Source organism: Triticum aestivum, chromosome 1A, assembly GCF_018294505.1.
Source record: "Triticum aestivum cultivar Chinese Spring chromosome 1A, IWGSC CS RefSeq v2.1, whole genome shotgun sequence".
Classification (NCBI taxonomy): Eukaryota; Viridiplantae; Streptophyta; class Magnoliopsida; order Poales; family Poaceae; genus Triticum; species Triticum aestivum.
In genome coordinates this window covers 370,188,282-370,259,953 of record NC_057794.1, presented here as the reverse complement: position 1 = coordinate 370,259,953, position 71,672 = coordinate 370,188,282, and the positions used below count along the sequence as shown (strand labels likewise).

General features: G+C 44.9%; 4 protein-coding genes and 2 pseudogenes across 6 annotated transcripts; 2 read left to right on the top strand and 4 right to left on the bottom strand.

The window, feature by feature from the left end:
- The first annotated feature begins 5,258 nt into the window (after nt 1–5,258).
- Nucleotides 5,259–6,343, top strand: LOC123131693 (cyclin-dependent protein kinase inhibitor SMR1). The gene has a single exon (XM_044551393.1). It carries the CDS (start codon nt 5,489–5,491, stop codon nt 5,912–5,914), a length of 426 nt encoding a protein of 141 aa, XP_044407328.1. The 5' UTR covers nt 5,259–5,488; the 3' UTR covers nt 5,915–6,343.
- A 1,036-nt stretch (nt 6,344–7,379) lies between these two features.
- Nucleotides 7,380–17,776, bottom strand: LOC123051529 (syndetin-like; annotated as a pseudogene).
- Nucleotides 17,777–20,841: 3,065 nt separating this feature from the next.
- LOC123051522 (uncharacterized) lies at nt 20,842–29,436 on the bottom strand (annotated as a pseudogene).
- Nucleotides 29,437–33,378: 3,942 nt separating this feature from the next.
- LOC123051513 (uncharacterized) lies at nt 33,379–34,327 on the bottom strand. The gene is made up of 2 exons (XM_044474407.1): nt 34,062–34,327; nt 33,379–33,942 (listed from the first exon to the last, which is right to left on the bottom strand). The coding sequence occupies exons 1-2, from the start codon at nt 34,234–34,236 to the stop codon at nt 33,605–33,607; spliced, it is 513 nt and encodes a 170-aa protein (XP_044330342.1). The 5' UTR covers nt 34,237–34,327; the 3' UTR covers nt 33,379–33,604.
- An 82-nt stretch (nt 34,328–34,409) lies between these two features.
- Nucleotides 34,410–37,308, top strand: LOC123051490 (probable glucuronosyltransferase Os03g0107900). Of its 3 annotated transcripts, none has more exons than XM_044474392.1 (4): nt 34,410–35,319; nt 35,427–35,674; nt 35,800–36,273; nt 36,417–37,308. In XM_044474392.1, exons 1-3 carry the CDS (start codon nt 34,750–34,752, stop codon nt 36,257–36,259), a joined length of 1,278 nt encoding a protein of 425 aa, XP_044330327.1. In that variant the 5' UTR covers nt 34,410–34,749; the 3' UTR covers nt 36,260–36,273; nt 36,417–37,308. The 3 variants fall into 3 exon arrangements, with proteins under 3 accessions (XP_044330327.1, XP_044330308.1, XP_044330317.1); XM_044474373.1 differs by having other exon boundaries at nt 34,412–35,319; nt 35,800–36,255; XM_044474382.1 differs by having other exon boundaries at nt 34,414–35,319; nt 35,800–36,294.
- A 161-nt stretch (nt 37,309–37,469) lies between these two features.
- LOC123051504 (uncharacterized) lies at nt 37,470–39,773 on the bottom strand. Its single transcript, XM_044474399.1, has 7 exons — nt 39,480–39,773; nt 39,281–39,398; nt 39,023–39,184; nt 38,855–38,901; nt 38,159–38,318; nt 38,013–38,076; nt 37,470–37,916 (listed from the first exon to the last, which is right to left on the bottom strand). Exons 1-7 carry the CDS (start codon nt 39,672–39,674, stop codon nt 37,862–37,864), a joined length of 801 nt encoding a protein of 266 aa, XP_044330334.1. The 5' UTR covers nt 39,675–39,773; the 3' UTR covers nt 37,470–37,861.
- Between the last annotated feature and the right edge of the window lie 31,899 nt (nt 39,774–71,672).

Sequence of the window (71,672 nt, the reverse complement as noted above, 5' to 3'; positions counted from 1 at the left end):
CACACAATGAAGCTTACCTCTACCATGGCTGCAGGAGTGGTGCGAAATGCGGAGATCTACAAGGAGTCCCAGCACTTTGAGGAGGCACGTCAGGAGCGACAGAGGGCAACGGCGGCAGGCGACGGATTCCAGTCCTCTAGCTCGTCAGTAGGCTCTCCTTCTCTGCCTCTTACTGAGCATTCTCGGCAGAGGAGATGCTGCTGGAAGTAGTACAAACCCCTCTATAGTAGTATTTAGGGGCTATTTTGTCCAATTCATCTTACTATAGATATGGTTGAACTGTACTATGTACTTAAAATTAATTAATATATATAGTTGAACTAGCTATTTCAGTACGTGGTTGGCAACAATTAGGGAAAAGTTTGTTCGGTTCAGCTGTCGAGTTGAACTGTTTGTATAAAGAATGACTACCTAATCTATGAATGAAATCAATTCTTAGTGAATTTCAGTTGCAAAATTAGACAACACTAGTTATTTTTAGCTGCAAAATTTGACAAATGGCAGTGTTACAAGGTTGACAAATGGCAATGTCACTAAATTGACAAATGCTAATGTTTCCAATTTAACAAATGGCAGTATACCCAATATGACAGATGCAAATCTTACCAAATTGTTTGTACTAGGCACACTGGTCATCATACAAAATCATTTGCGATGAAGCGATGCACAAATCCTTCGCGCCAAAATTTCTCTTGGCTTAGTGGCAAAGGAACCATAGCTCTTGCTTTGTATATGGGTATTCAATCTGAATCATTTGTGATGAGTGTTTTATTCAGATAAAAACATTTTTGTTTTTTTACTTTGATTCGTGTGTGCATTCAGAGAAAAACATTGAGTTGATCAAACCATAGATTTCATTAAGTCACACTTTACATTCATACAATTGAGATACAATATTAAAACAAAATTGTTGCGGCAACCTGCGGTGGCACTGTCGTCCTCCGGGACGATGTTGCTCAAGTCTTCAAGCCAGCCAGAATGATCTGGATTTCCAAATTAAAGAGTTGGTCATTGCACGATCGAAAGGCGGGGGGCGGGGGTGGTGACTCGTGGCGCTGCGAGGAAACAATCGACGGTGGCGACCAATGCAACTGAAGGGGGCGTGACGGGTATAGGCGCGCGCATGGGCACAGGCGCGGCGGGTGCAAGCACACGCACGGGGACCGGCACGGCGGGCGTAGGGCGCGCATGAGCACAGGCGCGGGCGTTGGCGCTTGCAGTACACGAGCTCGCATGGTTCCGCGGGGACCTCGATGATGCCCGCAGTTTCCAACGCTGCTATGGTGCTCGGCGACCAACCCGTCAATGCCACAGGGATGGTCGCTGCCGCGGGGATGGGAACTGGGACGGGCGCGGGGTCAACATCCGCCACGACCAGCTCGTTCAGAGCTATGTTCATGAGGTTCCATTCCTCCTTATGTTCCATCTCCTCGGGCTCAAGATCGACTTCACCAAACCTAAAGACTAGTGGCATATGATCCTTATGCGCCATGGCGTAGGTGGAGATCTAGATGCTAGGAGGCAGGCGAGAGGGGAATGGGAGGCGAAGATAGAGGATTGCGAGTGAGCGAGCAATAAAGCCTCCTATTAAACAGCGGCTCGGGCGCCCTTAATGGAGAGGTTGGAGCGAGGCGGCGATGATGGAGTCAAAGGACTCGCTTCCCAGTGAGCTTGCGCAACGTACTGCTTGCATGACTCTTGTCTACTCAAACAGCTGCCCGCACGGCACCTCCTAACCAATAAAAAGTGGGACGCGTGATGGCACATAAATGATCAGTAGAACACCACGATTTATAAATGATACAACCATTTGCGATGATAATGTGACAATTATTTGTTCCAGAATGCCTTTGTTGGTCATTAGTGTGTGCGCCTTCTCTCAAATTGGACATGAAAAATACCACATCATATTTGTGCTATATCATGACACCCTGCCCAACTTCATGAATTTCATGCGAATTTTTAGATTTGCTAGGATTTAAACCAATATTCTCAATGTTGGCTCTATAGAAGAAAAAACTTGTCTCGAATTGGAAAACAAAACCCTACAATGCCTATATGTGTCATGCCATGGCACCATGTCAAGTTTCATGAATTTCTGATGTGTTTTGAATTTACAAAATTTTAAAAACCAAGTTTCTCAATGTTTGTTGCCGAGCCACAATGCCGAGATGTTTGAAATTCATTCTCATTTCTTACATGGGACCTAAACATGCACCCAGGGACACAAATATGATTTTTTTAAACCCATTTTGGTGCACTAGAGACTGTGTTTGTAGTTCAAATTTGAATTATGCACATTAAATGAATAGAAAACTCAGTTAATGTATAAAAAGGTCAGACGAATCTTGAATAATTCCAAATTTAACATGGCACACCTATTGGTCTATGTTACCTCTACAAAAAAATAAAGGCAACAAGAGGCATCGAATGTCATATGGTCCAAAAAGGTGAGACACGTTCCTTATCGGAACCACGAGGCTTATTGTGAGAAGCTCCAGTTTGTAAGAAGCTTTTACCAAAACTTGTCCCAAAGTGGACAAAAAATTACCACGGCATAAATGTGCCATGTCACGATATCATGCCAAGTTTCATGAATTTCAAGCGAGTTTTGGATTTGCAGGAATTTAAAAAACCAAGATTCTCAATGTTTGCAGCTGAACCACGACGCTGATATGTTCGAAATTCATTCCCATTTATTTCATGGGACCTAAACACGCACCCAAGGACATGATTTTACAACCCATTTTGGTGCACTGGAGCATGTGCTTGCAGTTCAGATTTGAATTATGCATATTATATGCCTAGTAAACTCGATTAATGTATAAAAAAGCAAACAAACCCTAAATAATTCCACATTTTAACACGACACTCCTATAGTTGCATGTTCACCGCAGATAAATGTTCTAGCAATCCAAACACCGTCCTTTGTCGATGTAACCCCATTTTTTCTTTCCGGTCAAAATGAAAATCAAGTACATCACAAACAATTGGCACTAAGGCGACACCAAGTTGTTGTTCTTTACTTTGATGACATCCTAGTTAATAGAAAATATCTTGATAATCACCTGATATGTGTTGTGATGAAGTGCTACGTAGCCAGGAATTGTTCCACGACATTAATAAGTGGACCTTTTACACTGCACAACTCGTTTTCTTAGGCATCGTTGTTTCCTCAAATGGCATAAAGTTGATGAGTTTAAGATTGGAACAATAAAAAGTTGGCATCAACCCACTAATGTGACACAAGTACCAAGTTTGCCATTTATGAGCTTTCTAGGTTTGCGGGGCCGACACCATCCCCCTCAAACCAAATTGTATCAAAATTCTAATCCTCTTGCCTAAGGGTTTGAGCTTTACGAAAGGCGGCTTCAGCTATCGCCACTTGGACCTCCTCGGGGCAGATTGGCAATTACATTTCGAGGCATGGCCCGTGCTAGGTTCAAAGATAGGGCAACTATCTACTACAATTTGTTCAAAATCAGAATCTGGCAAAGCGTCAAGTGCACAATGGGTGATACTCTTTCTTAGATTTCTTCACACTATTCCAACACAACACTACTCCCTCTGTGTTTGAAATGCTTGTTTTTTGGGATATTTATACGGTCTGCTTTGATCATCTATTAAAAATAGTTATACATTGCAATATTGTAAGTTTGATGTTTTCAATGTTGACAACTCTTCTGGATTGATAATCAAACATGTAAAGGTTGACCAATGCAATTTCTACAATGAGTAACATTTTGAAAAGGAATGAGTAGTAGTAGATTTATCCATTTTTTTTGTGGAATTGATACTAACACAATTCATGAGATTCGCTCACAAAATTGTTATTTAATGTGATGATGACTTCTAAGATAACTAACTTAACTGACATGTTTTCAAGAATCTTTCTATATTTTTAATATCAAAACTGAAAGGGGAAATTTTGTTTCTACCACTCTAGATTTTGCTAATTTTACTTATGCCACTCTCAAATTTGACATTTAACTTTTGCCACTCTTAGATTGTGACAGTGTATCACAATTGACATTCCGTGGCAAAAGCAAAAATAATTGGAGTGGCAATTGTGATACATTGTCAAATGCTAATAGTGACAAAAGTAAAAAAATAATACTTTTGCCTTTTGTCACGAAATGGCAGTTGTGATACATTATCAAAAGCTATAATGGCAAAAGTGAAATGTCAAATTTAGAATGGCATAAGTAAAATTGGCAAAAGTTAGAGTGGCAAAAACAAATTTTCCCAAACCGAGAAGTATTATTTCGAAAAGGACAAATGTTTTCTATCACCTGATGGTTGTTACACTCACATGAGTTTTCAATGTTGTATGCAGTATCTATCAAACCAGAGAGTATGCACGCATAGTAGCTAGTATATATGCTTTTTAGGTTGTATATACTTTTTAAATTTTTTTATACGCATAAATATAAATTTAAAAAATGCAAAAAATTATGGACTCACGTATAGTTTTTTTCATATAGTTTGCTTTGATCTTAGATATAGTATATGAACATACTTAAATGAATAAAGTAATACTCCCTCCGTTCCTTGATATAAGGTATATAGATTTTTGAGAAAAAAATCCGAAATATAAGGTGTATTGCGTTGTACCACTCGTCTGGATAATGTTTTTAGGGAATTGATTACATTTCCTTATATTAGGCAAGCTCCTCTATTTTGTCATGTCAATTAGTTAGGTGTAATCTCGCCCAAAACTTATGAAATTTTCCCAAAAACTATACACCCTTTATTAAGGAACGGAGGAAGTATATATTACCATATGATAGTACGGAGGGGTATATATGACATGAAGGTAAAACCACCGGATGGTAGGATATGTTTTCCTCGTTAGAAAATATGTATGCCTTTTCGGAAAAAAAAAGGAAAAAATATGTATGACTTAATGTCTATGTGTAAGACGTTATGCGTTATGAAAGAGGGAGAGTGCAGACTTTAGTTAGACGGTTGAGAGTGTAGTGTTAAAAAACACTCCTCTATTATGAGACAGAGGGAGTAGTTTGGGTTGCTTAGGATAAGATGAGGTAAAAGTGAAGCGGAGTTTAGGTCAAATACGGCCAACAAAGGCTCCACCACCTGTATCTGTATGTACTACAACTAAACTATAGTAGTACAAAGAGAAGAGAAACAGTAGTACAAGGACCTAAACGCAAAAACGAAATCGAACTAGCCGTGGTGGGCACAAAAGGACACGCGCCCAGTACAAAAGTGCGGCTACAAAGGCGGGCCCTTTCTCCCAAAACCGGAGCATATCCCCAGCTAAACCCACCTCGCATCGCATCAGCAACAAAGTGCCCCAAGCAACCTCCCCTCCTCCCCGAGCTCCCTCGTTCCCTCCACTACCCCGCACGCGCCGCCACCATACGCCACGCACCACCAACCCAAGAAGCCCCCTCTTCCTTCTTCCTTCCCTCTCACAGGCACAAGAGTAGGTGCCGCCGGCCGGCATCGAGATTCGAGACCAACCATGTCGGCGTCGCCCGAGTTCTACAAGCCGGCGCCGGCCTTCTCCCCGTGCCGCTCGCCGCTTGCCCCGCGCGGAGACGTCGCCGCAGGAGCGGCCGGCGGAGCAGGAGCGGCAGCAGGAGGAGCAGACCAGCAGGCAGGCGCGTGGGAGGAGCAGTGCTGCCGGACGCCGACGGGCGCGGGGAGCGAGCTGAAGCAGGCGGCCGCAACGTGCCCGCCGGCGCCGAGGAAGCCGCGGGCGCCGGCCGCGCCGTGCCGGAAGCGGCTGTTCGAGGTGGAGGTGTTCAGCCTGCGGCTGGACGAGCTGGAGCGCCTCTTCTGGCGCCCGCACGCGCCGCCGCCGCCGCCGGAGAAGAAGGCCAAGCTCAAGCGCCGCAGGGTGGCGCCGCCGAGCGCCTCGCCGTCGCCGGGGCCCAGCAAGAGCTAGCTCGCCAGCAGGACGTGCGCCTCCCGGCCGGCCAAGCCGCTTTGGCCTGCCGGTGCTGGTCGCGGTAGGCAGCTAGTGTAAGATTTGGTACCGCGTTTTTACTGCTGTACTCGTGCTCAATTAGGTCAGTTCGTGGTACCCGTAGCTAGGTAGCAGTAGTAGCAGGAGCAGTTCTTTCTTTTTACTGTATGTGATACCCCGTAGCGCCGTGGTCAATGGAGTAATAGTAGTAGCACTAGTAAACTTGTAACAGGTTAAATTTCCTTCTTCCATAGTGTAATAACAGGTTTAAATTCCCTTCCATGGAGATGGAGTGCAGGCTGTATAGATGTGTAATGAGACGCTCGATCGATGCTGTATCTGCCTATGTACCAGTCCAAGCAGTCTCGTTCCCAATACAAGCACTCCATACCACTTATTTGTTCTTCAGTCCTGTGTCTATTTTCTCTGGAATTTTAGCCTTGTTCTGTTTGGAGGGGGGGTTAATAAATCCAAAATCCCCCCAATTCCCTCCAACCATCTCGAGTCTAATCCCATGGCAAGAGGATTGTTAACCGAACAAGGCCAGGTGGGTCGCTGCCATGCTTAGGGGAAGCTAGGGCACGAGAGATGCTGTGATTCGTCAGTGATTTTGAGCAGTTTTCTATGGAATAATCCTGGCTTCCTTGCACGATGGTTGGCGTGGGGCGCCTCGTACGCCGGCGCGGCCGGCCCTATGCTGCCTATGCGAGCTGCTGTCTCCGTCCGTCGTTGTCGCCTACGTTGCCCGCTTGGTGGCGTTCTGTTTCCCTTTGATTGCAACCCTGGTTCCGAATGGATTCTTAACTCCTTCCCTTCAGTGGATCACACAGCGATGGCCGCATCTTGTTACTATAAAAATCTGGCCCTGCGCGATGCCGGCCGCAGGGGAGAGGAGGAATCACCCGTGCAGAGGTAAAGAGAGCAGTGGTACAAACTAGCAATGATATGCCGCCGTGACTTTTACCGAAGTTTCTGCAGCTTTTTGGCGCCCGCAGCTCGTGAGGCGGAATGATTCCGCCACCACTGGTGCTCATGAATGTGTTGGGGGGGGGGGGGGGGGGTTCAGTCTTCGCAGGCAGTTTCTGTCCTGGAATAGTCGGGCCGCAGGCGCTGCGAGAGGAGACGGCGTACGGCCGGGGAGATCTCCTGATGCCCGTTGCAGCCTTCCAGGCCCCCATCATCACGTCGTCCTCAAATCCTTCTGCCTTGCCGGGGAACACTGTATTCTGGGCGCAACTTTTCTAGGTAAATTGCTGTGTGTACGTATACGATTTCCATACGGGTGAACGCAGCAGAGCCCGTATCGTATCATTATGGTTCCGATATGGGCATTATTACAGCACCATTCTTGAAATTTTAACACCGCAATCTGCTGCATCCATGACGCGCAATTGCTGTCATTTAAGACGCGTGCAGAAAGCTGAGGACGAGCAGCACGTTCGCATACCTGGATGGCTATTCGATTTCGTATTTATTGAGCCAACGCTCGTCATGTACGGTGTACATACAGTACTGTACTGTTCGTTTGCTTCTGGTTGCTAACCCAGCTAAATCACTATGATACAAGGCTCTTGTCCCATAAATATACACCAAGGAAGGATAATGATGGTAGCATCAAAATGTAAAGAGGTTGAAAGAATTGACAATATCGATGCAGACCAAAAATATAAGAGGAAAACAGCTCTATATGCAGCTGGAGCAAACAAAAATGAAACGGTTACAAACCACAGCCTTCACCTACGACGCTGCCTCGATCTTCTCAATGGTTTCTAACCTCGTTTTCCTTTTCCATCCTTTCATGGTGGCCACGAGGTTAACCAGCCCAACAACCTGGCTCTTGCTGTATTCCTACAGAGTTACGCAGCGATAGACGGTGTAAATTATTTGCATCTTCTAGTTTAAAATGAGCTTCTAGTAAGATTCTCCGAATTCTTACTGGATGAGACCGTGCCCAGTGGACATACTCCGTCTCTGGCAAATAATAAGCCTGTTTTATTCAAGGAAGAATCGTTAACAGCAATGGTCTTTGTCAATACCGAATTTATATGGGAAATGAAACACAAGGTTAAATGACGTCCGTGTAGAAGGTACTCCAGGCAGAACTAATGCCATTAAATTACAGTAATGCTATTCAGCTGACGTTCGCTGGGAGGGGATGGCAAATCAAACGTTTTTTCATGGCAATTTATACTGTCGTGAGGATGTCAATTTTACTTTGCAAGCACAGCAAATCCTGGCAAAAAATTGAACTGAGGCAGATTTGCCATGCTTGCCAACTAAACTTGCCATCCTCGGCCAACATAAATTGCCATGTTTCCCAGCTGACGTTCGCTGGTTAAGCCAGTCCTTAAGGTACTGGTATGCACATGATGGTTCAACAAATCTGTGTTACATACCTTCACGAAAGTCTCCACAATTTGTAGCCTCGGCTTAACATTTGACGATACTATGTGTTGCAGTCCATTGATCAATACCTGAAAGAACAGCAAAACTCTTATACCAAGTCTTGCTCCATGCCTTTCATCAACTCACAAAACATCACTGCGTAAGATTACAACCTGAAGGTCAAGTGACATCAATGCACGCCCTTCATCAGTGCACCTTTTCACTCTAGACAGCCCTTCAACTAACACTTCTGCAATGCTCTCTATGCCATAGTCCAGCAAGAGGTGTTGGAGCTGGGGAGAACATGAGAAATTTAATTGCCTTCAATAACGGTAATCATCAAAATTTTGTTAGGAGGAACAAATGCATAGATTCTTGAATTCTGGAAAGTTACTCCCTCCGTTCCAAAATAAGTGTCGTGGTTTTAGCAAATTTGAACTAAAACCACAGAACTTATTTTGAAACAGAGGGAGTAAAAATTTAGTTAACACACGCGTAATAAACAAAGTCAAGTGATACTAAAGAGAAAAATATTCAGTTAACTGGCTCACGCTAACCTCCTTAGAAATTCCTCCATGATCCAATCTTGTTTTGTAATGTTTGAATTCGCCCAATAATAAATCAACGTAACTGGAATAGAAAAAAAGGTCCAGACCAAACAATAATCAGTGGCACTTTCAGAGCACCATGTATTCAGCTTCACAGTACCAAGGAGTAACACTGACTGCAAGCGTAGAAGGTGTGATTTTATCTTTCAAAAACTAAACTTTGCAAGACATAGAAAGGAAGCAATACTATATAGCCATAGAACTCCATCAACATCGCATGCAAATTAAAAAGGGCAGCCCCAGTGCATGTAGCTCCCGCTTGCGCAGGGTCTGGGGAAGGGTCCGACCACTTTGGGTCTATTGTACGCAGCCTTTCCCTACATTTCTGTAAGAGGCTGTTTCCAGGACTTGAACCCGTGACCATGTCACAAGGCAGCAGCTTTACCACTGCGCTAAGGCTCCCCTTCAACATCGCATGCAAATTGATGGATTTAATTTGAAAACTATAATGCACAAGTGAATAAGACACAGTGCCAGAGAATATTCAAACGGAACATAAAAAAGGGGCCAAAGAGAGAGACTCAAAGCAAGAATTTTCAAGCTCCTGGCAAAAAAGCGGCTTAAATATAACCATACCCATTGTGGTCTGTGCCAAGCTCCTTGACCTCCCATTTGGCATTTGCTATCTTATCCGGATACCTGAAAAGCACATCAAATGCAGTAGCTGAGCAAGATACTATTGTTATATACTTCTAATAGCATCTATGGAGATGCCTATCTCACCCAAGTTATACTCGGCCAAAAGAAATATTAATGACACAAAATTTCAAGGGATTCGCGAAACACATGAAAAGTTTATTCAGCATACCCATTGATATGCAAAAGCATCCGTGCACTTGTTCTATGAATGTGCTCAGCCAAGTCTGGAACTGTGTCCACCTATCATAAACAAGAAAAATGGCGGATTTCAGCATTTACACAGAACGTACCATGGACAATAGCAGCAGCAGTTACAACAAAAGTCGAGATTTACCAATGTCCCAAAAAACTCTTCAACAACAGAAGTATTATTTTGAGACAACACAGAATGTAGGTGGACTCTAGATCTGGTCAAAACTCGAGCAACCAGTGATACTGTTTCGGCAGCTGCGCATCTCTCCTGTGAGAAAAGGAAAAGTTCCAAATATAGATTCAGGTATTCACTCCCCACTCATAATAGTAGGTTTAAGGTAAACTGGGATATGGAACTATGGGGATTGTGGACATACAGACATACATTTTTCTTATACTAATGTGAAGAAAAAGCTTATAATAGCATCCATGGCGCTTTATAAAACATATGTTCAGGCACAAAAATAATCTGCTAGTCATATGCTTTTTAAACACCTAATTAAGCAGAAGGAAACTTCAGAAAACAAAATTTTCAGTTTGACCTAGTTCATGAGAGAATTACACTGATAGTGAGGCACGCGTTCAAGGACTTATGTAAGGATGTTATCATAAAGGAAGGATCACATCAGCCTCATGCCTACACCTTATAAATTTCTCCCAGTCCTACATCTAGATTCTTTCCATTGTACCCTTTTTTAAATGACACATAATCCTCCATTAATTTGTACATGAAAATCATCTGCAGACAATATTTGTTTTTTCTTACTTTTGCCCTCCACTTTCTCCACCATACTCCAGTTATAGGCCGACAATGACAAGGACTCTGCTCTCCTCACTATCCACAAGTAACTTCACAAGGCTAAAAGGACTCGGCATCCCCTCACATTACATCCAAAAGTTTTGCCTTCCCAATAACCAGCTGCTATAACTTCTTTCTCATATTCACACAAATCAATATAAGCTACCCCCTCCGTATCAAAATATAAGACGTTTTTGTAGGCTGCGGTGCCAAGGGGAGCAATTGGCTATTAAAAGAAAACCGTGAACCAAATATGGAAAACTGTTCCATGGTAACCAGCAGAAATGAATGTACTAAATTCATCACAGCTGCGAGTTTATCTTTTTAAATTTAGAAACATATTGGAGCAGTTAATGCTGAAGCCATGAAAATATAGACATGTCGCTAATGTTATGGAACTTCATTCACGGCCTCTTAATAACTCCAAGGGCTGCATGAAACCATGAATTAACAGACATGACCTGAATTCTTATGAAGCAAGCTCAAGCCAAATGTGTTGTCTATGACAGGCAAACATTAAATTTATGGTGAGTACTGTACTCAGTTCCAAATACTAAAAATATGTTGAAGTGCACATACATAAGGCTATAAGCATAGCCATGTAAAACAAGCTGTTACCTTTAGCCCATAGGAGGTGAACATCGAGCTTGGGGGCGCAGTAGGCATCACATCCATTTGGGCAATAGTTGAACCAATTGACAAAGGTGATGAAGATGGATACAAACTGTTCTGTGGTTTAATCCACTGATGAGTCTTGTGTTATTTTTGATAAAGCCGCTTTAAGCCGAACTGAATACAACACAAGCATCAGAAAGGACATACGAGCTCCAAATCAGCAATCATGAATTTGCATTAATAGCAAAGAACCACGAGCCAAGAAAAATGTTGGATAAAGCATAACCCATACATGATTGAGAATCAGGTAGTGGCTTGCCACTTTGACTCCTGTCCTGGTACCCAAATGTCTCGTATATGTGGTGATAAAAGATGCCAAAAAGTTGGAACATGCCCTGGAATAAGTTGTTAAGTATGAACAGCAGAAGATATTCCACAAACTTCAAATGCATGCAATTTACCGCAACAAAAATCTTTTGACACCATAACTGAGACACCATAACTGACCTTAAAAAGCTCAACATTGACCATTTCCAGCTTTTGCATAAGTCTAGCGTATTTATCCATCATCCTGATTCCAGTGAAGCAGTGACAGCTTAGCTTAGGCAGTTATGTTATAGGAATTTCTCAAGTTAAGGTACATAAGTATTTGATACCTTAACAAAGAAAGTGATGATCCTGTCTGTGATGAAATGTCTCCATCTTTCCAATGTGAAGTATTGCCTTTCACAATTTTTGTTTTCAATGTCCTACTGGGCAATTGACTATCTTCATCAATGAAATCAGCAAGAAGGTCTTCATTCTCTTCATCAAATGGTGAATTATTTCCATTGCCAACTGATGAGTTGAACAGCACATTGCCCTTGGGGGATTCCGCAGAGCCATTCTCTAACTTGAAAGAAAATGGGTTCCCCATATTATGCCAGGAAGCAAATCCATTGTTTTGCCTTCCTGTATTGGTTGCAGTAGAATTTCCACGGAAATAATCTTTTGGCAAGGTAGAACTACCACTGGTAGGCGAAATCAGTGCAGCGCCATCACCAGTAAGTCCTGCTAAACTAATTATCTGACTAGCTTCAGCAGACATTATTGTCCAAGATTCCTTTTCCAGTACCATTTTAAGTGCCTGCCAAAAGAATCACAAAATGAAAACTATTAAAATGCCACACTGAAATAAAAGTCAAGAATGACCATGTGCCATCAATAAAGTAAAATGCCGACTAGAGCAATCCATACAATACCAGAACACAAAACAGTAGTGAAACATAGCAAAGTATGTAAATGCCCCAGTTCATAATGCGGTTGTACTTGTACTGTTAAAAAACGAGCCGGGGGAGGGGGTGGATAGGGAAGCCTCAGGTTGTTTTATCAAAAGAGTGACAAGTGGATTTACTGTTGTACTGACTCAGGAAATTGATGCAAAGATAAACAGAAGCAGCCGCATAGAGATCAGTCTACAACAGCAAATCCTGAAATGCAATGGCTAAAACATTGGCACCATGTTTCTACAGAAACTACACTCTTTGCTCGATGCAATAGTTTCAACAGTGGTTTAATAACTTGACAGCACTCATGGAGTTTGCATAGTTGGATAAAGGTCTAGTGTGATAGTTTCCTTTTATCTGACCCACAGAACAATTAATGCTTGTACTCCTAATAACTGAATAGTAGTCATTGGGCATACATATATATTTTGCCGGTGAAAGGTCACTATGTAGTTCAAACAGACTGTCTTCAACTTCTGTCGGAATTCACTAGCTTCAAACCCACAAAATGCTTCACCGGCCAAAATAAATATTGTGAGATCTTCATAGTTCTTCAGAAATTGGTATATGCTAGTTGAAGAAACAGCTGAACAAGCCAGTAAAACAGACAGGCGACTTGTTGCCAGTTGCCAAAGATTTCTCCGCCCCCTTTCAAATGTATATGCAACATGTTTTGTAGCATCTGTCCTCAGTTGATAGAATGGAGCATCTGTTCCTGATGTGCTAGCATCAGGATTACTGACAGAAGATGGCATCCTGTCGCTCTTCGTGGCAGCAACATCATCCTGATTGACTACTGCACTTGAATGGCTTCTTCCTGTATCAGCTGAAGTTCCACTTGGACTCTGAGATGTTTTATTCTGAAGAGAAGAAAACACAGGTTCCATTAATAACAAACATTTAAATCAGAATTGTTAAGAACTCAACCAAAATATTTCATCAGATTTAGATGCAAGTCTATGGGAAGATAGATCAAACTAGATTTGATTTACTTCATACTGAGATCAGGTCGACTGGCAACATATATGATTTTTACCAACTATCAGTTCCATAAACAGAGAAGAGTTTAAAAAACTGTTGACATTTGACACCTGTATATAAGAAGCTTCTTCAGCTGGAAGTTCCTACGGCATCACATATACAATCAATAACACAGAAAGTTTTAGTTTGTAGTTTTCCATAATGGCTTACACTTACTTAGAAATGGATTCACCAATTCTAGTACAAACATGATTCAGAAGGCAAGTCCAAATACGAATTGGTTTGCTTATGAGGCTGCCATTAATCTAGACACGCCATCAAAATTTCAAGAAAAAAATTGACCGCACACCTATAAAAGAAGTTACCTTTGCTTCTGGGCAAAAGCTCATAATAGCATAATATGACTGCATCAACGAAAATATGCTCTCAAGAGTTTTTAACAAGCAGGAGCGGAGTTTGGACTCAGGAACTTGAACACAAAGATCACTATATGTAAATCTGCAGAAAATAAACATCAGTGGAGTGAGTACTCAAGAGAAACTTGAATAGTGTCTGGTTTTATATTTGGAGTATCTAGCCCACAAGATTCCCTCAAAAAAACTGACATGGGTTTATCTGTAAAATGACACAAATGATAGGACACATTTACATACATCTTATACTGCTTTAGATGATTGGAAACAGTCGGTCAGTGTATGGCAACATGGACTGGGTTGGTACACCACTATTCTAGCAGAGAAGGGACCATGATTTTCCACAGAAACTGCAGCACTTGAGACAATAGCATGCGAACATATGAAGCTCCAATTTTTTAGTAAATCAATCCCAGTGTAAGATGTAAATTGTGAAACATAATCCTTTTAAGTTAATATAATAGTTTGGTTTGCCAAAAAAAATCATCCAAGGCTGATAAAATTCACCCATCCATATGTTATGGAAAACAGTGTAAGTTCTATTTAATCTTAGTGCAATGAAAAGAACAAACATAAGGTGCTAAATACATACCTATTTCTCTGCGTATTATTTCCCACCTCCTGCAATATTAGAGAAAATGGTATGTTATGGAAAGAGCTGTCATATTGCACAACAACCCAAGTGAGCAAAAATACATTACTACATAACTTGGACTGCAAGTCAATCTACTCTTATCTGGACCAAAGCAATCTACTAGACCTAGACTAACAGGAAACCCCTAAAAAATATGGCATGTGAAGAAGTTAACAGTAAAAGAGCGTATGAACAGCAAGAGTATAGCAAGAAAGAGTATGCCAATAAATCAGATGTGATACCTCTTCCAACATTTCCTTCAGGACAATATGTGTTCGAGAGAGTACTTCTTGCAAAAAGAAACTCTGCATCTTTTCAGCCATGCCAACAATGTCACCCATCAATGCGAATGCATCAATCACCTATAATTCAGAGTTAATTATTAAAAGGATATAATTCAAGAAAGTTAGCAAAAAATATAACCAACCCAAGAAAGCGTACAAATTAATGGCCAGGTAAATACTCACAGTTAGATAGCTTTCTTCACTGAAGGTCTGACAAACTCCCAGTAAATGGTTGTCCAACTTTCTGATTGTCCTTGCTAACCATGCCTGCAGGGCAGAAATACCATCATCAGAATATAAATATGAAAAATAAAACAAACGAAGTGAGAAATGCAGATGACTCCGTCGAATTTGATGGTGCTCAAGAGTTTTGTTTCTCTGAATAACCCAACAGAAAACCATGGGATGAATGCCACAATTACCTCAATCCCTCGTCCCATTTCTTGTACGGCAGAAAGGCCTGAATAGTTCTCCAAGATTTGCAGATACTCTGGTAATAATTGAAATGCCTGCGACCATCAGTAAGGTATCATAAGGAAACTAACATAATTTGGACGAAAAATATGGATTGCCATACACATAGCAAACACACATCACTAGGGTCATTTAAGTGGAGTAACAAACAACCCTCATTCCAAAATGTGATTATGGGGTTGAAAACTACTGTAGTAAGATTGTGAAGTAAAGATTATGCATATACCTATCTTGAGTAGAGAAGAAGATAAACAACGAAGTAGAGCAAATTAAAAGTGCTCATGGCCAAAATCAGCCTACCTGAAAGTAATTTTCTTTCTCAACAAAAGTTTCTAGCTCCATTTGCATATCTTGAGCATGTCGAAGTTCTGTAAGAACAGGAAGAACATCCTGCATTACACAAAAACTAAACCTTTTTATGTATAGATCCTCAATTCTAAGTATCTAGAGCTAGCTGTGGTGAAAGAGATATAGCATTCAAATTTAACAGTGCATTAAACATTAATAACTCCATCTTAAGAGTTAACACCATGATAGACAAAGGAAGTGTTGACCTAGAAGGAGTTAAAACACACCAAGAACCTCATCTTATAATAGAATTAGAATGGCAGCTCAGTGATCTTTATGAACAGCCTAGGGACAATCACCAAGCTTATCCAGTTAACGCAGAACATACAGATAAAACAACAGCAGGCACCTACCAACAAAGCTTGTTTTTTCTTCGATTTTACATTGACAACCAGATCCCTTGACACCTCATTCTTGGAAGAGGATATGTGCCTTCGACCGTTCTGAAATAATAATTAATTCATAAGGGCCAGATACCCATTAGGGGTAAAATAATGTTTGCAAGGAGAAATTTTCGTGAGGTAATACCATGCAGATCACATTTGCAACCTTTAAGTCTTGTTCTAACTCCATCACTAACTGCATCCCCTTCACTGGCCAAAAATTAGTATCAGAAATCTGGTTTTCGTTGAAAAGCGACATTTTGGTAGCAGATAATACATGTCTATTAATCATAACTAAAAGAGCTTAAAAACCTAAACATGTCAAAGGAGAAGCACCCATCGAATGGATCAGTCAAAGACAAAATTGCAAAGGAATTCAATGGAAATATATCCTATAGCATGCAGAGAAATAGAAAACTAATCAACTGTACAGTCTGATCGGACACATACCCATTTCTTCATGGTGACCCATAACATGATGAGACAATCGTTCTGCAATCTTGTCGAGCTGCGCTAATCTCGAAGTTGACTGTAAAAACGAAATGTGCATGTTAAGAAAAAAGATGGAAAGTGTTAATGTGGTAACAGAAGTGCACATGCATAGAGAGAACTGAACTTTTGGTGGCGATTGTCAAATATATTCATGGATAACTAGAATGATAGGAACGACAAAAGGGAGTCGGTTTCTTCTACAGAGGGCATAAGTTGCATTCATAAGGCAATTACTTCCGAACTGTCATTAACATATCCGCACTGGTATGCGTGCAAATGTCACTCGGAAGAATGGACTACATAAGTTTGTACATAGCATGCACTGTGGTGATAATGACTTGAGGTGATTATAACTGGCACACTGACCTGCTTGTCAAAATAGGTGGCGTCACCAGCTCCTTCCGAAATATTTGCCAGAATGTACTTTATGGGGTCGAATTCCTGCACATAATTCGAACTCAAAAGCATCAAGCCCAACTGGCACAAAGCGGCAGCACCCACGCCTCGAAAAATGCAGCACCAACCTCCTCGTAGAACACCTCCTCGAGCTCATCCACTGCTGGCCCCTGCGGGTTGCTCCCGTAGATCGAGACCAGGTCCTCCGAATTGGACGGCAGGTTGATCCTCTCGTGCGGTGGCAGCCCGGCGATCGCGCGTGCAGCGGCCGCCGCAGCAGCAGCTCGAGCTGGAACCTATAGGCGCACGGCACAATGATAAGCAACCAACCACTAATCGCCGGATCCAACACGGGACGACGGGTGGACGGCGGGGAGGGAGGGAGGGATGGAGCAAGACGGTACCTCGGGGCGGGAAGGGGCAGGGGCTGGGGTCGCGGGGATGAGGCCGAGGGAGCGCGCGGAGCGGACGGAGCTGAGGAGCCTCTCGCCGACGCGGGAGAGGTCCATGCCGCCGCCCTGGATCAGGAGCAGGGGCAGGAAGACGAGCGGCGAGGGCCCCGACTCGAAGAGCTCGCCACCGCCGCCGCCGAAGAGGGAGTGGGAGGCGGAGGAGGAGGAGGAGGCCGATGGCGCGGTAGGCGGCGGCGCGTCGCCCCGCATCTCAGCGGCGCCGCGCCCCCTCGGCGCGGCGGGGGACCATGGGAGGGAGCGCCGCCCGCGGCAGCTCCCAGATCCGCGCGCCGGTTAGGGCTCGCCCCGCGCGTCGTCGGTGGGCTGGATCGCGCGGGGGAGAGGACCGGGTGGTTGGTCGGTCGGTCGGTCGGTCGCGTGGCTCCTGTGTGTCTGCGTGTGTTGGAGTGGGGGGAGAGGACGCACGGTACGGGGCTGGAGGAGAAGAAAGAGCGGTGAGGTAATAGGCGAGACGAGGAAGGGGATGAACTGGTTTTTTTTCTTGTTTCTCCGCGGCATTTTTCCATGGGGAAAGGTCGCCGTGTTTTCGGGTAGTAGCTTCGAATCACTATCTTGTGAAGCGTTCGGGCTACGTGTGTTGATATGTTTCCTTTCCAAACAAGAAAAACAGGAGTAGTTTAAGTTTTTGAACAGTGCATAACTGTAAAAGAAAACAGTGCAGGCTTTGATTCAAAATAATCGCAAAGGAAATTTGGAGGATTCTAGTTTTATGAAAAAAATCCTACGCACGATGTTTGCTTCATAGAACCGTATTCCATAGTTTTTTTCTTAGGATTCATTTCTACGAGATTTAGAAAAAAATCGTCCACTCCAACCACATGTGAAGAATTCTTTGTTTTGCATGTACACAATCAAACATACAACTAACCATGTATTATTGAAAAATGGCATCACACCGTATTAACGTGCTTTTACCTTTTTTTTATGTTTTTGATGAATCCTTTGAACCACATAGGCTTTGATTGAGTTTGAGCTTTTGCTTGTTTAGGTCTAAACCATCATAAATTTACTTGGTGAGATGCTCGGTGCGTGTAACTATAAAGTGAAAGGCAAAGACACGCCTATGTGCTTGAGGCGAGCTCAAATGATCCGACAAGGGTAATAATCGACCAAGCCTTAACAAAAAGAAAAATATGATACATATTCCGTTGGTGCATGAATTGGTTGCGACATATTTCATTAGGATCTGGTTGTTTAATAATATGAGAACTAAAATTTAAATTTCATTTCTCATATTATTAATTCAAATACATAAGATTTATTGTATTTGATTTGGCCCATAGATTTTATGGCGATAAAGTTGTATTGATCATCCTTACGCTTGTGTAATTATCGGTGCTAATTGTGCTGGGACACAACCAACACATACAGTGCATAGCATACAGCCATACACCACACGTTATACATTGATACCATAAATTTCATTGCACTTGCATAACCAAAGAGGATTAATACAACCCTACCATATGTTTGCATACAATGTTATGCCACATGTATGAGGTTTGCACAATATAACAACAACACTAGTAAAAAGAAGATTTGATGAATTATGGACTCTGTCAACCATGGACAAAGCTAATTAAGCTATGACTGGGGTGTCCACCCCCCCCCCCCCCCCCACTCCCATTAAGTCAGGGAGGGGGCTTTTTCCTTTGACCTGTTTATAAAAATACACCACATAAAAATTAGATAATCATCGCCTTGTGTCAATTCTAAAACCCGGTCGATTTAGTTTGCTCCATCTAGTTTCCATGTTTGTGTTTATCATCACATAATATTTTGATCCACTTTGCTTTTCACCCAAGCTCACCGTAGCGATAAGTCTAATGTTGATGGGCAGTGAATGAAGGCGATCTGCAGCCCCACTCAAGTTGCTAATTTAGTGATATCATGTTATGCATTTGCTCTACCTCAGGAGGAATTCTAAAGGTTTTGGAAGATTTTTTGGAACATCATTTTTCACGGTTACCTTCTCATCACTGAACTGGAATAACTCGATCGGTAGCACCATACAACAATTTTCATTCAAACCTGCCCATTTTAATCCCTATGCGTTCCAAAAAACATAGCCATGTGGATTCAAATACTTTTGATTGTATTTTAACATACAAGAGGCGGGGTGGTGACTTCGTCATTCTCAAGATTGAAATTGCACATTTGATCTACCGATGGTTGATTAGTGTCGGGATTCGGGCGGGCATCGTACAAAAATGTCCTACATCCAGCGGTGTTCCTCACGACCCGCCGGCTCGGCCTTGCAGATATGCTCATAGAGATAGGGTCTACATGTGTAAAAGACGAGTGTACGTGTGTATATGTGAGCGTTTGTAATGTACTGTGTTTATACAAAAAAACATAAAAGAAGCGGAGAAGTTCACATGATTTGAACTGCTAAATAATGATGTTCATGAGCGAAAGATGAGAATAAGAATGACCAAGAACAGAAATTGTCGCCACAAACATAATTGGTGAAATTGGGGCATGAAAAAGGAAACTACAGACTTCTGCCAGTAATCTATACCAATATAAAAGGGCCCAAAGGGGCAGATCCAATTGATCTCGGTCATCGAACTAAGTTAATCCAACGACCTAGACTGCTCCAATGGTGAGCGTTAAACGTGTTTAACGTGCAATTAATATCATACCAAATATTACACTAATCACAGAATTAACACACAAATAACGACATACCTAATATCCACGTGCAATTAATATATTATCTAAATATTAACGTAAGTTGCACGTGCGCATTTACTAGTTATAATAAATAAAACAATGTGCATCTCCAGTATTCCGTCACACAAACCTCCAACAAAGTTTCTAATTCGTTCAGAAGCATCTAGCATGTGTAGGGAACAACAATGGGCAACCTTTGAAGTCAATTGCAGACATACTCCCTCCTTTTTGGTTTATAAGACTCAATTTAAAAATCTCACCAACCAAAGTAGATGATGAGTGGTGGAATATTTTTTATAATTTGCAAAAGCACCCAATTAATGCTCTTGTTTTTCTCAAAAAATTATGTTTATGAATGCATTAATTGCAATGCATGCATGCATTGGTCAGTTTTCTCTCAATACTTGCATGCAATGATTTAATGCACCTTGAAGTCTGAACATGTGATGGGGAACAACCAAATTGAGCCTTATAAAATGAAAAAACTAAAATTTTGAGATAAGCCCTATAAACCGGAAAGGAGGGAGTAACCAGTAAGACATATTTCGTAGCCTTGAGTCCGAAAAAAAGTCCAAACCAGTTTTCCATTTGAAGCAACAGGCTGCTTATTCTCTTTTCAGTCCCAATAGCTATTCCAACGTCATTGCAGGTTGTATACCGTGCGAGGGTTTGGCCCTAGCATGAACACACTGTATCCACACACTGTCTTTTTCGCCAAAGAACCTACTCTTATGATATTTCATACTGTATATTGCTATTGGCACCTAAGCATAGCCATAGCGCTGTGAGACCATCATGCTGTATGAGTTATCCATAATTTTGACAACCCAACGTCAAGAAGATCGGACAAGCCACAAACAAGGTCATATTTAACTATGAAAATGTTAAAATTACCAACGTCAGATTTTTTAAGCATTGCAAAACAAACGTTCTATATGGCAATTTGTGTTGTTGTGAGGATGACAATTTCCTTTAGCAAGCACGGCAAATCCTGGCAAAAAACTGAACATTGCCAGGATTTGCCATGCTTGCTAAAGGATTGACATCCTCGTGACAACATAATTTGCTATAAAAAAAACTTTCATTTTGCCATGCTTAGATATCTGACGTTTGCTGGTTATCAAAGCGCTTTAATTATTGCTCTCGCATCCGTGCGTGGCTCTCTACTGGGAATTTACATGTACAACGGTGTGTGGTCGGTCACAAGTCCTACCAAAATTCTGCTCCCCGTGCGTGCAGCTACTACCAGTTCCATAACAGAACGGGGAAGACAAAAATAAAGAATGGGAACCAGTGGAACTACGTAACCTATTTTTGTATGAGCATGAAGAAAAACTGTTCCGTGTCCAGCCCGTGTCCTCCAGCTTCGCCAAGCTCCTTTGGAGAGGGGAGATCCGGGGGTTGGAGGAAAGAATGCGTATTCACAACCACGGCGCCTTCACGCTTCGTCTCCCTCTGCAGCAAGAATGTGACATGCTCGCCTCTTGTCGGATTGCCGCGAGAGAAAACATGGTGTATCAGCACTGATGGACCGGATCTTGCAGCTGACGTGATCGATTCATTCGTATATCTCTTTTGGTTCTTCCGGTTTTACTACTGTTATTGTCCCAGCGGCTTTTGTTTGTAACCCAACTTCTGCCTCTCTAGCAACTTCACCTTGCTCTTGAGCTTCTTGTCCAGTTTCTTAATGTATTTCTCTTCCCTTTCACGGTCGGCAATTCCCGGCCAGAACACTTGGCCAGTTAACGGCCACAGCCATTGGTCCTTCCCGGGGCGCATGCCGTCATCCGCTTCCTCTGCTAGATCCTCGTCCATGCTTTTCAGGAGGGTGAAATCGAAGAACTTCACCCACATCTCGTTTCTTTCCTCGCGCAGATGCTGCTCTTTGCTCTCTCCACTGACAGGGTTAAGGTACACCATCTTCCTTCCACTGTGATAAGCCCAGATATTTACAAGGATTTCCAGGATTCGACAATAGCAGTGCCTTTTCTGAGGTAAAGATGATGGCTGCGTTGAGATGGCATCTATATTGAATTATAAAGACAAGTTAGGGGGGGAAATGGTCACCTCAGGTTGTGATGCTCCAAGCAAGCATGAAGCTGGCTCGGTATTGTTTCCATTCAAGCTATGAAGCGAATCAACAAACATCCTGCAAAACATGACTCAATGGAAATAATGAACACATAAAGATAAGTGAATACCTCCTGAAAATATGGATCATTACCTCGTGAACATGATGAACTTTAAAAATGACGGGGTGGGCATTACCCAACTATGAAGAGTAGACCAATAATCGCCATCATTAGGCATTGGCGGCAGGGCTGCAACGCCCTCTGGTAATCCGTACATATTCCTAAATGCGTCCTCAAAAAGAGTTCTGCCAAATAATAATGAAGGTAAAGCCTAAGCAAGCAGATTGGAATAGAGCATTGTATAAATCTCTTGCCTAATACACCATGGCAGCTACATCGTCAAACAATGATGCAAAAGGTAGGAACAAATAGCACAGGTCCCTTCAGATCAAGTTTGAAGCAAAGGATAAATGTAATAGTACACCAAAGACAAAATGATTTGGGGAGTGGTTCCTCACCCTACCGCCTGAACTCAAAGGAACATAACCAAAAAAAGCTAAATAGAAACATGCGAAGACTTCAAAAGGCACCTGCAATGACCAGCATTTAGGCAATCACACGTTGACCAAAAGTTGGATGTTTGATCAGTATACATTGGCACCCAGTAGTATATAACATCCTCATGATTTTCCCCAGCCATAGTTTTCTCTAAGGTTTCTTCAGCACTTTCAGACAAGGAAACCTGATGAGAGAAAAAGATTAAAAACATAATCATATTCAGAGAATGCACAGTTGATATTTATGCCAGTCTCCAAAAAAATAATATAGGCAAAATGTACTTTTTTAGTACATAGTATTAAGCTGCAATAATATCAGATATCAAATTCAGAGAATGCACCATTATGACCAGCGGAACTATTGCTGCTTAAAAATATAATTATGTAGGATCATTGCTGCGTGAATGAATGACTGAAACGAAAAGTTACTTAATAGCTTTACTGGAGCAGGCCGTATAAATAGATATTGTCCACCCAGAAAACCTAAAATACCAGGGTATTTAAATTTGACCTGTGTGTTCAGGGTGTAGAAAAGTTTCTATAGCAGCATATACTGGACATAACACAAGAGAAGAACAAATTGACTTCCATAGTTCCATGGTTAAAATAAAATGATTGCAGAATCTGAACTCCTTTTCTTCCTGGAAGAATACAAGTTTCTCAACAAGTTCACAAAACTAATATGGCCAAAAGTGACACAGGACTGAGGAAAATCAATGAGAAATTCATAATTTGTACCTTCCTTCCAGCAGCTCGCCATGACTGGAAACCTATCCACGGTAACTTATGTACAGTATCAATTCTGTTCGCAATGGCAAACATAGCACCAAATTCACAAAGAAGATCACGATAGTACGCATCGTCTAGAACCGAAAGCCGCATAACAGCATCAACATCATCTGATCTGGGTCTCCTGCCTCCTTTTGACTGACACAAAATTTATCCAAAAAAAAAATCAGAAGTGGTGAATGCAACTTTAACTAGCAAGACCAACAGGTAGGAATAATACAATAAAGCATTGTGCCAATAAACATACATGAACTTTAAAATTTAATTGCTAGAACGGCTAGCAATTCCAATGAACTCCAAATTTTGATTCTTTAAAAATAACAATTAAACAAAGTGGAAATGATCCACACTGCCAAACTGAAAACAGAAGTTGAACACACAAGCACAGTTAGGTCAAACTGTGCCCGGACTTACAAGAGTAATGCCACGATATAAAGAACCATGGTGTAAAAATGGCCATGCGCCCTCTCCACGGTAAATCTCATATATACAGACGGGCTGCCCGGTTCTTTCCAGTTCACCTTCATCACGTTCATTTCCTTCAGGCTTCATCCTTTCCGATTTTCGGGCATTTCTGTACACCTCATCCCATGTTAACAGAGGTTTTTCCACCCTTTCATCAATCTACATAGCACAAAAGTATATGAAATTTTGTCCAGAATATTACATTTTAGTATTGTTCAAGAAGAGGGGTTATGTTAAAACAACAACGAAAAACTCACCTCCTCCATTTCTCTCATCTCAATGTCTTCAAAGATTTCAACTTCACTTAGATCATCCCAATCAGACTGGCTAGGGTAGTCATATGAAGAAGTATCATTGCTATCAGAATCGATTGTCCAATTACTTTGAGCGGATTCCCCTAAGAGAATACCAGCAATTCTTGCGTGGATATGTCTTTCATCTTCTGAAGAACTATTGCCCAGTGCAGCTTTCGACTCGAAAGGATCCCATAACCATGTCCTCTCTTTAACTTGAGAGAAGGAAAGTGGTAATCTTGCATCTGAAGGATAGTGCAACACACTTTCAAGAAGCTTAACATGAGCAACAATACAATCATATGCTAACATGTTTTTTGAAAGTAGCTTCCCCTCCAAAGCAACAGAATAGGCAGTGTCCAAAAGTCCCTTTTCTCCTAAAATCCGCATGAAAGCTGAAGCTGCTGTGCTTGGGTCATCAGAATTAAAAAGGAAGGCATGAATACCATCAGTAACCTGAAAATAACAAACATGTTTGTGAAAAGGATCTCCCAACACAACAGTGGCAAAAGCAAATACTCCCTCTATAAGCAAATGTAGGACGTTTTTGCAGTTTAAATTAAACTGCAAAAACGTCTTACATTTGTGTACAGAGGGAGTAACATATTATGGAATGGATTAAGTAGCATACATATTTTGTTATAACAGTTAGATTTGGCGCAATGATTGGAATTTCAGAGGACATAGACCGCAATAACAAAGGAGGGAAACCAGGTTCCTGTCTTAAAGATCCATAGAGAACAATATCAACGAACATTAGCAGGTTTCCGATATCATGTGTCATGGGGAAATGCTTTACAGAATCATCAGGAAATCCCATATGAGATGCAAGTTCCTGTACAAAGAAAAAAAAGGATAGTCAGTGGAGCCAAAGATGACCTGATATGGGACAACCAGTAGCCTCCCTCTCCCATGTGTGTAATGAATCCATTTCACAGCACCTAAATGTTTATCCAAATAAATATATGTCACATATAACATGCCATGCATCAGTGGTCTAGTGCCTTCAGTCAAACATAGGAAGGCCTTGTAGTCCGAACTCCTCTAAATAAAAATTGCTATTTTCTACAGTACAAGGCATTTCTGCCGAGATTCACGACAAAAATAGTTTATAATATTACCTGGAAAGCAGAGTTATAGGCGTCAGTGCCATTTCCACAGAAAAAGATGAACTGCACTCCCAATTTTTTAGTTCTTGCCATGTCCATGACATGTGGAGCTGATGCACGCAAGACTGTTACGTAATCCCATGGTAATTCATCAAAGAACAGGTAGCTCCCAACAACCAAAACAACAATATCTTCTTCTTTGATTCCATGTTGATTCCTTATAGTTCCTTGAGAATGTGACAAGCCGTATCGTTTAGCAGCCCAGATATCAATCGGAGAACCAGGAATCACCAAGAAATTCCCGGTATCAAGTGGAGAGTATAATAACTAAAATCAGAAAGATAAAAGTCAGATAAAGGCTATGCTCATCTTTAGTTTAATTATTTCAGAATACAAAGTTGGGGCAACACATACAGGGAGGTGGCTATCTGGAAACACAACGTTAGTGCATGCATTAAAATGAGCTCGCCAATCTTCAATATGATTTGGAACGGACAGATGCGGCTCCGGATAATTCCTAAGGTGCTGCCCAACAGCATCATCATGAATAAGCCAAACCACTGGTAGAAGTCGAAAAGGTTCCTGCATAAGACTGAACACAACATAAACGTGCTGAGTTGGAAAACAAATAATGTTGAGATAAAGGGGAAAGAAAATCCAAAATGGTAAAACAAAACAATAACTCGTTTAATAACACAAAATTTAGTCAAACGGCAGAATTGGAGCAGTTGTCATTTTAGGGTGTGTTTGGTTTTTGGTTGGACTGGAATGGAACGGGTTCGTTCTGCACCCGGTCAATATTCCTGTGTTTGGTTGAGGAATATACCCGTGAGATGCGGAACGCACCAATACTTCCGAATCGGTGGATTACATCGTTCCGCCTCCGCCCCTGAGGCTCTCCTCTCCCTCTTGTCTCTCCACTCTCAGCCGCCGCTCTGCCATCTCATCTCTCCAGCTCGTCTTTCTCCCTCACAGCCGGCCGTTTTGTCTCTCCCAGCGATAGGAGGAGCGGCCGTTCTGCCGCCGGCACATCTGGGCGAAGGAAGGAGGAGTGGCCGTCCTGCCGCAGGCACATCTGTGCGGCGGCAGCGGCTAAGGAGGAGCGGAGCAGTGGCCAGCTTGGGCGGTGCAGCGGCAGCGGAAGGAGCAGCATCAAGCATGGGCTGCGGCAGTGGTTGGCGGTTGCCGGTGGTGGCCTCACCTGCTAGGTGGCTGCCGGACGCTGCACAAATCAATTTGTTGAGCAGCACAGCATGAGCAGCTCGCGCAGCGCGAGCAGACGGCGGTGTAACACACATCCGGGTACTGGCCGGCGACTTGGAGAGAAATTGGCATACGGCGGCTACATCACGGGAGAGAATCGGGCTCTGCTCCATCGTCCACTCTCACTTGTGTGTTCGCCAGAAACTATTGATAATCACATACATGGATATTTGTACATGTTTGTTGTTGCCTTTTGCAATTGTATATTTGTGCATGCCCGTGGACCATTTATTGAGGATTCTTTCTAAATTTATTAGAAAACATATGATTGTGTATAGACTATTGATGTCATTTATTTGGCATGTTATGAAGCATAATACAAATTGTTGGTGATGAAAAAAAACTGTTGTTCTGAAATTCAAATAAAATGCTTATGAAATATAATTACGTTGCATATATTGCCAGAAAAGCAAACACTAATTTGAACATTTCTCATTTCATTCCACCAACCAAACACCGAGACGTAACAGTTCTGTTCCACCTCATTATTCGTACCAAAGACAGGGATGGAACCACTCCATTCCTGTCGAATGGAAGTATGGAATAATTACATTCCGTTCCACTTGGTACTTCAACCAAACACACCCTTAGTTATCAGCAGAACCGGAATGCTTCTAGTACAACCAGAACTATTTCATTTTGGGAAGATTTGTCTTTGTCAGACACCTGTATCGCAATTATTACATTGTGCTCACATCAGAGCATATACAACCTTCCACCCAACCAATTACGTGGAATTCCATAACTAATCAGAACTCTACAGCTAGATAACAATAATGTTCAAAAGGTTCCATCATTTTCCTAGAGCATTTCATTTAAAGTGCTATATGAGACCATGACTAAGCTAAAGTAGATTAACTGTTCCAGGAGTTGATATTCCGATTTCTGGAAACATAATGTTGACTCCAGTCCAAAATCAGCAAAAACAACCAACTAAAACAGTCATAAAATGATGCAATTAAGTCTTAAAAGCTGTACAGATGGTTAAAAAAAAGTGGTGCAATTAACTAATATTAGTTTGTACTTTGTAGTCAAAATTGCCAAATTTTTTGCAACAGTAAGTTGACTATACCAGGTGGTCATAAACAAAGGTTGCAAATAAAGGAATTAGTTGATACAGTTATATATGATGCATACTGTTTTAGCTAAATTAGACATGGAGAAAAACAATATAACTGTATCTAAAATTGTACTGTGTCTCAAAAGAAACAAATCACTGGCTCACATTGAAACAACCCTTTTCCCTTCAAGAGAGCTTACGAGCACAGCATTGTATCTACAAAATCAGGTGCAGAGAGTATAAGCACCAAGAGATTAGTAAGAATAGCATGTAAATAAAGGGAAATGTTACATGTTAAGTGTTCAGTACTCACTTTGACCAATCGACATACTTCAGCTTCTCAAAGCTCACAACATTTACATGGCAAATAGTTTTCCAAATATCGTGAGCTTTCCCATCCGTGAATGCTAAAACCTGCCCCATAGCAACTCAGTCAACAAAAAAAGGTGCAAAGTTTTCTTGACATGGGATAAACTGGCCACCACCAGTTACAGATTACTCTCAGTCTACGCTTGTCGCAATTCGAAATATGCAACCAAGTGACAACTGGACTTTCACCAAAGAAGCCATCTGTCTACAGTGTTTCATTGCCATTGCAAAGCAACTCACCTCGACCTCGTATCTGAGTCCCACAAGACTTTTTGCCAAGGTAGTGAGCATCAGGGATTCTGCGTCTATGTTCATACTTCCCACAACCTGAAACAATGCAAGAGCCAAACTCAACTCCATGGCATGCGGCTGCAACAAAAATAATTCATACGTACGAGACTTGACCAATAAAAAAAAACCAACTACCCAAGCAAACACGAGGTGCATAGGTAAGCATGTTTGTTCCTCCGCCCAATAATCTCTGATCAGTACAGATAAAATGATAAATAATTGTAGTAACACCAGCGATTGAACTGTCTTTTTCTTTGGCGAGGGGATTGAAACTGTCCACGTTTCACCTGGGTAAACTCCAAGCAGAGCTCCACTAGATATATAGATTTAAAATGAGCATTCCTCACCGGAACCGAAATTTTGGAACTGATGCAGCTAAGCTACGAGGTACTGAGCGCGAATTATATAGAGTATATATTTAAGTAGCGCGAGAGCGAGGGAACAGGCAGACTCACGAGCGCTAGCCTGACGGGCTCGAGGCCGGGCCACCAGCGGCGCGCGGATCTCGCGGCCTCGAGGCGGCTCTCGGTGTCGAACGCGCGCAGCACCATGCGGGAGGCCGAGAACCGCATCGTCCCTCCCCCGTCTGGTGGCGGCGGCGCCCCCTCCCCGTCCGCCGCAGCGTCGCCGTCGCCGATGGGGAGTAGCTGCCAGACGACGAGCAGGGAGGCCGTGAAGAGCGCGACGAGGAGGGCGAAGAACAGGTGGCTCGGGCGGCACGACAGTCCGGGTCGCCGCCGCCTCCGCACGGCGCCCGCGGCGGCGGCCGACGTGGGCCCACCAGCGCCCGCGGCGGGGAGGTGGTGGGCGGCGTCGGAGTGGGCCCCGCGCCGCCACATTGGAGCGGCGGCGGCGGCGGCGATCGGAGAGCCGCCTCGTCCCGGGGGGGCAGTGGCTTGGCTGGCTGGGCTGGGTCAGTGGGAGCTGCGCGTTGTTGCTACCATGCCCATGCGACTCGTCACCAGCCCACGAGTAGGGGTTTGATCGACTCGGGGTTGGTTCGGGTGCGGGTTTGGATTTGGCGGCGCGTCGCGAGGGAGGGGGAGAAGGAGGAGTGAGGAGCAGGGTTGGGATCGATCAAGCGAATTGCCGAGCCGAGCAACCGCCGCGCCGCGGGGGGGAACGAACGAATCTGTGGACTTGCGTGGCCGTGAGAGCCCGAGCAGGACGCACTACCTTTCCTCTACCTCTGTCTCGCTGTAGCGTACATAGAAATATCGTATAATTCGTAGTAGTATTTGTGTTATTATTTTTTTTTGAGACACGCAAGATAAGGGAGGGGCGGTTGTGATTATGTTAAAATAGAAATGAATATTTGAACCAACCTGTGGTTGGATGGTTAGAAGGACTGTGTATCCCTAGCCATCAGGGTTCTAATCATGATGCTCGCATTTATTCTTGAATTTATTTCAGCATTTTCGGCGATGCGCATTTAGTGAGAGACTGGGAGGAAACGTTCCCACTGATGACGAGGTGTCTACAGTGACTTCATAAATTTCAAGATGATAGCGTCGACCGACCGGCCAGAATTCAGAACGGTGGCCTCGGGCGCCGCCCAGTCGGCTCACGTGTAGTCATTGGATTAAAACAGCACCGCAGCAACTCGAGCCTCCCAGGATCATCGTGTCGTATCCGTGGTCGTAGCGTCCCTAGTCACGTTGTCCCAATATGTCGTCTGTGGTCGTGTCGCAGTGCTGCCCCACATTTTGGGAGCCACAACATACGGTCCGCACACTGATATGTGAGCTGGTCATCCAAATCTAATCACGAACGTCTAATCACATTTAATGCAAATTTAAACAAACTAAACAACTTTTGTTCAAACTCAGATAATTTTTGTATAAAACGGGTGGGGAATAAAACACAGTGTCTCATGCTTCCATCCCCATCTTCACATGCCCGCATGTCTGGCGACTTGGTCGTTGGCGTCACTGTACCCGTCGCCGAGCTTCGGTGGCTGCCGACGAGGCTGCTGGTTGCAGCAACTCGAGCCTCCCCAGGATCATCGTGTCGTATCCGTGGTCGTAGCGCCCCTAGTCACGTTGTCCCAACACATCGCTCGTGGTCGTGTCGCGGTGATGCCCCACGTTTTTTGAGCCACAACACACGGTCCGGAAATTGATACGGGAGATGGTCATCCAAATCTAATCACAAACGTCCAATCACATTTAATGCAAATTTAAACAAACTAAACAACTTTCGTTCAAACTGAGATAATTTTTGCATAAAAAACGGTGATTTTCATCTAAATCATAGTATATTCATTATATTCTTGACATATTTCAACTAAATTATAGAGCATTAGGCTATTGTAACCTAGCCTAAACAATCTTTGGCGCCTGTTTCTCGCAACATGTCTTCCCCTAGTCCGGTAGCAAGCTCGTCGGCCGACCATGAGCCGCGGGAACCGAAGCTTCAACATGAGGGGAAGAATAGTGGCTTCCGCCTTGGTAAAACGGGCAAGCTCACCGGTTGTGAGGCCCGGGAAGACAGTGGTGATGGCCTTCCATGTTCTACTTTTCCTTGCTATCGGCGGCGGCCTTGACGTGCCGACCTAGCGGCTGACGCGAGCTAGCGACGTTGTCAGTGTCGTCATCAAATTCCTCCGCCACTGTGTCGATCTCCGCGAGCATAGTGTCTTTTCGCTCACAAGTCGCGGGCGGTGCGGTAGGCAACGCCTTCTGCTCATCCATGTCCGCCGCCATGCCCGTGACAGCGTTGGCGGTCGCCTGGCCGCGGGCGATTTTGTTGGGGAACGTTGCAGAAAACAAAAATTTTCCTACGGTTTCACCAAGATCCATTTATGAGTTCATCTAGCAACGAGTGATTGGATTGCATCTACATACCTTTGTAGATCACGCGCGGAAGCGTTCAAAGAACGGGGATGAGGAAGGCGTACTCGACGTGATCCAAATCACCGGAGATCCTAGCGCCGAACGGACGGCACCTCCGCGTTCAACACACGTACGGTTAGCGTAACGTCTCCTCCTTCTTGATTCAGCAAGGGGGAAGGAGAGGTTGAGGAAGATGGCTCCAGCAGCAGCACGACGACGTGGTGGTGGTGGGCTGCAGTACTCCGGCAGGGCTTCGCCAAGCACTATGAAGGAGGAGGATGTGTTGGAGAGGGAGAGGGAGGCACCAAAGATCAAGGTAAGAAGTCCTCCATCTCCCCACTATATATAGGAGGGCCAAGGGGGGGAGGGCGCCGGCCCTAGGAGATCCAATCTCCTAGGGGGGTGCGGCCAAGGGGAGGAATCCCTCCTCCCCAAGGCACCTAGGGGTGCCTTCCCCCTTTGGGACTCTTCCCTCCTTGAAACCCTAGGCGCATGGGCCTCTTGGGGCTGGTGCCCTTGGCCCATGTAGGCCAAGGCGCACCCCCTACAGCCCATGTGGCCCCCCAGGACAGGTGGCCCCACCCGGTGGACCCTCGGGACCTTTCTGGTGGTCCCGGTACAATACCGGTGACCCCGAAATTTGTCCCGATGCCCGAAATAGCACTTCATATATATAATTCTTTACCTCCGGACCATTCCGGAACTCCTCGTGACGTCCGGGATCTCATCCGGGACTCCGAACAACATTCGGGTTACTGCATATACATATCCCTACAATCCTAGCGTTACTGAACCTTAAGTGTGTAGACCCTACAGGTTCGGGAGACATGTAGACATGACCGAGACGACTCTCCGGTCAATAACCAACAGCGGGATCTGGATACCCATGTTGGCTCCCACATGCTCCTCGATGATCTTATCGGATGAACCACGATGTCGAGGATTCAAGCAACCCCGTATACAATTCCCTTTGTCAATCGGTATGCTACTTGCCCGAGATTCGATCGTCGGTATCCCAATACCTCGTTCAATCTCGTTACCGGCAAGTCACTTTACTCGTACCGTAATGCATGATCCCGTGACCAGACACTTGGTCACTTTGAGCTCATTATGATGATGCATTACCGAGTGGGCCCAGTGATACCTCTTCGTCATACGGAGTGACAAATTACAGTCTTGATCCGTGTCAACCCAACAGACACTTTCGGAGATACCCGTAGTATACCTTTATAGTCACCCAGTTACGTTGTGACGTTTGGCACACCCAAAGCACTCCTACGGTATCCGGGAGTTACACGATCTCATGGTCTAAGGAAAAAATACTTGACATTGGAAAACTCTAGCAAATGAACTATACGATCTTGTGCTATGTTTAGGATTGGGTCTTGTCCATCACATCATTCTCCTAATGATGTGATCTCGTTATCAATGACATCCAATGTCCATAGCCAGGAAACCATGACTATCTGTTGATCAACGAGCTAGTCAACTAGAGGCTTACTAGGGACATGTTGGTGTCTATTATTCACACATGTATTACGATTTTCGGATAACACAATTATAGCATGGATAAAGACAATTATCATGAACAAGGAAATATAATAATAAAGTTTTTATTATTGCCTCTAGGGCATATTTCCAACAGATTTGATGTTCCACAAACCAGTGCTCGTCGAGGAATTGGAGACTGTACCTCTGGTCGGCCTACCGGAACACCGCCTCCCGCTCTTCAACCACCATGTCAATGTAGTGTACCCGCGCCTCACCCATGGTGATGCCGACATGGACCGGCGAGGGCGGTGGCGCCAGCTTATCGTTGGACGCCTCTCCATTGGCTTATCCGCGTCGCTGCACTCCAGAGAGCTCGTCGACAAGCCAACTTGTATCCAGTCGGCTGCAATGCTAGAGAGCTCCTGATTCGGCTCGTCCGGTAGGCTTTTCCATAGGGCTTTGGAGCTCGAGGCCATGGCAGATGTGGTGCAAAGAGAAGACCGGGAACGGAGGTGTGATGCCGCTGTTGCCGGCCTGGCCATGTTTAAATAGTAGACGGATATCAGGCCAAGCGACAGACGAACGGGTGGCGTTCGCATGTGGGCGTCGGGTAGGTTCCTTGGCACCCGCACTTGTTTGAAGGATGGAGAAGGCGCGTACAGGGCACGGCGCCGACGAAGCTTTTGGCCGGCGCGCCATTTCAATACTGACGCGCGGCTTCAATGCCGTGTTGGTCCGGTCATCCAGACGGTTGGAGGGTTGGAGATGCACTTAGCTAATTTATGACTAGGTATAAGTATAACAGATGTTGTGGAACATAACACATAGACCAGCTCAAAAAAAGCAACAGTCATTGACAGTACAAATCAGATCATGTTACAAAAATCGCACGCACGGACATTTTAGAAGCAAAACAAAGACGCACATGTATGCTAGCGTCGAACCATCCAGATCCCGTAGAAAACATAAACCAAAACACCAGAACTGATCATTCCAGCGCGAAGCTAGAGATGAGTCGATCAGGAGCAGCTCTTGTCGTCGCCGTCGACGTCGCACTGCGTGAAGGTGGCGTAGTAGGGCCCTGCCGAGTAGGCGACCTCGGTGGGGCTGACCCGCGAGGGGCGGTACGGCTTCTCGCCGGTCGTGCCGCCGTTGAAGTTGGTGAGCACGGCGCAGCCCTTGTCCCCCGACCTGACGAGGCGGACGAGGCAGTGGGCCGGGTCGAGGCGGCAGCTGCCGCCGTCGTGGGCGTACGGCACCTCCACCTTGAAGACCCCCTCCTCGTCCGTCGTGTCCGTGCGGTGGATCACCGTCCGCCCCGTGTGCTCGTCCAGGCACGTCACCGCCACCACGCTGCCTGCGAACCATCACAGCATACATATTCGTCGGTCATGTCGTCGTCCGGTCGCCGGCGGGGAGCGATGGCTGGTACGTACGTGCTAGAGACAAGTATAGAAGGGTTCAGGCGCACCGTACCGGCGATGGGCTTGGCGTTGTAGGCGTAGGCGTTCCAGTTCTTGGTGCAGTCCTGGCACAGCACGGTGCCCGTCACCGTGAACATGGACGCGCCGTAGCTCTCCCCGGCGTCGGCGCACGTCGCCGCGGCCACCAGCACGAGCGCGGCCAGCATCGACGCTCTCCTCCAAGCCATTGTCGACCAAAGACCAATTAGCAGGCTAGCTCGATGGAATGGAATGGACGGGCCGGTGAGATGGGGTCGGTCGAGCGAGCTGCGTGTCAAGCTAGCGCGCGGCGGCTTTATCGTGGAGTGGCCTCCCGGCCATGGTGGTCGACGTGAGCCCAACTCGCCATAGGCTGACGACGACGTGCGCGCCATTTCCGGTGTCGGTACGGCAGAGTAGAATAGCCTCCTCTTGTTGCAGCCACGACAACACCGACGTGGACGCCGCACGCGCTGATGTGACGCCGACACGTGGGCCAGGCGGCCCAACAGCTTACGGTCCCACATGCCAGTGGGTGGTCATCACACGCATCTCCTCTCCCTTCCGCTCACTTTCCCCTCACTGTTCTCAGCTTCTCAACTCCAAGAGTCAAAGCTCCGCCAGCAATGGCCGTCGCGAGCGCCGCCGAGCCGGGAAATCGAGGCGGGAATGGAGAAGAATCCGAACTGGAGCTACTGTCCGCAGCCTAACACTTGGCTCTGATGCTCGATCGGACGAAGCCCTCTCTCGCCATGAGAGACCCGAAGCTCAAGACAGCAAGAGCCCACAAGCCGCGCCACTGCCACCTCCTCGACAGGCTCAGGAAGCGCCACTTCTACAGGTGGCGGTGGCTCCTCTGGCTGGCCGTCTCCGCCTACCTCCTCCTCCCGGCGCTGCCCCCCTCCCTCCGCGGCCCCGGCTCCGAGCCCCTCCCCGGCGTCCGGATCTACGCCTACGACCTCCCGCCGCGCTTCAACCGGGGCTGGGCGGCCGCCGACGCGCGGTGCGCGCGCCACCTCTTCGCCGCCGAGGTGGCCGTGCACGAGGCGCTGCTGCTGCGGCAGCGGCGCGCGGGCCTGCGCCCCGAGGAGGCCGACCTCTTCCTCGTGCCCGTCTACGTCTGCTGCAACTTCTCCACGCCCACGGGGCTCCCGTCGCTGGCGCACGCGCGCGGGCTGCTGGCCGACGCCGTCGGCCTCGTCCGCGCCCAGATGCCCTTCTGGAACCGCTCCGCCGGGGCCGACCACGTCTTCGTCGCGGCGCACGACTTCGGCGCCTGCTTCCACCCCATGGTGACACACCGCTGCTCGATCCAACCTCCAATCCCTAGCTGTTTCCTGCAGTGCTTGCTGGTTGCATTCTCGCGTCTGATTTTGCTGCATAATGGTTGATCGATCAGGAGGATGTGGCAATGGCGGCCGGTATCCCGGAGTTCTTGAAGAGGTCGATCCTGCTGCAGACATTTGGCGTGCAGGGCCGGCACCCATGCCAGGACGTGGAGCATGTGGTGCTCCCGCCGTACGTGCCGCCTGAGGTGGCTCCTCGGGAGCTGCCGGAACCGGAGAAGGCGCGTCGCGACATCTTTGCCTTCTTCCGGGGCAAGATGGAGGTCCATCCCAAGAACATCAGTGGCCACTTCTACAGCAGGTAAGCATCCACTTGGCCAGGAGTACATTGCCTCACGAAATTCATCATGTTCAGAACTTCAGATAACAATTCGGCTCGATTACTCAGCGTTGCAGTTTACAACTTACACTTTGCACTTGGGCCAGGAAGGTGAGGACTGAACTACTGCGGCTGTATGGCCGCAACGGCAAGTTCCATCTGAAGCGGAAACGGTACGACGGCTACCGGGCGGAGATGGCGCGCTCCATGTTCTGCCTCTGCCCGCTGGGGTGGGCGCCATGGAGCCCTCGCCTCGTGGAGTCGGTCCTCCTGGGCTGCATCCCCGTCATCATCGCCGACAACATACGCCTGCCGTTCCCCGGCGTCCTCCGGTGGCCGGACATCTCGCTGCAGGTGGCGGAGAGGGACGTGGCCGGCCTCGAGGCGGTGCTTGACCACGTCGCGGCGACCAACCTGACGACGATACAGAGGAACTTGTGGGACCCCGTGAAGCGGAAGGCGCTGGTTTTTAACCGCCCGATGGAGGAGGGAGACGCCACCTGGCAGGTGCTCAAGGAGCTTGAGGCGAAGCTGGAGCCGTTGCGACGGCAGGGGCGGAGGAGGTGAGGCAACGGAGAGTGGTACCGTCGCCATTCCTGAATGTGAACCTCTTCTCCGACTTCACTTGTTGCGTTGATATGTTCATATGTGCTCTACTCCCATCTCATCAGAAATGAATTGGTAACATATTATCTACTTACTGAATGGCATTGCACGCATGCAGGATCCATATCTAGCACTGACACGTCCTGCCCGCGCTCCCTCGAAGCCGTGCTGTGAAGGGCGGTACCGAATCCAAGGACAAAGATCTAAACCTTTCATCTGAGCGAAGTGATTCCTCAAGGTCAGGTTAAACAAGTGAATCATCGGTTGCAAACACGAGAGCAAGCGATCGAAAAGGAGGAGAAAGAACCACGATAATCGGATGTCGAAGCCAGCTTTCCTGGTTGAGATTATCATTTGGAATAAAAGGTCACTAGAGCTCAGGCTGTTGAAATTGGTCCCTGGTAGAGGAAGCCATCAGTGGCAGTGGAATTCGTACGTGCGCAGGGAAGAGAACACAAGCAAGCACAACACGCTGGAGGTGACATACGGCATGGTCGTCGCCTCCGCCGTGCGGGTTGTTCCGATGCCGGTTCACTGCCTATAGCGCCAGCATGGGCCAGGAGGAAGTCTTGTTGCCGCCGATGGCGCGATCAAGCTCTCACGCCGTGCTGTTTCTGTTGAAAGTTCCGAGCAGCTGGTGCTTTCCGCTGGGGCGTGGCGCAGTGGCGACCGAGTCGCAGGAAGGTGTTCTTCACGCCTGAGGACGCCGGTAGGAGCTACGATGAGCTTGACCTGGGCTTCAGTAAGATGGAAGTCCCCGTCGCCAGGTCGCTCTTCCTCCCTAGTTTCCTGAGAAAAGATTTTCCTGCGGACGAGGTGTCTGGCGAGGCTGGTGCCAGCACTGAATAGTAGCAGGAGTTGGTGGCTGAGGCTGGTGGCAAGTTGCTTCTGAAATGGCCTAGTGTTTGGGAGCTCACTGTTTAATTGACATATTTTCCTTTCTGGTAGTTGAATTTGTTCGTCAAGTAGTGTTCACTTTGAGCAAACTGATAATATGATTTGTTCTCTTACTCGACTCTTGTCCCTCGAACTGAAAACGACACAAATTCAAAAGGCCGTGCCAATCGAAATTGATGCACAAAACCGTTCCTCTTTCACAACTTGTTCCCAATTACGTCGACCAGGCCCCAAATCAAATTGAAACTGAACGATGCAGATAAACAAGAGCAAGTGTCTGCAAGCCATAACTGAAATAAAATAGTAACACAGAACAGAACAAGCCAGGAGTCGAACTCTCTTGACCACTCAGTTCCTCCCAATACATGGATTCTATTCCCTACGAGTACGTCTTCAGAGGAGCAGCATTTGGCCTTTGCATCATCCAACTATGTTCAGTAGCAAAGGCACGATAAATCCTAAAAAAATGGAAAAAAAATATTTTATATGAACTTAGCATCATAGCATGTACTCTGTCCTGCACTTTCATGCCATGAATTAAAATTACTTTCATTTCCACAAGTGCGACACGAGTCAAAACGGCCAGAAAACTGACCAACCACAAGCCACTCTTTGTAAGTTCACATATAGCAAACTTAAACCAAGATATCAGCATCTCTAACTCTGTCAGTTGTCATCCTCATCCTCATTATCTTGCAGCAGAGCTCCTCGCACTCTTGCCCTAAAGAAAGAATAGCATACATTAGAGCCAGTCTACTATCCGATGTATTAAACTTCCATTCACATCAAAGTAGTGTTTCAAGGATTGTTGTACAACCTCCGAGACGCGGGGGCTACCCTCTTCGTGACTTTAGCAGGAGGGGCTTTACTAGGTGAAGGTACTGCAGATTTGCAGTTGCATTAGCTGATACAGTACTATGTTATCCTAACTTGCAATTCTACATGAAGAAGAAGCATGATCACCTGATATTTGCTGCTGCACAGGAGCTGTAACTTGATCAGAGCCCAGAGTCACAGCAGACACACTTGGAACCTGATCTGCCAACAGCTTTGGCTTTGTTGCCTTTCTTTTGTCTAGGAAAGAAAGAGATTCGAGTTGTTTTTGCATGATTTCGTTCTTTTCCTGTGACATGAAACTATTAGAAACATCCCAGCAATTTACATTCCCATAGTCCAACTATTGAGCAAAACAAAACTACACAGGGATTGCTTCTCCGTTATACAGAATACATGCTCATAACTCTGAAGAAACATCACATGCAAATGACATATCACAAGGAACCTCAAACGATATATGGAGTGCTTATCAAAACTGGTTCAATCGAGAAACCAGGATGTTTGAGCTTTCATGAAAGCTTTTGAGAGAAAGAATGGACTGCTGAATGTAAGCATTCGTATACAGTGAATTTCCACAGATCATGTTTTAATGTGCAAAAACATGCCAGGTAGACTTTGGAGTAACAAAACCTTGTACAATGGAAAGCGGTTAAACTACACTGTTGAAAACTATTCGACAGTTTAACAAGAAAATACACAGATTCAGTGAGCAACACTCATGATACCATTTGCACCACTGTATTCGTCAAGCAGCAGCAATAGCAAGACGAACAACACTAGTTCGGAAGTATAGGTTAGGAGTTAGGAGATAAGATGACCTACTCTTTCAGTTGACAGACTCCCCATCAGCTGTGACATTTGTTCTTGTTCTGCATAACAAATAAATAGCAGATCCTGAGTATAGTTTTGAGTCACAGTTTGATGTTTTGTGAGCGACAAACGAACTACCAGATAGGCAATTAAGCGTACAAAACAGCAAGCAACAACAACCTTTGGATACAAGCTCCCGTGCAGTCCTATAAGCTCCGTAGAGCGCTAGCGAGAACTCGGCTATGACATCACTCGTCGCAGCGCCAGTAACACTATGGAGAGAAATGGTGATGCGAGGCAGGCCCTTTGCCTTGGTAACCACAAGCTTTGCACCATCAGAACCTGAGCAAAGCAAAGATGGCATTGTCTATCATGTAATGTTTGCCACAGGTGAGATGAATATTTGGGGAATTTGAAGTGGGCAGGTGGGTGACATGCCGGTTGACTTGCGGAGTTGGTCGGCGGCGAAGAGCAGCTTCACCTCGCCGGAGGACAAGGAGGACTTGAGGTAATCCAGGAAGTCGGCCCAGGAGCCCCCGATTCCAACATCGTCTCTCTTGGATGGAGAATCTTTGTGTTAGCACAAGTTGGATGCAGGTAGGTGCAGACGAGGACGAGTGAGGAAGGGGGAGCTTACGAGGTCGTCGAGGTCGGAGACGGAGAGGGAGCAGTCCCAGGCGAGGGAGTGGCAGTCGGTGGCGACGACGCGGAGGGCGGCGGCGGAGCGGGCGTGGGCGCGGAAGAGGATGGGGCGCGCGGTGGGGTAGCCCTCCGGCTTGGCTTCGCCGTAGACCGCGCCGAACGCGTCCTCCAGGTCCACCGCCGCCGCCATCTCGCAGCTGGACCGGACGGCGACGACGAGCGGAGGAGTCGGAGGGGCGGGCGCCGTCTCTTTCCTCTCGTCCTCTGGGTTTGACTCGACCACAACATAGTTACGTGACGCGCACTAGAAAGCGTAATTATGTGCCAACAGTAGTTTACGTATTCTGTATTGAAAGCATCTCTACTCCTAAAGGGACAGTCTATTGCAGTGGTGGTATGTTCGTAAGTCGTCGTTTGCTTCCATTGTTCGCCGTCCTCTATCCTTTCATGCGTTAGAGCTAGCGATCTCCAAACTCCAATCTAAAAAAACATGTGGTGCCCTCATGTTTCGTTTTGGCAATTGATGACAATCTCTATGGACTAATGGTTGCCTTGAATTATATTTAAAGGTTTTGTCCATATGGTTTTTTGGAGTACATGTGTTGGTTTCAAGGAGAGTGTGTGTCGACCAAGGTGCCATTTAAGGAATTATTCAAAGATTGGTCATGTGAGTGTCGGGCTTACTGCAAGCATGTCTTGAAGAAGATTGTGTGATCATTCATGTCTACCTTCGAGACATCATCCGAACGAAGAGAATTGAAAACATTCAAGGTTGATCAAGATTAAGTCAAGAATGAATCAAGTTGATCAACTCACAAAGCGCAGAAGATGTACCGAAAGGGATCAAGTGATCCCATGGTATGATAAGCATTATCAATTTTGCTTCGTGTACTAACCCATGGTCTTCGTGAGAGTTCTTTGTGGGGTTAGGTTGCGGTGTGCAAGTTCAAGTGGAGCATCATGAAGAGATCAAATGTCTGAAGCTTTCCGTCCATTGTGGTGACAATGGACATGTGAAAATGTGCGGAAGAGTGGCTCACCCATAGTGGAGTATGGGGGAGCAATCAACTAGTCTTTATCGAGCCAACACAACCAAGAAAGGTGGTCCAACTTGAGGAAGTCAAGATCGTCATCATCTAGCTCAAGTGGACCATGTGCAAGGCAAAGGTTTGCCCTTGATAGGTTTTCTATTTTACCGGTCTCATGATGGTAGTTGGGAGACCGGGTTATAGGATCGATTGTTGTACTATCAAGGGGGGCTCTCGATGAGTAGCTTGATCGTATCGTTCGTTGAGAGCTCAAACCATTGCATCCTTGCATCATCTTTCTTGGTTCTTGTTTGGTTGTCTTTGTGAGTCTTAGAGTTGATGGTCATCTTGGTGACAAGCTCAAGTTCATCGAAAACGGAGTTCACATGCATCTTCTATGATGTTTTCGATGTTGGAGGTTTTGCCGGTTCTTCTCGGTTGGAGGCTTCACTCCTCTTTTTGTTAGGCATACCTCCCCTGCCTCTTCTTACTATAAACAGTCGCTGTTTTGATACTACTCGTCGTCTTGTTTCCAACAAGCTTGAGTTTGCTCAATTTGAAGCTCATATGCAGAAGTTATGGCAGTGCTTGTTTTCTTGAGAAGTGGCTTTTGTCTGGTCCCAGCGGTAGTACCGCTTGGTGCTCTCAGCTGTAGTACTGCTGCAGTACCGCTCTTCTACCGCCTCGATTTTGGGTCCTCCTCTTTTCGTGTCGGGTTTAGCAGTAGTTGCATGACAGTAAGGCACGGTAGTACCGCTCCGGTCGGGCGATAGTACCGTTTCTGCTTCACTGCCGCCATACTCTGCTCTGCCTGCCTTTTTGGTCCCGTGTTCTGCTCCTCCAGCGGTAGTATTGCTTATATGCGGTACTACCGCCCCAAGGTTCATGTTTTGTTGTTCGTTTTCCCTGCTTCTTCCGCCCGAGCGGTAGTACCGCTCGTGTGCGGGCTGAGCACTTTACGGTTGGATTTTTCCCTCTTTTAAAAGGGGGTCTTCTTCTCCAATGAACCTTATCCTTAGAGCTCGTGTTCTTTCCCCATTGTTGACCTTCTTCGAGCTTGCTAACTCTCAATCCCTCCATGGATTCTTGCTAGTTTTTGAGGGAAAAAAGAGAGGAGATCTAGATCCACATTTCCACCAATCACTTTCTCCTCTATGTGAGGTGAACCCCTTGGATCTAGATCTTGGAGTTCTTGGTGTTCTCTTTCTTGTTCTTCCTCTCATTTTCCTCCCTAGTATTAGTTGCTTCGGTGGGATTTGAGAGAGAAGGACTTGGGCACTCTGTGTGTCCTTGCCATTGCATTTGGTGCATTGGTTTGAGTTCTCCACGTGATACGTGGAAGTTACAAGTTGAGAAGCTTATTACTCTTGGGTGCTTGATACCCTTGAACTTGTTCTTCTTGGGTGCTTGGGCACCCTAGACGGTTGTTGGTGTTCGGAGCTCAATCATTGTGGTGCAAAGCTCCAGGAAAGCGTCGGGTCTCCAATTAGGTTGTGGAGATCGCCCCGAGCAATTTGATGGGTACCGGTGACCGCCCCAAGGGTTGTCAAAGTGTACGGGTTCGGTGACCGCCCCCAAGGGTTGCCATTTGTACGGGTTCGGCGACCGCCCTCAAGGGTCCCTTAGTGGAATCACGACATCTTGCATTGTGCGAGGGCGTGAGGAGATTACGGTGGCCATAGTGGCTTCTTGGGAGCATTGTGCCTCCACACTGCTCCAATCGGAGATTAGCATCCGCAAGGGTGTGAACTTCAGGATACATCATCGTCTCCGCATGCCTCGGTTATCTCTTACCCGAGCCCTTTACTTGAGCACTTTACTTTGTGATAGCCATATTGTTCTTTGTCATATATCTTGCTATCTCATAGTTGCTTATCTTGCTTAGCATTAGTTGTTGGTGCACATAGGTGAGCCTAGTTGATTTAGGTTTTGTGCTTGACAAATTAACCGCTAGGTTTATTCCGCATTTGTTCAAGCCTAAACGTAATTATTTTAAAACTCATATCCACCCCCCCTCTAGGCGACATCCACGATCTTTCAATTGGTATCAGAGCCTCGTCTCTCTTTTTGGGATTTACCGTCTAGAGAGTAAAGATGTCGACTAGGGGATTATGATTCTTTGACACTCTTAGTTTCGATGGCACAAATTTTGATGTTTGGGTAATTCGCATGCTTAATCTCTTTAGGGTCATGGACCCAAATTTAGAGTGAATTGTAGATATGGGTTTTTCTCCTCCAAAGGATCCCCAAAGATTATCTTTAGAGGATGAGAAAAACTCTTATCTCAATGCTCAAGCTTCTAATGTGCTTTTCGATGCTTTGAGCAATGTTGTTTTATTTCAACTCATGTCGTTCCGGGATGCTCATGAGTTGTGGACGAAGCTTCAAGATAAATATGGTGTGTCCAATATTTGTGGGGATGATTATTCTCCCTCCACCTCCGGTCGTATGGTCTTCTCAACTTCTTCTACTTCACCTACATGTGGTTTGCCACAAGGTAATGATATGGTGAGTAGTGTTGGTCATTGCAATGATGATAGTATGCTTATTGTGGATGATCCTTCATCACTATCTTATTGCAACGCTCCTTCTTTGGGCTTTAACACTTCGAGCACTCTTAATGTTTCACATGCTTGTGTTTATAGTCCTTGAATATCATGTAGAAATTGCTTAACTAAATCTCATGATGATATGCTTGCTATAGCTTGTTGCCATGATAAAAATGCTTGTATTTCCTCGAGTTGTGGTGCTAACAATGTAGAGGAAACCCAACACTCCATGGAACAAGATATGGTTTTAAATGGTGCTTCAAGGGATCCTACATCATCATATATTGCTTTTTGCCTTATGGCTAAGGCTTCAAAGGTATCTCCTACTTTGAAACCCAATATGTCTCTTGATGATGATGTTGATGCTAATGATGATGAGGATAATGATGAAGAGAATGATAATGTTGCCTCCTTAAAAATTAAGGGGGAAATGGTTTTTAAAGCTCTTCATAAAAATAAAATTGCTCATTCCAACTTCATGGAAATCATGTCCATTGCCATTGAGGGCAAGAAGTATATTGATGAGTTGGAATCTCGTCTTGAGGAGCATGAGGTCACCATTGATAAAATGGAAGGTTATGAGCGTGATTACGCTAATAAAATTGCGGAGCTATCTCAAGCTCTTGAACTTGAACAAACCACTAAGGAATCTCTTGAGGAGATTTTTGCTCTAGAATTATCCAGAGTGAGGGAATCTCATGATAGAGCTCTTGAGGTGGCCAATGATTTTGAAACTAAAAAGAGGAGCTTGAAGTTGCGCATGCTAAACTCCTTGAGGACTTTGAGCACCTCGAAAATGGCTCAAGGGTCATTAAGAGTGAGCTCATCAAACTCACCGAGTCTCATGCTCAACTTAAAGCTTCATATTCTAAAGAGCTTGCCAAGTTGTCTTCTCCTCTTGTTGCTAATGATGATACTTGTGCTACTAACTCTATCTCTTGTGAAGCATCCATGTTGAAGGAGAATGTTGAGCTAAGGGCTAAACTTGAGTTGCTATCTAGCAATTATGGAATGTTGGAAGAAAATCATTTAAAGCTCACAAGCTCTCATGATGATCTTCTAGTATCCCATAATGTGCTAAAATTAGCTCATGAGGCCATGCTTGCTAAGGTAACATCTAGTGAGCCTCATGTGGATACTAACACTACTTCTAGTCAAAATGCTATATTGCCCTGTGCTAGTCCTTGTAATTCATCTACTCACAATGTTGGTACATCTTGTGATGAATTGCTTTCCTTGCCGTGTTGCTCTAACGATGAAGCTTATACTTCCTCTAGTACTTGTGTTGAGACTAACCATGTAGAGGAAATCAAAGAGCTCAAGGCCCAAGTCACTTCTTTGAAGAAAGACTTGGAAAAGAATCATGAAGGGAAATCCACACTCAACAATATCTTGAGTGTGCAAAAATCCCCCAATGACAAAGGTGGACTTGGATTCAACTCCAATAAGAAGAAGAAGAAGTCCAACATGATCAAGAAGAAGGGCCAAGAACAAGTCAAGAATTCGGCCAAGATTATTTGCTTCAAGTGCAAAATTGAAGGGCATCATGTTAGATCTTGCCCATTAAAGAAGAAGTCCGTTAATGACAAGCAACAATGGAAGAGGCCACAAGTTCATTCTCATGCTAAACCTCAAGTTGAAGAAAAGCCTCTTCCCAAGAAGACTCAAGCTTATGCTTCTCAAGTTGAGAAATCAAGTGAGAAGAAAGTGAAGAGTAGACGTTGCTACCTATGTCGCGAGAAAGGTCACCTTGCTTCTTCATGCACTAGTGGTAACTTATCCAACCCAATTATTATTGATGATGTCTATTCTCTTGTGAAGGATAAGGTTGGCAATGTGGTTGCCAAGTTTGTTGGTATTCAAAGTGGTTTGAAGCAAAGAACCATTTGGGTAGCCAAGCCTATTGTGACTAACCTCTTAGGACCCAACTTGGTTGGGGACCAACAAGCTCAAACTTGATCAATAGGTGATGATGGAGGTCATTGGAGACTTGGCTATATTATGAAGAATTAAGGGGACTTCATCATTTTTATTGTCTCAAGCCAAGTCATTCGGATTATCAAGTTTCTATCTTATATCCAATGTTTCTCCTTGCGGTAACTCGTGCTTAAATTGTTTACATTGAAAGTTACTTTTCCCTTTTCATGTTTGGCTTTGTTCCTTGTATGTGTTTGTATATGATGTGCGTTCAACTTGATTATCTTGAGCAATCAAGTATGTGTGTGTTGGTTTGCACATCATGTACATGTGTGTCATTCGTTGAGCCTTTGTGCATCTTGGTCATATCTTAGTTGGCTCTTGTGAGAGATTAATGGAATATCCCATTATGGGGGAGTGATGTGCTTTGTGCACTTCACAATCCTATAAAGGTGGGTACATGGGGAATACCACTTAGTATTGATATTACAAGCTTATCTAGTCACTATGTGGTATGTCTTCTCTTGAGAAATTCAAATTCTAAATAGTCCATTAATTATCTCTTGTTGGATCCTTTTGTTTGCCTCTTGTTTATCCTTAATTGGTATCACATTATGGGGGAGTAATATGCTATGTGTATATTACCAGCCTAGAAAATGTGTACATTTGAGATATTGTCACCTAGTGTTGATATTGTAAATTATCTTGTTCCTAGGTGGCATGTTATAGCTCTACAAGTTGCAATTTGCTTGTGTTTGGTGTGAAGATGATGTTGGATTTCCTTGCAATCTACCACCGGGAATTATTTCCAAATACTTCTTGTCTGTTGACAATTGGTACTCACTTGTGTGGTAGAAATTATTGATCATCTTTACATTAGCCTTTGCTTTTATTTGCCTTATCTCTTGCCTAGGATTGTGTCAACTCCCATTGTATTCCATACCACTTGTGGATCTTGTCATTTCCTAAAGCTTGTCTGGTGTTTGTATAGATATAGTGAAAGTGATGATCTCATCTTGTGCTTCTTGTATTCAAATGCAAATTCTCTATAATGCACTAGTCTTGGGGGAGCTATCCTATTTTCTATAAAACACTCAGCTTGTGATCCTTTTCAAGTGTGTGTTGGTGGAAGGCAAATAATTTTTTTGGTACTTTGTACCATCATGAAACTTTGTAGAGCACTTGGTTTGTCTGGAACCATTCTCTCTTTTGGGAGTTTGACATCTTTCTTTTTGTGTATCAATGGATATCTCATTCCTTGATGTATCGTTTAATGATATCCTCCAAGTGATGATTTATTCATTTGGTATCCTTTCTTCACTTGGTTTTTATTTTTCTTTTGGTTTCGGTTCTTGAAAGTCTTGAGCATGCATATTAACTTCGTGTAGTATCTTTGGCATGCTTCCTTTCTTTGACCCAATATATAGGGGAAACTGTAAGTGCATCTAGTGCCACCCCCTAGTTGGTTTTGGAGTATTGACGACAAACCTGGTTGAGGGACTAATGTGTTTGTGAGAATTGCAGGATAACACAGGTAGAAGTCCCTCATTGATTCGGTTTTCCTACCAGAGATGACCCCTAAAAATGTGTGAAGACATTGAAGTCAAAGGTGGTATGTGAAGACATTCACATTGAAGACTATGACAAGAGAATACATTGCGTGAAGAGTATGGAGCACGAAGACTTATTTGTTTCGTCGTTCTTTTTCTTCTTTGTTGAGTCATAGGAACCACCGTACTGTTAAGTGGGGTCCAAGTGAACCAGTCAGAATGACTGAAGTGATTCTTAACCAAAATCCTATGTCTTCGAGCGAAGACAATGAGAGCAAATCTTATCCAGAGCTGGATAAGTCAGCTTTGCTTATAGACCAAGTAAAGTTGTCGTGTGTGTTTGAAATCTGACCGTTGGAACACATGTCAGTTCCTTAGTGACCCAGGGTCATTTCGGACAAATCAGGTCGGGTTGCCTAGTGGCTATAAATAGCCCACCCCCTACAACCATAAACGATTGGCTGCTCAGAGTTAGTGTACGGCTTTTGTCATTTGAGAGCAACTCACCTCGAAGCCTTTGAGAGAGAATTCCTTGCGAGGACAAACCCTAAACACCCAGAGCCAAAGAGTGTTAGGCATCACTGAAGACTTATTACACTTGAGGACTATGTATCCTCCAGCCGGTTAGGCGTCACGTTCTGAGCATCCAAGAGTCATTGTGGATCGCCGGTGAACGAAGTCTGTGAAGGTTTGAGAGTCTACCTTGAAGACTTACCAGAGTGATTGGGCAAGGACTGAGTGTCCTTAGCTCAAGGGGAATAAAGTGAAGACACGGTCTTCTGAGTTAAATCTCAGCCTCCCTAACCAGACATACAGTTTTCACAGCAACTGGAACTGGTCCAACAAATCATTGTCTTTTACGAGCTACTGGTTCTATCTTTCCCATCTCTTTATTTACAGTTGGTCCTTGTGAAATCATTGCCTTTCTGCATTATCTTCTGTCTTCACAGAGCGACTACTTGTTCTGATTGGCTTCATACTATCTTCCATCCTGATCCATACTGCCTAGTTGCTATTAGTCATTGTGCCTTCACTTCATTGAATACTTGACTATGACTTGTCTAGTGTAGTCTACCTTCCGCTGTGTGGTAATAGGTTTATTTCTATCGTTTGTCTTCGAAACTTTCATGTTTTGAAGACTTTCATAAAAATCGCCTATTCACCCCCCCTCTAGTCGATCACTAGCACTTTCAATTGGTATCAGAGCAAGGTACTCCCTTGTTCTGTGTGATTCGGTTTAACCACCTGAAGTTTTAGCTATGTCGACTGTAGGGAGAATCAAAGTCTCCGCTGCGTGCCCAGTCTTCGATGGAACTGAATATCCCTACCGGAAGAATAAGATGCGCATGCATCTTGAAGCCATTGATGTCGACCTCTGGTATGTCGTCAAGAATGGCGTTCCCAAGGCTGGTGAAGGTGTCACCGCTGCTGATGTCAAGAAGTTCGTTCAACTGGACTCCACTGCCAAGAACATCATCTGTGGTCATCTGACCAAAGGGCAGTGTGGCCGTGTGAGTGCTCTGGAAACATCTAAGCTAGTCTGGGACTGGCTCTCCAAGGTCAACGAAGGCGTCTCAACCCAGAGAGATCAAAGAATCAGTGTCCTTCGGAACCTCTTCAACTGCTTCAAGAGAAACGACAATGAGAATGTTCAGCTCACGTTTGATCGACTCACTGACATCACAAATGAGTTTCAAGCCCTCGGCGCTACTGAGATCACCAAGCATGAAGTCGTCAAGACACTCCTGAGATCACTTGACAGCTTGTTCGACACCCTAGCCGTGATGATTCAAGAACGCCCTGACTTCAAGACACTCGATCCGTCTGACATACTTGAAAGGCTCAACACACATGAGTTTCAGCTTTCTGAGAAAAGAGACATCTACGGTCCCAACTATGGGCGAACTCGTGCCTTGAAGGCAAAAGCTATTTCCTCATCTGAAGAAGAATCTGATTGCAGTTTGGATGATCCTGAAGACATTGGAAAGGAGCTTTCTATGCTTGTGAAGAAGTTTCAGAAATTCACCAAGAAAAAAGGCTTCAAAAAGTCCTCACGATCCAGCTCAAGGAATGATGAAGCTTCTGCTCATGACTACAAGAAGAGAATAACTCACAAGTGCAAGAAACCTGGTCACTACATCTCTGAGTGTCCGCAGTGGGACAATGAGAACAACAACAAGAAGAAGAGCAAGGAATATGACTCTGACGACAAGAAGAAGAAGAAGAAGAAGTACTCAAAGTCTTCTTCCAAGTCTTCCTCAAAGTCTTCATCACACAAGAAGAGCTCATCTGGCAAGGCTTGTGCGTTTGTTGGCAAGGAAATGGATTCAGAGGAGGAGTCCGCTTCTGAGGAGGCGGAGGTGGAGTCTGAGGAGGAGTCCGATTCTGGCGTTGCAAGTCTGGCTACAACATACGTTGCCAAGTCCATCTTCAACACTGAAGACAATGACTTCATCACCGACACCGATGCTAATGACAAGGACAACTCTGCTCCCACCTACTGCTTCATGGCACGCGGTGCCAAGGTAAACTCACGCACTACTCACTATCAAACATCCAGTGAAGATGACTCTGATTGTGGTTCCAAACCCAGCTACAAAACACTTGCTAAAATTGCAACTGAACAACAGAAAGCTATGGAACATATTCAAAAACTGTTAGACAAAAGCAATGACCTGTTAGACGCTGAAATGACTCGATCTCAGTCCTTAATTGAAGACATAAAAAAATCTTCATGTTAAGTATGAGGAACTTGAAAGTCGTCATGAAACGCTCTCAACAACTCATGAAAAGCTTTCCTATGATTATCTTCAAAGGAAGCAAGATCTTAAGAAATTGAGAGCGGCTCATGAAGATCTTCAAAAGGAAAACGAGTCACTTCGCACCAAACAGATCAATTCTGCTCAGGAAGGATTTGAACCACCATGTCTTAAATGCATTGAGCGTGACAACGCTACTTCTGTTGCTGGATGTTCTACTGCTGCTACTATTGCAATGTCTTCAACTGTTGATGTGGTAACTAACCCCTCTGCTAAGGATACCACTGCTATTGCTGATGAAAATGCGAGGTGATGTCTACTACACAACCTTCTTCTTGTAGACGTTCTTGGGCCTCCAAGTGCAGAGGTTTGTAGGACAGTAGCAAATTTCCCTCAAGTGGATGACCTAAGGTTTATCAATCCGTAGGAGGCGTAGGATGAAGATGGTCTCTTGCTACATCTTGAGCTTGCGTTGGTTTTCCCCGAAGAGGAAGGGATGATGCAACAGAGTAGCGTAAGTATTTCCCTTAGTTTTTGAGAACCAAGGTATCAATCCAGTAGGAGGCCACGCTCAAGTCCCTCGTACCTACACAAAACGATAGCTACTCGCAACCAACACGATTAGGAGTTGTCAATCCCTTCACGATCACTTACGGGAGTGAGATCTGATAGATATAATATTTTTGATATTTTTGGTATAAAGATGCAAAGTAAAAAGTAAAAGCAAAGTAAAAGGCAAAGCAATATTAAAGTGATGAAGATTGATATGATGAGAATAAACCCGGGGGCCATAGGTTTCACTAGTGGCTTCTCTCAAGAGCATAAGTATTCTACGGTGGGTGAACAAATTACTGTTGAGCAATTGACAGAATTGAGCATAGTTATGAGAATAGCTAGGCATGATCATGTATATAGGCATCACGTCCGTGACAAGTAGACCGAAACGATTCTGCATCTACTACTATTACTCCACTCATCGACCGCTATCCAGCATGCATCCAGAGTATTAAGTTAAAAACAGAGTGACGCCTTAAGCAAGATGACATGATGTAGAGAGATAAATTCATGCAATATGAAATAAACCCCATCTTGTTATCCTCGATGGCAACAATACGATACATGCCTTGCTGCCCCTTCTGTCACTGGGAAAGGACACCGCAAGATCGAACCCAAAGCTAAGCACTTCTCCCATGGCAAGAACTACCAATCTAGTTGGCCAAACCAAATGGATAATTCGAAGAGACTTGCAAAGATAACCAATCATACATAAAAGAATTCAGAGAAGATTCAAATATTATTCATAGATAGACTTGATCATGAACCCACAATTCATCGGTCTCAACAAACACACCGCAAAAAGAAGATTACATCGAATAGATCTCCACAAGAGAGGGGGAGAACTTTGTATTGAGATTCAAAGAGAGAGAAGAAGCCATCTAGCTACTAACTATGGACCCGAAGGTCTAAGGTAAACTACTCACACTTCATCGGAGACGCTATGATGATGTAGAAGCCCTCCGTGATGATGGACCTCTTCCGACGGAGCTCCGGAACAGGCCCCAAGAGGGGATCTCGTGGATACAGAAAGTTGCGGCGGTGGAATTAGGTTTTTGCCTCCTGTTCTGATTGTTTGGGGGTACGTAGGTATATATAGGAGGAAGGAGTACGCCGGAGGAGCACCGAGGGGCCCATGAGGCAGGGGGCGCGCCCTAGGGGGGGTGCGCCCCCCACCCTCGTGACCGCCTCTTTTGTTCCTTGGAGCAGGGTCCAAGTCTCCTGGATCACGTTCGGTGAGAAAATCACGTTCCCGAAGGTTTTATTCCGTTTGGACTCCGTTTGATATTCCGTTTCTTCAAAACACTAAAATAGGCAAAAAAAAAACAATTCTGGGCTGGGCCTCCGGTTAATAGGTTAGTCCCAAAAATAATATAAAAGTGGAAAATAAAGCCCAATATAGTCCAAAACAGTAGATAATATAGCATGGAGCAATCAAAAATTATAGATACGTTGGAGCCGTATCATCTCTCTCAAGCAACCCAGCAACCAAATAACAAAGAGTCTCTTGTGTCCCCAACACACCCAATACAATGGTAAATTGTATAGGTGCACTAGTTCGGTGAAGAGATGGTGATACAAGTGGTATATAGATGGTAGATAAAGGTATTTGTAATCTGAAATAATAAAAACAGCAAGGTAGCAAGTGATAAAAGTGAGCGTAAACAGTATTGCAATGCGTTAAAACAAGGCCTAGGGTTCATACTTTCGCTAGTGCAAGTTCCCTCAACAATACTAACATAATTAGATCACATAACTATCCCTCAACATGCAACAAAGAGTCACTCCAAAGTCACTAATAGTGGAGAACGAACGAAGAGATTATGGTAGGGTACGAAACCACCTCAAAGTTATTCTTTCCAATCAATCCGTTGGGCTATTCCTATAAGTGTCACAAACAGCCCTAGAGTTCGTACTAGAATAACACCTTAAGATACAAATCAACAAAAAACCTAATGTCACCTAGATACTCCAATGTCACCTCAAGTATCCGTGGGCATGATTATACGATATGCATCACACAATCTCAGATTCATCTATTCAACCAACACAAAGGACCTCAAAGAGTGCCCCAAAGTTCTACCGGAGAATCACGACGAAAATGTGTGCCAACCCCTATGCATAGGTTCATGGGCGGAACCCGCAAGTTGATCACCAAAACATACATCAAGTGAATCACGTAATATCCCATTGTCACCACAGATATCCACGGCAAGACATACATCAAGTGTTCTCAAATCTTTAAAGACTCAATCCGATAAGATTACTTCAAAGGGGAAACTCAATTCATTACAAGAGAGTAGATGGGGGAAGAAACATCATAGGATCCAAATATAATAGCAAAGCTCACGATACATCAAGATCGTATCACCTCAAGAACACAAGAGAGAGAGAGAGAGAGAGAGAGAGAGAGATCAAACACATAGCTACTGGTACATACCCTCAGCCCCAAGGGAGAACTACTCCCTCCTCTTCATGGAGAGCACCGGGATGACGAAGATGGCCACCGGAGAGGGATTGCCCCCTCCAGCAGGGTGCCGGAACGGGTCTAGATTGGTTTTCGTTGGCTACGGAGGCTTCTGGCGGCGGAACTCTCGATCTATTGTGCGTTCTGGAAGTTTTAGGGTACGATGATATATATGGATGCAGGAAGTACGTTGGAGGAGCCACGGGGGCCCCACGAGGCAGGGGGCGCGCCCTAGGGGGTGGGTGCAGCCCCCACCCTCGTGGGCAGCCCGTGTCTCTCCTGACGTGCACTCCAAGTTCCCTGGGTTGCTTTCCTTCCAAAAATAACTTCTCTAGTTGATTTCGTTCCGTTTTGACTTCGTTTGATATTCCTTTTCTTCGAAACACTGAAATAGGTATAAAACAACAAATCTGGGTTGGGCCTCCGGTTAATAGGTTAGTCCCAAAAATAATATAAAAGTGAAAAATAAAGCCCAATATTGCCCAAAACAGTAGATAATATAGCATGGAGCAATCAAAAATTATAGATACGTTGGAGATGTATCACTAGGCTGAAGACATTGCTTGAAACAGGGATGTACAAAAGTCTCAAAGGGCATCAGACACTATGTGATGTCCTCAAAAGGCAGATCCTGAACCGAAACCCTAGGAAAGAGGGTGTTGGGTTCGAAAGGAAAATGAATGCTGATGGCTCTTACTGGAAACCTGAGCAGTACCCCAAAACCACATGGGTTGCTGCAAAGGAACCTTCAGTGAATCCATCCACCCTATCTGGCTTCACTTGTGCTAATCCCATTGTTATTGATGAATCCTTTGATGCAAACTATAAATTGTTTAAGAATCAGAAGGGTGAAGTGTTTGCCAGGTATATTGGTACTAACTGCAGGTATGGGCCACCTATGAAGAAAGTCTGGGTGCCGAAAAAGTGGTTGGAGAATCTTCGTGTGAATGTCGTCATGACACCACAAGTGAAGAAGACAAACCCCAAACCACAGGCTTCATATGGTCCAAAGGCTTCATACAGACAGAGGACTCACCTGAGTCGCACTAACGCAAATGTTTTACAGGGAAACCATACTCAGGCCTATGAATATGAGCGCGTTTCATCAAACCGCCATGTTCATATGACCAAGAACTACTCTGCTTATTCTTATGAGTACTATTGTCCTCCTAAAAGACTATTTGCTAGGGCTCCAAAGCCAAAGTTCGCAAATGCCGCACTCAGACTCATTGCTTCGAAGCCACCCTTGAAGATGTGGGTGGCTAAGAAAGCTTAACTCTCTTTTGCAGGGAAGGGTCTCCAGCCGAAAATCAAATTCTTCTAAAGCTATTGCTGAGGACCTTAAACATCTTGCAGGACACAAGATCAAATGCCCAAATGGTCTTATTATGTATTTTGTTCCTGAGTCACTTGCTACTTGCCCTATCAGTTCTAACCTCGATCTAAGCTTTCATAATCCACTTGCTCGTCAAATGTTTATGCTTCACAATTCTCTTCGTGAAGCCTATCCCCCTAACTGCACTATAGGGTATGACACCAGCTGCTTCAGAATGAATTATTGATAGTGGGTGTACTAATCACATGACTGGCAAGCGAATTCTTCTCATGGACTCAACTTTACGTCCATCTGACAAGAGTCACATCACATTTGCTGATACTGGTAAAAGCAAGGTATTGGGTCTAGGTAGAGTTGCAATCTCAAGGGATCAACACATGGATAAAGTGATGCTTGTTGAATCCCTTGGTTTCAACTTAATGTCTATCTCAATGCTTTGCGATTTAAACATGATTGTGATATTTGGAAAATATCGTTGCCTTGTTCTAATGGAATCTGACAAGTCTCTAGTCTTTGAAGGGTATCGAAAAGATGATTTGTACGTGGTAGATTTCTCAGCAGGACCACAACTTGTCGTATGTCTTCTAGCAAAAGCTTCAGAATGCTGGCTCTGGCATCAGAGACTAGGGCATGCTGGCATGAGGAACTTGCACACTCTTGCAAAGAAGAAGCATGTCGTAGGTATCGAGGGCGTCAAGTTCAAGAAGGATCACCTATGCGGTGCCTGTGAAGCTGGAAAGATGACGAGGGCCATGCATCCCTCGAAGACAATCATGACAACGACTCAACCCTTCGAACTGCTACACATGGACCTCTTCGGTCCCACTCACTACTCAACTCTTACTACTACTACTTGTCTCTATGGCTTCATCATTGTTGATGATTATTCAAGATATACATGGGTGCATATAATCCTCTACAAGACTGAAGTGCAGGATGTCTTCAGACGCTTTGCCAATCGAGCCATGAACAACTATGTCGTCAAGATCAAGCACATCAGAAGTGACAATGGCACTGAATTCAAGAACACCGGCCTCGACACTTATCTTGATACTTTGGGCATCACTCATGAATTCCCAGCTCTGTACACGCCGCAGCAGAATGGTGTCGTGGAACGCAAGAACCGAACACTTATTGAGATGGCCCGAACGATGCTCGATGAATACAAGACTCCAAGAAAGTTATGGCCCGAAGCTATTGATACTGCATGCCATATCATCAACCGTGTTTATCTTCACAAGCTTCTGAACAAAACATCCTATGAGCTCCTCACAGGTAAGAAGCCAAATGTCAGTTACTTCAGAGTGTTTGGTGCGAAGTGCTGGATCAAGGATCCACATCACACTTCAAAATTTGCACCAAAAGCACATGAAGGTTTTATGCTTGGATACGGAAAGGATTCACACTCCTACAGAGTCTTCAACCTCTTTCACTATAAAGTGGTTGAAACTGTGGATGTGCGGTTCGATGATACTAACGGCTCGCAAAGAGAGCAACTGCCAAATGTGCTAGATGAAGTTCCATCCAGTGAAACCATCAAGCTTATGGGAACTGGAGAAATCATACCGTCTGAAGCTCAGCCTGAAGAGGAACTCATTATCTCTACACCTGATCAACCTGAAGACAATGCTCAGCCTGAAGACAATCCTTCTAACGATGACAATGATCAGCAAGAGCAAAATCTTCGTCCTGTTCATCCTCGTGTTGCAAATGAAGTACATATTGAGAGAATAATTGACAGCATCAATGCACCAGGTCCACTCACTCGTTCAAGGGCAACACAACTAGTAAATTTTTGTGGACACTTCGCATTTGTCTCAATATCTAAACCCAAGAAAGTTGATGAAGCCTTCATGGAACCTGAATGGATTCAAGCTATGCAAGAAGAGCTTCAACAATTTGAGTTGAATAATGTATGGGAACTGGTCAAGCGTCCTGATCCTCGTAAGCACAATATCATAGGCACTAAATGGATATATCGCAACAAGCAAGATGAGCATGGTCAAGTTTTCAGAAACAAAGCTCGTCTCGTTGCTCAAGGATACACTCAAGTTGAAGGAATTGACTTTGATGAAACATTTGCTCATGTGGCTAGGCTTGAAGCTATATGCATACTGCTGGCCTATGCAAATCATCATAACATTCTTCTGTATCAAATGGATGTGAAGAGCGCTTTTCTCAATGGTAAGATTGAAGAAGAAGTGTATGTTGCACAACCACCTGGCTTTGAAGATCCAAAACATCCTGACATGGTTTATAAGCTCAACAAGGCACTGTATGGCCTCAAACAAGCCCCTCGTGCTTGGTATGACACACTCAAGGACTTCCTGAAGAGCAAAGGCTTCAAACCTGGATCTTTGGATCCCACACTCTTCATGAAGATATATGATGGTGAACTGTTTGTGTGCCAAATATATGTGGATGACATTATCTTCGGCTGCACCAACCAGAAATACAGTGATGAGTGTGGATATATGATGCAAGAGCAATATCAGATGTCCATGATGGGTGAGCTGAAGTTCTTCCTTGGTCTTCAAATACGACAGCAACGCAACGACATCTTCATATCTCAAGAGAAATACCTCAAAGATTGCCTGAAGAAGTTTGGAATGCAAGACTGCAAAGGCTACATGACGCCAATGCCACCTAAACACCATCTGGGTCCCGACGACAATGGTAAAGAGTTCGATCAAAAGGTATACCGCTCCATGATTGGTTCTTTGCTTTATTTATGTGCATCTAGGCCAGATATCATGCTTAGTGTTTGCATGTGTGCTCGATTCCAAGCGGCACCAAAGGAATCGCATCACTTAGCTGTGAAGCGAATTCTTCGATATTTGGCTCACATCCCAACACTAGGATTATGGTATCCAAAGGGCTCAGAGTTTGATCCAGTTGGATTCTCAGATGCTGATTATGCTGGTGACAAGGTGGATCACAAGTCTACATCAGGCACATATCACTTTCTGGGACGATCACTTGTATGTTGGTCTTCAAAGAAGCAGAACTGTGTATCTCTCTCCACTGCTGAATCTGAATACGTTGTTGCTGGATCTTGCTGCGCTCAGCTTCTATGGATGAAGCAAACACTCAAAGACTATGGCATTCATCTGAAGCAAGTACCACTCTACTGCGACAACGAAAGCGCCATCAAGATTGCTAACAACCCAGTTCAGCACTCGAAGACAAAGCACATTGAAATTCGTCATCACTTTCTCAGAGATCATGTTATGAAGGAATATATTGATATCATACACGTCAACACTGAAGAGCAACTGGCAGATATCTTCACAAAGCCCTTGGATGAGAAGAGGTTTTGCAAGTTACGGTGTGAGCTAAATATCTTGGAATCCTCAAATGTCCTGTGATCAGGCACACATCCTAACACTTATGCATGTTGATGACTTAGATGTGCAACACACGAAGTAAATTATATCTTCAATCAATGAAGACTTACATTCTGAGTGTGAATACATTAACAAGGAATTTGACTTCGGAGCGCCACGATAACTGTGCGCCGTGTCTGGGTCTAATATTTCCTATACGGTGGGTAACGCCACCACCAAACTCCTATTTGGAATACTTTTTGTTGGTGTTACATTTGCAAAGCCTTCACTTTCTGTTTGTCTTCAATGTTAACATGGCTTCGTGTTTATCTTCAATGTACTGATTTGGTTTTCGTCCTCTACAACATTCACTTATAGCTATGTCTTCTTGTTGAATCTTTTGAACTAAGTGAATGTGATCGGACCCTAACCCCTCTATGCTTCTATCTTAAGTCTATCTATCCAAATCATATGCATTCTATTGAAACTGTCAAAATGTCTTCTCTATGTCCTTGTCAGTAGAAGACACAGAGACAAACATTATTCTGCTTTCAATGCTAAATCCTTCTACCTGAAACCCGGAGAAGTGGGAATGACCACCCGACAATCCAGGCGTGCGTGGGAATGTGGAACAACCTCCAATATGTTGCATGATCGCCACGTGTCCTTCAGATGTGAATCGCCAGGGGCACCTGTGTAATAACACTGTGTCGTCCCTGTCCCTATAAATACATGCCTCATCCCAGTCATTATCTCTTCTTCCACTCTCGCTCAAACCCTAGCACCACCGCTAGCCCTCGACGACGCCGGCGACGAAGTGCTTAGCTGCCGCGACCTCACCAACGCCGTCCTCACACCGGCCGCGGACATCGTCTTCTCCTCCGTCGCCAAGTTAGGGCACAGAAGATCGAACTGCTCGGCGTCCTCTCCCACTCCGTCTAGCAGTTCCTCGTGTGGTAAATAAAACCTCCTTTTTATAGTCCTTTTGATCCGATAGATTCATCCTTTTCAACCACAAGTAGTTTCTATTCACACAAGTTGGATCTATCTCATACTGCATCTCATAACATGCCTAGTATGTTCACTTATGCTTCACAAAGTAGTTAGATTCCTCACTTGTACTTATTCGTGGATTCGTACAAATCTGGAACCAACTCTCTACCTATGAGTGAATGTCTTCGCACTATGAGGTCAATGTCTTCTAAACTGATTTATCTTCAAAATCTTTTGAGAATGCATATGACCTCTACCCCTTCCCTCGCACCTTTAATGCTGTCACAGGTACATGTCTGTGGGAGAATCCTTTGGTTCTCATAGTCTGCATTCATTTGCAGAGTTCTTATAGCATCATATAAATTCTCTTGAAGCCAGTTCTTGTCTGACCAGTAGACGGAAGACTTTGACAGTGTTGAAGCCTTTCAGTCTAAACTTCATGGAAACAGAGAAATCTGCAAGGAAGGGTGGCAGACAGCACCGTGGAAATGCCTCAAGAGATTTGCCTCCTAACCTCTATGAGCTGTACAAGATGTGTCAGAGTTTGAAGCCAAAACGGCTGAAGATATTTGGGCTGCATCAGCCGATGAAGAAGAAGAACCAAGAGTTGAAGTAGAAATAGTTGCTACACCCCCGTCCCACCAAGATGTTGTTCTCGAGGAGAACGTGTCCGACCCTCCAGCTTCTGAAGTGGAGGTTAACAATCCTGAGGCGGCCACCAACATCAACACTCAAGCCAATGATGTTGTCATGGCTGAAGCTAATGTGGTGCCTGAAGCTCATGCGGTTCCAGAAGTGCAAGCACCTGAAGCCACTGCAGCGCCCGAAGCCAATAATGTGGTCCCTGAAGCCCATATCAACGACAATGTCAATGCTCCTGTACCCCCTCCAAGACCTCATACAATTGAGCTGACATTTGATCGTTGTGGGAGTCCTGGATTAGGGGGTCTCCGGACAGCCGGACTATCTCCATTGGCCGGACTGTTAGACTATGAAGATACAAGATTGAAGACTTCGTCTCGTGTCCGGATGGGACTCTACTTGGCGTGGAAGGCAAGCTAGGCAATACGTATATGGATATCTCCTCCTTTGTAACCGACCTTGTGTAACCCTAACCCTCTCCGGTGTCTATATAAACCGAAGGGTTTTAGTCCGTAGGACAACAATCACAACATACAATCATACCATAGGCTAGCTTCTAGGGTTTAGCCTCTCTGATCTCGTGGTAGATCTACTCTTGTAACACCCATATCATCAATATTAATCAAGCAGGACATAGGGTTTTACCTCCATCAAGAGGGCCCGAACCTGGGTAAAACTTCGTGTCCCTTGCCTCCTGTTACCATCCGGCCTAGACGCACAGTTCGGGACCCCCTACCCGAGATCCGCCAGTTTTGACACCGACATTGGTGCTTTCATTGAGAGTTCCTCTGTGTCGTCACCGTTAAGGCTTGATGGATCCTACTATCATCGATAGCGATGCGGTCCAGGGTGAGACTTTTCTCCCCGGACAGATCTTCGTATTCGGAGGCTTTGCACTGTGGGCTAATTCGCTTGGCCATCTGGAGCAGATTGAAATCTACGCCCCTGTCCATCAGGTCAGATTTGGAAGTTTGAATTACACGGCCAACATCCGTCGGGACTTGATCTTCGACGGATTCGAGCCACAGTCGAGCGCGCTGCACTGTCGCGATGGGTATGACCTAGCTCTGCCACTGGACGGTAGCCCAGAGGCCGCGCCCGCATCAGCTCCGACCCTTAGCTCGGAGCCAACTGCGCCAATCGAGGACAGGTGGCTAGACACCGCCTCAAGGGCTACAGTCTCGACGGCGATCGAGCCAAACACCGGCATAATCCTCTGGCAACCCGTGACTCCAAGGTGTCGGACTCTCTTCCGGACCCCGAACCATCCGCGCCCCTGCCAATCGAATCCGATTGGGCGCCGATCATGGAATTCACCGCCGCGGATATCTTTCAGCACTCACCCTTCGGCGACATTCTGAATTCACTAAGGTCTCTCTCTTTGTCAGGAGAGCCCTGGCCGGATTATGGCCAACAGGATTGGGATGCGGACGACGAAGAAATTCGACGCCCACCCACCACCCACTTAATAGCCACTGTCGATGACTCAACCGACATGCTTGACTTCAACTCCGCAGACATCGGCGGTATGGACAACGATGCGGGAGGCGAAGAGGAACCACCGCCCACAGGGCGCTGGACGTCCACTTCATCATATGACGTATACATGGTGGACACACCAAAAGAAGACGACGAGGAGGAACGGAAGGACGCACCGAAGGCTTGTTCCCTGGAGAAGAAGTCAAAGAGGCGGCGCAAGCGCCGCCCCAAATCCCACCTTGCCAGAAATAACGATCACACAGACTCAGCATTGGTGCAGGGCGAACCACCGCCGGACCACGGCAATACAGAGAATCAAACCAAACAAACCAATTCTGTCAAAGATAATAGTCCGGACGACAGAACGCCGGACAGGCACCCGGAGCAGCAGAATGCCCGTCAAAGGCTTGTTGCCACTGCAAGGAGTCTGAAAAAGCAGAAGCAAAGGCTCAAGGCTGCGCAGGACACACTCCAAATCAGATGGAGTAAAGTACTCAGCACAGCAGCGAAGTACGACGACAATCGCCCCACCAAGAGCTACCCAAAGCGGAAGTCGCTACCTGAATTCGATGAGGAGGCCTCAGACCCCTCACAACCAAAAATCAAAACAGCCACCTGGCCGGATAGACGACCCCACGGCCAACATAGAGCGGCAAACAATGCCACTCACAAGATAATGCGCGATTCACGCGAGGGCTTGCACCAAAAGGACAGCGCAACCAGATCCATCTATGGACCACGCAAGCGCGCCCCAGCATACGATATAACACAACAAACATCCGAACAACGCGGTACACCCAGATACAGGGGTGCCGCACACCCCCTATGTTTCACCGATGAGGTGCTGGATCACGAATTTCCAGAGGGATTCAAACCTGTAAACATAGAGGCATACGACGGAACAACAGACCTGGGGGTCTGGATCGAGGACTATATCCTCCACATCCATATGGCTTGAGGAGATGATCTCCATGCCATCAAATACTTACCACTCAAACTCAAAGGGTCAGCTCGTCACTGGCATAAAGGCCGCCCCGAAAACTCCATTGGAAGCTGGGCAGAGCTCGAAGACGCTTTTCGGGCAAACTTTCAAGGGACTTATGTCCGACTTCCAAATGCGGATGATTTGAGTCATATAATTCAACAGCCCGGAGAGTCAACCCGAAAGCTTTGGAACATGTTTCTTACTAAAAAGAACCAAATTGTCGACTGTCCGGATGCTGAAGCCTTGGAAGCTTTTAAGCACAGCGTCCGTGATGAATGGCTTGCCCGACACCTCGGCCAAGAAAAACCGAGAACAATGGCAGCATTAACAAGCCTCATGACCCGCTTTTGCGCGGGTAAGGACAACTGGCTAGCCCGATGCAGCACCAGCGACCCCAGTACATCTGAAGTTAGAGATGAAAATGGGAAATCACGGTGCAACAGCAATAACAAACGCCGGAATAAAGGAGACAACACGAAGAGCACGACAGTAAACGCCGGATTCAAAAGCTCTCGGCCAGGTCAGCAAAAGCCGCCCTTTAAAGGCGCTAGAGACGAACTGTCCAACCTAAATAAAATTCTGGACCAAATATGTCAGGTCCATAGCACCCCTGGCAAACCAGCCAATCATACCCACAGAGAATGTTGGGTCTTCAAGCAGTCCGACAAGCTCAACGTCGTACACAAGGGGGAGGATACACCAAGCGAAGATGAGGATGAGCCTCTCAAGGAAGACACTGGGGAACAAAAGAAATTTCCACCAGAAGTAAAAACAGTAAACGTGTTACACGTGATCAATGGAAGAAACAAAACGGCACTCCTAGAAAAATACGCCCGAAGGCCTATCACCGCGGAGTCCTGCCACTTGTCGTCTCAACCGATCACTTTCGACCATCGTGATTACTCAGCAAGTATCCGGCGTGCAGGATGGGCTGCCCTGGTATTAAACCCAATAATTGACGGATACCACTTCACACGAGTCCTGATGGACAGTGGCAGCAGTCTAAACCTGATATACCAGGATACAATCCGTGAAATGGGGATAGACCCAATAAAAATTTGCCATAGCAATATTACCTTTAAAGGAGTAACACCAGGCCCATGAGCTCATTGCACGGGCTCCCTGCTACTAAAAGTTATATTCGGCTTCCCCGATAACTTCCGTAGCGAACATTTAACCTTCCACATCGCTCCGTTCCAAAGTGTCTATCAAGCACTACTCGGACGCGAAACTTTCGCTCGCTTTAATGCAATACCACACTACGCTTCCCTCACACTCAAGATGCCCAGTCCACGTGGCATCATTATAGTGAACGGAAGTATTAACCGATCTTTCCGCGCCGAAGAGCGTGCGGCTGCCTTGGCAGCCGCACACTAAAAACGGCCTCACCAACTAAAGCATTTAGCAGGTCGTCATGACCTCGGACATGGTTAGACGAGTCCGGCGTAGCCATATGCAATTTATACCAGATCAATGATCACACCCCTCTTAGAAATACAAGGGGCTCAACGTGCACAGACAAGTGGCAATTCTTACTCACCTTGAATTATACATGGTTTCTTTAAAAACTATCTTTTTGCACGATAGCTTTTTCACCTAAGCTCCTCTCTTTTACAGATAATCATCGTGCTACACCCATCCAGGATACGACACAACGGAGATGCAGGCGCATACGTGCAGCAGGGACCCGCTCCAAGAATTCTTTTTAGATTAAGACCCTGCGTAAACCTTTTTTACTGTCTCTTGTTGATACATATCGACCGAATTCTCAGCACAGTTGAGAAGGATGCTGATGTCTTGGCATGTGGCCACGTCAGAATAATGCACGTACCTGGACACAAGGGGCTTCTTACAAGCGGCACTATTTTGGCCTGGTTTATACCATAAAGACCGAATACCTTAGGGAGTGTTCGGCGTCGCGAGTTTGGCCTTATATGCATCAGCTCCGAATCATTGTCTTTGGTCAAATGTTGGGTTTGCCCGGCTCCTGTCTTTTGGTACCTTACGTTCCGCTTTACCGGCTAAGGTAGCACCACGAGAACTACTGCGGTTGTGCCCTGGTTCATCCGGACGAGCACCTCAGTAGAGAAAGCCGAAAACTGACTGTCATGATATAACATGAGACTGGTCAACCACTCGATGACCTATCGGAATGTTAGAATTCCTCTGCCTTAACAAAGGGCCATTTTCCGGCCAGGCATGTACGCACCCCGCGATCAGGAGAGTGCGGAGCTACTAGGGGCTATCTAGTAGCCCCACTGTCAAACTCCTATGGCTAAGTGAAAGTGTTAAAGCATTATAGTCCGGTTGCCTCGCTTGCTGCGCTATCACCTCCTTATTAGGACCAAGACGTTGGGTTAAGTGTGAACACGCGTTTTTTGCGAGCACCTCCGCATTATAAGCGTGGGGGTTGAAGCCGACGGCTGCAATCTTTCAGGTTATACACATGCATACATAAACGGCCGCACAGGAGGCTTCATACTACTTTCAGGCAAAAGTATAAACATAGCCTTATAAAAACTTCATAAAATCATTGTGTTTACAATGAGAATACATATCACTCAAACATAATATTCTTTGAGCACTGGGCCTCTATCAAATGAGCACCCTCGAGAACCTCCTTGAAATAATGCTCGGCTGCCACTCGGCCTATGGCCGAACCCTGCACCGCGACTACGGAAGCGTCCATCTCCGCCCAGTATGCTTTAACACGGGCAAGGGCCATCCGCGAGCCTTCTATGCACGCCGACCTCTTCATCGCATTAATGTGCGGCACCGCACCAAGGAACTGCTGCACTAAGCTGAAATACCTATCCGGCTTTTGCTTCTCCGGCCACAGCTGATCCACAACAGCCCTCATGGCGAGTCCGGACAACCTATTCAGTTCGGCCCATTCGGCTAGCTGGTCAGTCAATGAAAGCGGACGCTCTGGAACGTTGAACTGCGACCAGAACAGCTTGTCCACTTCACGATCTGTCTGACCTTGGAAGTACTTGGCAGCATCGGCAGCACTCGCCGCCAAATCCGTATACGCATCTGCCGAACTCCACAGCCGATCCAGAGGGGCATACCGTGGATCTCCGAACTTCCTCCGTAACATGAAGGGTTTCCCAGCCGCAATATCCCCAGCTTCCCGCAGCTCCTCCTTCTTCACTCTCATAGCAGAACGGGTGTCCTTCTCCGCCGCCGTGGCCTTCTCAAGGTCTGCTGCCTTTGCTCGGTTTTCCTTTTCAAGGACCCGGCAGCGGTCGGCAGTGTCTTTTAATTCCACGGCCATCTTGGCCATCTTCTCTTGGCTCTCGCAATTTTCGGCCTTCTTGGCCTTCAACTCTTCGGCCGCCTTCAAAGCAGTGGCATTACTAATCCTCGTTTGTTCCTTGGCTCGGGCAAGTTCTGCCCGCAAGGCTTCCACGGAGGAAGCTCCATCTGCAGTCACAACATATTAAAGATACTGGCATTATGCTGCTCCTACTATGTGGCGTTCACCAGATAATAACACTTACCCTGTGCCTCGTCAAGCCTCTTGTTAACAAGCTCGAGGTCGGCGTCTGCCGCATTCAGTTGTCGTTTTAATTTGGCAAACTCACTAGTTCGGCTAGCCACCGGAGCCTCCACCACCTGCACATCAGGGCTGATAGAGGCAAAGGTGTCCCGATGTTTCGATGAGATAGATATCATTTTCTGTGGGAGGCGACTTTGACGATCCGACTACGAACGTGCAAAGACGTCGCGCCTTAGCAATCGCCAAACCAACTTCCGAGGGTTATTGACCACGCCGGAGCACGATCAACCTGACCACGAGGGTCTATTTCCTGCGAGCAAACGAAGAACAAGTAAGAAACTGAGATTGCAATATGGATATTGCGAATAAAATAGGAAAGCTTTATTAATGAAGGTGTGGTTCTGTGACATCTTGGTCTGGTCGTTGGACACAAACGAAGGACGCGAAGTTGCCGCTATGGCGAACTTTTAGTCTAAACAAAACCCAAAGTCTAAACGATGCCCTAAGGGCTGTATATATGGAGGAGAGAGGGGGAATTTCGTGGCCCTTGGTGGAGGGGTCCGAAACCAACCTTAACTCTTGTTTCCCCACACATACGGACTCTAAAAACAGCCTATACTTAAGTATTTTGAAAATACATGGGCCTGGCCCAATAATAAGGTGACGCAGCACCTAGAATAGCCTCTGGACGAAATTTATGAAGTGGCATCTTGTATATTTCGTCCCATGCTTCATGCACTCATTATGGTGGCTTCAGAGTCCTGGAATCATCACTTGTAACTCCGTTCTTGTTCCCCGTGCGCATGCCATCATCTCCATGCTTGAACTTGCTCCAAGGTTCATCTTTCTTGTCCAAGCTAGGCCCTTCATTTGTAAGCAAAACAAATGTATCCAACTTAGGCAGCATCATATTCACATGAACATTAGAATCGTTACCAAGAAACGGAAGTACCTAATAATTCAATTGGCGTGCGCGAGCTCTAGTAATTGGTCCAGTATGTACAGCAGCAGGGGCTGTGGGTGTAACAATGGTATTGATGTCCTCATCGTCCTCCCCTTCTTGAAATGAAGTCGTCCTCGACGAAAGTTCATCGTCCTCACCCAAATAAGGCTTCAAATCTGCAATGTTAAAAGTGGGACTAACCCCAAAATCTGCAGGCAGCTCAAGTTTATATGCATTATCATTTATTTTCTCTAACACCTTAAAAGGACCATCAGCACATGGCATTAGCTTTGATTTGCACAAATTAGGAAATCTATCCTTACGCAAATGTAACCAAACAAGATCTCCAGGTGCAAACACAACATGTTTTCTACCCTTATCTCCAGCAAGTTTATATTTAGCATTCATACGCTCAATGTTTTCCTTAGTTAACTCATGCATTTTTAAAATCAACTAAGCACGTTCTTTAGCATCAAAATTAACCTTCTCCGAAGATGGAAGAGGCAACAAATCAATAGGTCCACGAGGTAGGAAACCATACACAATTTCAAAAGGGCACATCTTAGTAGTAGAATGCAATGAACGATTATAAGAAAATTCAATATGAGGCAAGCATTCTTTCCATATTTTCTTGTTATTCTTCAAAACAGCCCTAAGCATAGTAGACAATGTTCTATTGACTACTTCAGTTTGTCCATCAGTTTGGGGGTGACAAGTAGTACTAAAAAGCAGTTTAGTCCCCAACTTAGCCCATAAACATCTCCAAAAGTGGCTAAGAAATTTAGTATCACGATCTGAAACAATAGTATTTGGCACACCATGCAAGCGAATAATTTCACGAAAGAACAAATCAGCAACATTAACAACATCATCGCTTTTATGACATGGTATAAAGTGTGCCATTTTTGAGAACCTATCCACGACAACAAATATGCTATCCCTCCCCTTCTTTGTTTGAGGTAAACCTAAAACAAAGTCCATAGATATATCCTCCAAAGGAACACTAGGTACAGGCAAAGGCATATATAAACCATGAGGATTGAGTCGTGACTTAGCTTTTTGACATGTACTGCAGCGAGCAACAAAACGCTCAACATCCCGTCTCATCTTTGGCCAAAAGAAATGTGTAGCAAGTATATCCTCCGTCTTCTTGACGCCAAAGTGTCCCATTAATCCTCCTCCATGCGCCTCCTGCAACAACAAAAGACGAACAGAGCTAGCTGGAATGCATAGCTTGTTAGCACGAAACACAAATCCATCGTTAAGAACGAACTTGTTCCAAGTTCTCCCTTCCTTACAATTCTGTAATACATCTTTAAATTCAGCATCATGCACAATTGATCTTTGATGGCCTCCAAACCAAATATTTTAAAGTCAATCTATGAAAGCATAGTATAATGACGAGACAATGCATCAGCAATAACATTTTCTTTACCCTTCTTGTGTTTAATGACATAAGGAAAAGTCTCAATGAATTCAACCCATTTAGCATGTCTACGGTTCAGTTTTGCTTGACTTTTAATGTGTTTCAAAGATTCATGATCAGAATGTATAACAAATTCCTTGGGCCATAAATAATGTTGCCATGTTTCTAAGGTCCGAACAAGAGCATATAATTCTTTGTCATAAGTAGAATAGTTCAGACTAGGCCCACTCAATTTTTCAGAAAAGTATGCAACAGGTTTGCCATCTTGTAATAACACACCTCCTAATCCAATTCCACTAGCATCACATTCAAGCTCAAAAGTCTTATTAAAATCAGGAAGTTGGAGTAAAGGAGCATGTGTCAACTTATCTTTCAATACCGTGAAAGCTTCTTCCTGTGCGGTACCCCAAACAAAAGGCACATCCTTCTTTGTAAGCTCGTTAAGAGGTGCAACAATGGTGCTGAAATCTCTCACAAAACGCCTATAGAAACCAGCGAGGCCAAGGAAACTCCTCACTTGTGTGACCGTTTTGGGCTGCAGCCAACTCTCAATAGCTTCAATCTTGGCTTTATCAACTTCAATTTCCTGTGGAGTAACAACATAGCCAAGAAAAGATACTCGGTCGGTGCAAAAGGTGCACTTTCTAAGGTTACCAAACAAACATGCATCACGTAGAGCAGTAAAAATAGCACGTAAATGTTCCAAATGTTCCTCCAAAGATTTGCTATAAATCAATATGTCATCAAAGTAAACTACCACAAACCGTCCAATGAAAGCACGTAAAACTTCGTTCATTAACCTCATGAAAGTACTAGGTGCATTAGTTAACCCAAAAGGCATGACTAACCACTCATATAATCCAAACTTAGTTTTAAATGTTATTTTCCATTCATCTCCCAATTTCATACGAATTTGATGGTATCCACTACGCAAATCAACTTTGGAGAATATTGTAGAGCCACTCAATTCATCAAGCATATCATCTAGCCTAGGAATAGGATGATGATAACGAATAGTAATATTATTAATGCCTCTACAATCAACGCACATACGCGACATACCATCCTTTTTCGGCACTAAAATGATAGGAACATCACAAGGACTAAGGGATTCGCGTATATAACCTTTGTCGAGCAGTTCTTGTACTTGACGCATAATCTCCTTCGTCTCTGCTGGATTGGTACGGTATGGTGCACGGTTGGGTAATGATGCACCGGGAATTAAGTCGATTTGATGCTCAATCCCTCGAATAGGTGGTAATCCCGGTGGCACGTCTTCTGGAAAGACATCAGCGAACTCCTGCAAAATGTTAGTGACAGCAGGAGGCAAAGAGGAAGGCACGTCCTCGAATGAAAATAATGCCTCTTTGCAGACAAAGGCATAGCAAACAGATTTGCTGAAATGTAGATCATCAATATCAGATTTTGTGGCAAGTAAACATGCACTTTTCAATTTAATTTCAGAAGCAACACTAGATGGTTTATTATTAGGTTTCATTTGTTGCTCAAATTCTTTTGCCACAATCTGATTTTCACTCTTATTTTTCTCCTGTTTTGCTTTATTAGCTCTATTAATATCATCTTTCAAAATGGATTCAGGAGTCATAGGAAGCAAAGTAATATTTTTATCCTTATGAACAAGAGTATACTGATTGTTTCTACCACGGTGTACAGAATTTTTATCAAATTGCCATGGTCTACCAAGTAATAAGGAACATGCGTGCATAGGTACCACATCACAATCAACATAATCAACATATGTAGAGATATTAAAATGCACACGAACAGTACGTGTTACCTTAACCTTGCCGCTGTTGTTGAACCATTGGATGCAGTAAGGATGTGGATGTGGTCTTGTGGTGAGAGATAGCTTCTCCACCATCTCCATGCTAGCCAAGTTATTGCAGCTCCCTCCATCTATGATGACGCGAACAGAACGGTCCTTCACAACTCCCTTTGTATGGAACAAATTATGCTTCTGATTTTGCTCAACTTGTGTGACCTGCACACTCAAAACACGTTGAGCAACTAAACATTCATACCTGTCAGCATCTTCAGGAGCCATGCATTGCGTCTCATGATCAGAATCAACTCCATCGTGTTCTTCACGTGTAATAAGAGCCAAAGTCTCCTCATCATAGTCACTAGCGGACTCATACCCACCATCCTCAGTAGCAATCATCACACGCTGGGATTGGCATTCTCTCGCAAAATGTCCTCTTCCCTTACAACGACGACAAATAATATCACTTGTGTTCCCTGCTGATGCCATGGAAGAAGAAGAGCTCTTCGCAGGTCCGACAGGTGTGCTCTTGGCAGATAGTGGTTGTTGTGCCTGCTTTCTTGTATCACGGCTGGAGGTGGCACCTGATGGAGGTGCTGGTGGAGTGGAAGTAGAGGATGCACGTGGTGTCCATGATGAAGATCGACCTGCAGAAAAGTTAGTGCGCGCCAATGCCTGTCGATCCTGCACTTCACGTTCAGCTTTACAAACCAGATGGAATAAATGAGTGATATTAGTATACTCCTTATACTCTAGAATGGTCTGAATCTCTCTATTTAATCCACCCATAAAACGTGCAAGAATAGCTTCATTCTCCTCAACAATACCACATCTAATCATGCCAGTTTGTAATTCCTGATAATATTCTTCTACAGAATTTTTTCCCTGTCTTAAGCGCTGCAATTTTTGAAGTAATTCACGTTGATAATATGGTGGAACCCAACGAGTATGCATAGCAGTTTTCAAAGCAGCCCAAGTAGCTGGAATAGGATATAATCTACAATATTCAGACCACCAAACACATGAAAAGCTAGTGAATGGTCATGATCTCGTACCTGAGGGTGAGCCCTACCATTGCCATTATTTGCATGTGGACGACCTGGTGGTTGCGGTGCTGGTGGTGACACGTAGTTCTGATTTTGATCAACCTCATCCTCGTAATCTCCCACAAAATCATCCTCCTCCGCATCAGCAGCAGGAGCCACAGAAGTATCAACAGCAGCACCAACAGTTTGGCCAGGTGCAAGAGGTAGACGGCTCGCTCGGCGGAGGGCTATTTCGCGATGTGGAGGTAGTCGTTGTTGTTGTTGTTGTAGAGGTGCGTTAGGTGCAGCCGGTGGTGGTGGTGGAAGACGCGCGAGCAATTCATTAAACCTGTTATCAAGCTTTGTTTCGAACGTCTTCTCCATGCCATCTATCTTCTCCATGGCCTCTTCAAATCTGTTTAGCACATCTTGCACCTGTCCACTCATCATTTGCTGAAATTTATCATGCAACTCCTTATTCGTCATGTTCTCCCAGTAGTCTCGTCGGCTTGTGATCCTGCCATGGTTAGCAACAATAGAAACACACAAGAATATGATCCTACAGAATACTAACAAGAGGTGGTGGTGGTTTCACAAATCCTCAAGCAAATCTCAAATTATTACCAGTTCTTACCCAGCAGCAGGCGGTGATTGGCAACCGTCGTAGTCAAAACTCTCAAAGCTTGGATAGAGCGATTACCAGGGAGAGTCAAACGCACGAGTAGATGTATGTGGAGCTGGGAAGGCTTATAATATGGTAGCAAAAAGGGTCAGCAATAATCAATTCAGAGATGCAAAGTTGAATAAACGCTCAACGACGGTATTGTGCTGGTCCTAGGCTAGACCGTGCTAGAGACGCGAGCCTAGAACACTAACAAAATCACGGCGCTGCACGTAAACAAGGGAAAAGCACACTCTGGAACTCTTTTTTTTCGCTCTTTTTCGCTCCTCTTTTTTTGCGCTCCTCTTTTTTTTGCGAAAAATCACTATAATGGTGAGTGTCTCAAAACTCTTCCCTCGTCAAACTGATAGGATGGGCACGAATTTTTTTTTTTCACTTTTTTTTCAGAAATCAGGGCAGCGACGACGAAAAAGTGCGACAAAAAATCACTATGATGGCACGTGGCCCAAAAGACTCAAAAAAGCCTAAAAATAGGATAGGGAAAAAATATTTTTGCCTGTGAAAATTTTGGCCTAAAAACTGCCCGGGGGTCTCCAGACTTTTTTTACGAGACCTACTCAGGCAAGGAAACACGAATCGGAAATTAGACGGACCTCGAAAACAAACCTAATATGAAAGGAACTCGAATTGGTAGTGGATATATGATGGTAGGATATGGCAGCGGTGGTGGTATATGGATACGGATTGGTGGTGGTATATGGATACAGATTGGTGATGGTATATGGAGACGGATTGGTGGTGGTATATGGATACGGATCGATGGTGGATAAGCGGTGGTGGTAGATGGCAGGAGCGATGATGATGGTGCGGCCGCGGCGTGACAACTTATGACTAGAACTCGAAACTCTAAAAGACTAGACTCTAAGACCAGCAACTAGACACGACGATGCAACCGCAAATTCAACAAAGCAAAATACTGAAAAGACTATGCAAAGGCTCAGATTGGTTCGGATATGATGAACTAACCCTAAAATTTTTTTGGCTTTTTTCGTGGACTATAGGTATGAAGAACAGACTCGATCTAAACTATGAAAAACTGGAAAATCTCACCGAGCAACCTGAAAATCTGATACCACTTGATAGAGGCAAAGGTGTCCCGATGTTTCGATGAGATAGATATCGTTTCCTGTGGGAGGCAACTTTGACGATCCAACTACGAACGTGCGAAGACGTCGCGCCTTAACAATTGCTAAACCAACTTCCGAGGGTTATTGACCACGCCGGAGCATGATCAACCTGAC

Coding starts and splice junctions, on each gene's coding strand:
- LOC123051513 (XM_044474407.1), bottom strand. CDS start 34,236: ATGGCTTGGAGGAGAGCGTCGATGCTGGCCGCGCTCGTGCTGGTGGCC. Junction 33,943..34,061: donor CAACGCCAAGCCCATCGCCG/GTACGGTGCGCC, acceptor GATGGTTCGCAG/GCAGCGTGGTGGCGGTGACG.
- LOC123131693 (XM_044551393.1), top strand. CDS start 5,489: ATGTCGGCGTCGCCCGAGTTCTACAAGCCGGCGCCGGCCTTCTCCCCG.
- LOC123051504 (XM_044474399.1), bottom strand. CDS start 39,674: ATGGCGGCGGCGGTGGACCTGGAGGACGCGTTCGGCGCGGTCTACGGC. Junction 39,399..39,479: donor TCTCCGACCTCGACGACCTC/GTAAGCTCCCCC, acceptor TCTCCATCCAAG/AGAGACGATGTTGGAATCGG. Junction 38,077..38,158: donor TGTGCAGCAGCAAATATCAG/GTGATCATGCTT, acceptor GCAAATCTGCAG/TACCTTCACCTAGTAAAGCC.
- LOC123051490 (XM_044474373.1), top strand. CDS start 34,750: ATGCTCGATCGGACGAAGCCCTCTCTCGCCATGAGAGACCCGAAGCTC. Junction 35,320..35,426: donor GCGCCTGCTTCCACCCCATG/GTGACACACCGC, acceptor TTGATCGATCAG/GAGGATGTGGCAATGGCGGC. Junction 35,675..35,799: donor AGTGGCCACTTCTACAGCAG/GTAAGCATCCAC, acceptor CACTTGGGCCAG/GAAGGTGAGGACTGAACTAC.